At 42.2% G+C, this 72,089-nt stretch overlaps 1 protein-coding gene across 1 annotated transcript; it reads right to left on the bottom strand.

The window, feature by feature from the left end:
• Positions 1-10,723: 10,723 nt before the first annotated feature.
• On the bottom strand, positions 10,724-12,082 carry LOC309546106 (cbp/p300-interacting transactivator 3-like). Its single transcript, XM_082245630.1, has one exon. It carries the CDS (start codon positions 12,048-12,050, stop codon positions 11,508-11,510), a length of 543 nt encoding a protein of 180 aa, XP_082101756.1. The 5' UTR covers positions 12,051-12,082; the 3' UTR covers positions 10,724-11,507.
• Positions 12,083-72,089: the final 60,007 nt, after the last annotated feature.

Consider the following 72,089-nt stretch of genomic DNA (forward strand, 5'->3'; position numbering starts at 1 on the left):
ACTGATACCTCCACTTATCCATAGAGATGAATGGAGCTTGTCATTCATTCCGGAAACAGGTTACAATGAAAAGAGAGCACAGAACAAAGACCTGTGTCTTCAAAATGCAACTCATTGCACGTCTAAACGAGCCCTTGTTCAGGGAGCGTTGTTTGTCGGTTAGTTCTTTCGCCAAGCAGAGAAAACAGAAGTTCAAGGGCAATCTGAATTTTCCACCTTAGACCACAACTAAGCCTAAGCAACACTCTAAGTTGTTTTAAATTATTGGCTATGTTCAATGGATAGTGAAGGGTGTGGCAACAGTATAGAATGAAGAACTGAAGCGGTATTAAATCCAAAAGCAAACATATTATATTGTAGCTTACCAATTCTTAGATGTGATGGCTGCATTCGTTTTCCCTTTTTAGGCTTTCTTTTTTCTATTTTAATCTGCTAATCCAGCCAGTAAGTATGTTGTTTTTCACAGCACAAACTCTCCAGCAGAATGTATCAGTTTACATGGGTGGGACAAGCCACTTAAAATGTTACTAATCCCAGGACCCTGCATTCAATATATCTGGTCTCCCACAGTACACAGAACATGGAAATGCAATTATTATTGTAAATATAAACTGCTAAATACCTTTTTTCATCAGCAGTATATAGCAGTCTTGTGACTTCTGTAAGTGTTGGGTTAAAGCTTGGAGTTTTATTTCTACTCTGACTGTTCTATGAGTCTGCAGGACCCCTGACCCTCTGTCTGGTCAGTGCTGATTGGCTCTGTGCCGATCACATACACCCTCCCAATAAAAAAAAAACTCTCTAGCAATGCAAACTAAACTGAGCATGTGCAGAGTGACTCCAAAGGCTCTGTACTATCAGCAGATGGATTGGAGACAGTGAAAGAAGGGAGGGAGAGGGGGGGCCAGAGGTCACAGGATCAACCAGCCTTTTTACACAATGCCAAGGATAAACCCCTTAGGTTCCACAGTTAGTATAACAAACATGTTTTACTGCAAATTCAGACTGATTTTACTGTTAGTAACAATTTAACACTGACAGGGGTGATTAGAATGATCAGCTTATATTTATTCATGGAAAATCTTTAGCCAAAAAAGAAAAAAAAATGTTTGCTATAACTAATTATAAGGCGTGAGCTGGAGTTTGGCTTCAGTTTGTTAGTGTATCTAAATCTGCTAATATATTTAACACTACCATCTCCCTAGACTGACAATGCTGATGTCTGCTGTGCCTCCTGTTCTCATTCCTCCACGGTAGTGTCTCACTATTACAACAGATGTGTTACTGGTCAGATCACCAGGGGAAAACAGTGGGAAAAAAAAGCCAAAGAAAGAATTGGTAAGCTGCAATTTATTACTTTTTTTGGTTTTGGGTTTTTACCGCTTTAGGGTCGAGCATTCATCAGATTGATCAAGGCTTATGTATTCTCATACTGGCTGACTTTGGAGGTACAGTATATACACTGTTTTATCATCCCTGGTGTCAGACTAGCTTTAAATTATTCAATTAACTTAAAGTGCTTCTAAAGGCTGAAGGTTTTTTTATACCTTCATGCATTCTATCCATGATTGTAAAAAACCTTCAGTATGCAGCTCCCCTTGTAGCCTCCTAATACTTATGGGGGCACTCGGAGAAGAGGAGGGGCCAGCGGGGACCAAAGAAGAGGAGGATTGGGGCTGCTCTGTGCAAAAACCACTGCAATTATAACATGTTTGTTGTTTTTGAAAAATTAACAAAAATTATTTTAACCACTTAAGGACCAGAAGGTTTTACCCCCTTAATGATCAGGCCATTTTTTGCGATACGGCACTGCGTTAATTTAACTGACAAAATGCGTAGTCATGGGATGCTGTACCCAAGAAAATTTGATTTTTGAATTTTGATTTTCCCCACAAATAGAGCTTTTTTTGGTGGTATTTGATCACCTCTGCATTTGTTTTTTTTCCCTATAAACTAAAAAAGAGCGACAATTCTGAAAAAAAAAAACAAAAAAAACAACAATATTTTTATTTTCTGCTTTAAAACATTCCCAATAAAAAAAAAAAATAAAAAAAAAAAATTTCATTAATTTAGGCCACAAACTTTTGGTAAATAAAATTCCCAATAACTGTATATTGTTTCATTTGCACAAAATGTATTGTGTCTACAAACTAGGAGATAGATTTATGTCATTTTTATTTATTTTATTTTTTTTTACTGGCAGCGATCAGCGATTTTTAGCGGGGCTGCGACATTGCGGCGGACAGATTGGACACCTAACTGACACTTTTGAGGAGACCACTGACAGTACTACAGTAATCAGTGCTAAAAATATGCGCTGTTACTGTACTAATGACACTGGCAGGGGAGGGGTTAACACCAGGGGCAATCAAAAGGTTAAGTGTGCTCCTAGGGGGTGCTTTCTAACTGTATGAAGGATTGACTCAGTGGATGAACACAGAGACCTGTGTTCCTAAATAGGAGAAACACAGGATCCCTGTGTTCATCTCTGACAGAACAGAGGTCTGCCTTGTTTACATAGGCAGACCGCTGTTCTTTCGCCATGGGGAGCGATTGCGGATGGCCAGCAGACATCGTGTCTGCCGAATTTGCTGATTGGCTCACCCTCTGGCCAATCGACGTGTGTGCACAACTCTGGCGATGCCTGTTCGCCTCCACTATCTATTACATGAAGCGACGTACAGGTATATAATTTCGCATCATAGAGCCAAATTCCACAGGAAAACCTATGCCGGCTGGTCAGCAAGTGGTTAATATCATTTTAACCACGAGTCTAGGAGCCTTTTTTCTACTCAATCCCCTTAAGTCACAGACCAATTTTGTTTTGTTTTTTAGAGATATGCTTAGATAATATTTTCATTTTCTTTTTTATTAATTTTTTTATTAATTTTTGGATACCTCTTTTTTTTTTTTTTACTAGGTGATTTGAAAGAAATAGTGAAGTTTTCCTGTAGTTTTCCCCAACTCAACGTAAATGTAATATTTATACCCTCAGCTATTTACCTCAAACTATAAATGTTAAAAGCGTGATTTTCATACAAGCAGAAGTTCAAAGTTAATGTTTGTATTTCACTTTAGACTGCCCAAGCCTCCGTACTGACAGGAATGCAGAAACATTGTATTTGCAGTGATTTGCTATAAGGAGTGCTGTGTAGCAGTTCTGGAAGCCAAGGAGCTGATCATTTCATCTCGTGAGCTTAATGATGGACTCCAGACATCTGACTGAGCACCAGCTGTTCTACAGTAGCACTAAATGCCTTGGGATCCACCGGCGCTGCTGAGTCCTGATGATGTTTTTTTAAAATCAAAATAGCACAGTCCTAGGGCAGTTTTAAAATGGCACCTAGGAGGCAAGAGGTCAACCTGGAAACTCCAACCCATAAATATAGAATTTGAAAAAAACAAAAATGGGATTTTTGACTTACCGTAAAATCAATTTCTCTGATTTTCATTGACGGACACAGCTCCTGATATTCATAATCATTGGGTTATACTTCCCCTCTACAGGAGTACGACACTAGGCAGAAAATAATTCTGGCTACACCCATAGGCAGTCCCAGGGGGTATACTCCCTCTCTCTGCTATAGCCACTCAGTTTTGTTACAAGCAGTGTCAGGAGAATTATAACTCCACAGAGGGGTGGTGCTGTGTCTGTCAATGAACATCAGAGAAATGGATTTTACGTTAAGTCAAAAATCCCATTTTCTCTTTTGTTCATTGATGGACACAGCTCCAGATATTCATAACCATTGGGACATTCCAAAGCAGTGTTAAACATGTGGGGTGGGAACCACAAAAAAATTCCCAAGGCTAAACAATAGCCAACCAGGCAACAGGAGCTCAACCAAACTGGAACTCACCTGAAAAAACACACCCTCAAAGAGAATCGGGTCCTCTTAAACAGCAGCCTGTAAAACCTTGCGGCCAAAAGAAGCATCCACAGATGCCAACACATCCACTTTATAAAACTTTGTAAAAGGCAACCAGGTGGCCGCCGTGCAAACCTGCGTCACTGACGCCTGATGACGGAAAGCCCAAGAGGCACAAAGCACCCTGGTAGAGTGCGCCTTGACTAGGAAAGGAGGAACTTGACCCCTGATGGAATAGGCCTGAATCACCATCTGTCTGATCCATTTGGAAATGGTCGCAGACAAAGCAGACAACCCTTTTCGAGGTCCATCCGTGAGCACAAAGAAAGAGTCTGACTTCCTAAGACTTCGTAGCTGCCAGGTACACCCTAATTGCCTGGACCACATCCAAGGCATGCAAGGCAATTTCCTTCAGATGTTTAGGCCTGGGACACAGGGAAGGCAACACAATACCTTCATTAAAATTAAAATCAGAGACAACCATTGGAAGCAACAGGGGTGAAGAACACCATCTTATCTCTGTGAATCACCAGGTAAGGTGAACGACAGGATAACGCCGCCAGTTCTGACACCCTGCGCGCAGAGGTGATAGCCAATAAAAGGCCACCTTCTGGGACAGCGTAAGCAGGGAAATCTCCTGAATATTTTCAAAGGGGGTCTTCTGTAGAGCTAAAAAGCACCAAATTAGGATCCCAAGGTGGCAACGGATCCCGCACTAGAGGAACCAAATGTCAAACACCCTGAAGAAAAGTACGCACCAGGGAGTGTGTAACCAAAGGTCGTTAGAAGAAGACTGCCAAGCTGACATCTGGCCCTTCATGGCCAATTTCTGTTCAACCCCCCCCCCCCATTGAAGGAAGGTCAAGATCTGAGCCACAGAGAAGGAGCGAGGGAAAACCCCAAGAGACTCACACCACACAATGTACGTCTTCCACGTACGATGGTAGACCTTCCTAGAGGTAGATTTTCTAGCTTTCAACAGGGTAAGAATCACAGACCCAGATAAACCCCTATCCTTCAGCACCGTATGTTCAACAGCCAAGCTGTCAATGCCAGTGATTGTAAAGCAAGATGGAAGATCGGTCCTTGGGACAGAAGATCCTCCCTGAGAGGAAGCTGACAAGGAACGTCGGCAACCAGCAGCACCAGATTGGCGTACCAAGCCCGACAAGGCCAGTCCAGAGCCACTAAGATGACTGGAATCCCCTCTTCATCGATCCTGCGTAGAAATCTGGGCAGAAGCTTGAGAGGAGGGAAGGCGTAAATCAGACGATGACCCCATGGGGCCCCCAGTGCGCGAGGTTTTGCCCGGACCGCAAACCTCTGCAACTTTCTGTTGAGCCAAGACACCAACAGATCCACCTCGGGGGTGCCCCACCAGAGACACAGCTGATGAAACACCTCCGGATGAAGGGCCCACTCCCGTGGTCCAACACCTACAGACTAAGGCAATCCGTCTGCCAATTTTCCAACCCGGGAATGTGTACGGCGGAGAGGGCTGGAAAGAACTGCTCTGCCCACCTTAGAATGCCGGCTACCTCCAGAACTGCCAGAACACTTCTTGTGCCCCCTTGGTAATTAACATAAGCCACAGCCATGGCATTGTTCAAATGAATTTGCACTGGACAACCCTAAAGACGATCCATCCAATGATCCAGACAGTCTGATCGCTCGGAGTTCCAAGTCATTGATCAGGAGTCTGGACTCTTCCAGCGTCCAGATCGCCTGAGCAGAATGCTTGCCGAGGACGCCTCCCTAGCCGGACAGGCTGGCATCCGTGGTGACTACTGTCCAATACAAGGGGAGGAAGGAATTTCCCAGCCGAAACGCCAGAGAACCAAGCCACCATATCAGAGACTCCTCTGTGCCCCGACTCAGCCCGATTTGATAGTCCAGAGACTGCGGAGTCTTGTCCCATTTGGTCAGAATTTCCCTTTGCAGAGACCTCATATGGAACTGTGCAAACAGAACTGCCTCGAAGGTAGACACCATCAGTCTCAGCACCCGCATACAAGTCCGGAGGGATGACCATTTGTTGGACAGCAGGAGGCGAATTGCAGCCTGCAATTTCTGGAGTTTGTCTAGAGGAAGGAGCACTCTGGCTATGACCGAGTCCAGAGTCAGGCCCAGATAGTCCAGCTTTGTGGATGGAACCAGAGCAGATTTCTGAAAATTCAGAATCCAGCCGAACTCCCGCAGAGTTCGTATTGTGATCTCCAGGTTCTCCAGCAGAGCAGAGGGAGACTCTGCTCGCAGAATGAGATGGTCCAAGTAGCCCAGTACAGCTATCCCCAGTTGACGTAGCAAAGTTAGCACCGGGGCTAACACTTTTGTGAAGACCCGAGGAGCAGATGCGAGACCAAAGGGTAATGCCACAAGATCATAATGCTCCTCTCCCACAGCAAAGTGGGGGAAACGCTGGTGACTAGCACATATTGGAATGTGAAGGTAGGCATCCTTGATATCGATAGAGGCGAGGAAATCCTCCTGACGCACGGATGCCTCCACCATTTGAATGAACTCCATTCTGAACTTCTGTATCCGCACAAAAGCAGTTTAGCGCCTTGAGATCCAGGATTGGACGCTTTTTGCCTTCCTTCCTGGGAACTGTGAACAGGTTTGAGTAACTGAATGACTTTGTGGACCCACTTGTCTTGCACCCGGGAAGTCCGGAAACCAACAAAGACATCCCCCCACCCCCGATGCAGGTGAGGGCGCACCTTCATGCAGAAGGAGCCTTGTCCACGGGTCTTGAGAAGCCTGATCTTGGCTTGCCAGACCAGGTTCATTTGGATCCTCTAGAAAAGGCCCTAAAAGGCTTCAAGCTCTTGTCAGTCGACCCTGAGGGATGAAAAAAAACTTCTTATGGAGCTGAAAAGGAAGGCCCATGTCTACAACGAGGTTCCTTGCCCTTAGTACCCTGCGGAAGAAAAGTACTCTTCTCCCCTGTGAGACCTTTATTGATGTCAGGGTAGCTCCAAACAGGCGATCTCCTTGAAAAGGAAGATCAGTAAAGACCTTCTTTAAAGTCTGATCACCACTTGAGCCAAAAGACACGCAGAAGGACCACTGTCAAAACAGAGATGTGAGCCATCAGTGGAGCCGCATCCAAAGAGGCATCACAGATAAGCTGCAGCCCCTGGACCAGCTGGTTTGCCAGCATGGCAAAGGCAGGGGGGAGCTGTTCCTCCTGCAGGTCATGGTGTAGGAGCTTAGCCCACTTAGTCAGAGCTTGCGACACTAGGGCAATGGTGAATACCGGCCTCATTGCCAAACCAGCCAGAGTGTACATAGTTCGGGGCCACAGCCTCTGCCTTCCGGTTAGCTGGATCCTTAAAGGCCGGGGTCTCTTCAAGCAGAATAATGTTTAATCTGGAGACCGGAGGGTCCACCACCGGTGACACAGTCTACTTCTTAAGAAGGGTGCCTCATAGGAGGTAACGCCTAGTAAAGACGCTTTGGTCATCCCCACTCTTTAGAGACAGTTCTGTCAAAATAGGCAGGGAAAAGAAACACCGTGCCACTTTGGATGGCTTGTGAGTGCCAAAGGGCACCTGCGCCTCCATGGCAGCTTTAGCTGCATCCTCCATCTTCAGGGTCTCATGCACAGATACAATCAGTGCATCCACCAGTGCCTTTTCTTGCGCAGTTGCAAACGTGGAGGAATCATCCTCACTATCAGAGGATTCCAGGCGGCTGATTAAGTTTTAGGATCGGATAAGACAGATAAGACAGGGGAAGGGGCGCTTTTTGCTAGCCCATCTCCTGCAAGCCACCTCCACCCGGGACACAAGGGACCGCCGTCAGTGCATGGATGGATGGTTGGGACCCGGAGAGGGGATCAGGTGGGGAAATGTGCCCCATGAGTCACCAGGGGGGACATCACAAAAAGTGTAAAACAGTGCTAAGGGACAACCCCCACCACGCTGGCAGCACCACCTGGTCACCAGGCACAAAGCATCAAGGGATCCTCAGCAGAGAGGGAGAGAAGAGGGAGAGGACCCCACCAGACCCACCACCCACAGAAACAGGCACCTGTAGCCACCAAGAGAATCTGCACTACACATGTGGCCCCCACCAGGTAAAAACTCCCCCCCACACAGTTGACCTTCCAGTCGCAGGTGGCGCACCCCCCCCGGCCCCCATCGCCAGTTAGTGCCTTGCACCTATCCCAGGAAAGTAGCCAGGTCACCCAATAAGCCTCAGCGTGGAGGAGGGGGCAGGATGAGGGGCTTGGCAAGGGGGGGGGTGCCTGTGGGAAGGAAGGGATCCAAGGAGAGGCCCATGTCCACCCCAAAACCCTCCAGGGGGAGAGGGGGGGACAGCTACTAACCATACCAGGAACCAGGCGGGCTCAGCTCTAAACAGAACCCCTCTCCATCTAAATGGGGGGCTGTCGGCCAGGAAGAATGCTGTGATTCGGGCCGAGACCCGGTTGTATGCGACCTCAGGAGGTGTTTAACTGACAGGCCAGCCCCCGTCCAGTGGGGCTATGTTGTGGCCGATCTAGCACAGAGCTGAGGTCTGCGTGCGCTCGCTGGCCAGACTGGTGTGACCACCAGATCTAGATGATCCAGCCCCTCGCCCAGACCAGCAGTTGATTGTAGATCTCACAGGAAAAAATCCAGGACGAAAAAATTTTCTATCTAAAAAAGATCCCAGCAAGGAAATAGGTCCTTACTCCTGACTAGGCAGAGAAAAACCAAGCGGCTATAGCAGAGAGTATACAGGGAGTATACCCCCTTTGACTGCCCATGGGTGTAGCCAGAATTCTTTTCCTCCTACTGTCCTACTCCTGTAGGGAGCAGTATAACCCAATGGCTATGAATATCAGGAGCGGTGTTTGTCAATGAACAAAAGAGAAAAGGTAGTTTCCATGACAGAATAACAATAAATGGTAATACTGACAACTCATCAGATGAGTAAAATCGTGATACAAGGAGGTAACAGCAGATTCATAGTTTGTGTAGGCCTAGCAGGCTATCCATGAAAAAGCAGCCAGGGGAGAGCTGATAATGGCTCCCTTTCCGTAGACAAAAGGGGTCAGACCCTAGGCATCAGACAGTGTAAACGGGGGTCACGGAAAAAAAAAAAGTATATAAATAAGATAGAGGAGGGGGCAAGAGGGGGGAGAAGTGAAGGCATAGAAGGAAAAGGACAGAGGGGGGGGGGGGGGAGGAAATGGAATGTGTTTGTATGTCCAAATGGGGAGCAAGTGCTCTTCAGTCAGCAGAATAGACATCAAAAAGGGCTTTCCCCTCTTCAGTGTCGACAAACATGTTCCACGACTTTCAGGTTTTGAAGTACCTCTCACGTTTATGCTGCGCATTAAGCACTAGATCCTCCATCTGGTTTAGTTCTTCTATCCTGTGAAGCCAGTGGCCTATGGTCGGTGGCTGCAGACAATTCCAAGTAAGAGGAATGCATGATCGGGTGGTGGTGAGAAGATGGTGGATTATAGTTACATAGTAGTTGAGGTTAAATAAAGGCAATAGTCCATCCAGTTCAACCTGTGTAGGTGTGTGTGGCCGTAATCATCTCTCATACCCCTGAATGTTCTGATCATTGAGATGTGCGTCCAAGAATCTTTTGAAAGCAACCATACTTCCCGCAGAAACCACCTCTTGTGGTAGAGAATTCCACAATCTTGTAGCCCTAACAGTAAAGAACCCCCTGCGTTGCCTGAGGTTAAAACGCTTCTCCTCTAATCGCATTGTATGCCCTCGAGTCCTCATGCAATCTTTTCGACTGAATAACTTTTTTTCTATGCTGAGATCACCATTGAGATATTTATAAATTGCTATCATGTCCCCCCTCAGGCGTCTCTTCTCCAGGGAGAATAAATCAAGCGATTGCAGACGCTCTTCATAATTAAGGTCCTCCAATCCCCTAATTAGTTTAGTTGCCCTTCTCTGGACTCTCTCCAGCTCCAATCCATCCCTCCTGAGGACTGGCGACCAGAACTGGACAGAATACTCCAGATGCGGTCGGACCAGAGTTTTATGAAGTGGTATGATTATAGTTTTATCTCTGGAATACATCCCTTTCTTTATGCATGCTAATATTCTGCCGTCTTTGGCAGCTGCCGCTTGACATTGCATGCGATTGCTTAGTCTATCCTCTACCAAGACTCCCAGATCTTTCTCCATTTTTGATTCCCCCAAAGGTTCCCCCCCTAACGTGTATTGTGCTTTTATGTTTTTAGTCCCCAAGTGAAAAACCTTACACTTCTCCACATTAAACCTCATTTGCCATGTCGTTGCCCACTCCGTTATTTTGTCCAGGTCATTCTGTAGGATATCTGCTTCATGCCGTGTAGTTATTGCCCTGCCCAATTTTGTGTCATTTGCAAAAACTGATATAGATCTCTTATAAATTTTAGATGGAATAGTTGAGTCATGAAGGAGAAAAAAGGCTTGATCTTCTGGGACCACATGGTCAATGAATTTTTGGACAATCCTCCGATCCTCTTTCCAGTAATGGAGAAGCTTGGGGCAGAAGACAACCCATCAAGTTTATTCTTCCCTCATATTGGTCAGCCACCTGGCTGCCTGGGGTAAATCGCCCAATTAAACCATAAACTGTTGGAATGTGTGAGAATCAAATCTGATTTTGGGTACCTTTTTTTTAGATAAGTGTGCATTGTGCCACTAAAACCAAAATGTACATATTAATTTTATATTGATGTTTTGGGAATTTTTCTATTTACATCCTGCCAGTTTGTGATATGCAAGAAACTTACCATTGTAATATCTGAAATCTGGTCAAACTGTGTATTTTGACAATGTCTAGTCAAGTTGAGTTAGTGTGGCCTGTGTGCATGAATTTTCTTAAAAAAAGGGAAGAACCATGTTGACAAGTTGATTTTTTTTTTATTACTGAATCAGGCAGCAAATGACAAACAATTAGAATTCCCTAAGCATCGTTTCCAAAAAAAGGAGAGGACCAGCCCTTCTAGATTGCGAGGAGCATCATAAAAAAATCTTTAAATTATATTAAAGGATTTTATTCATCCCCTGCAAAAATAAAGTAATCTACAGTTTCTGCTCTCGATAGTAAGTTTAGTGCAAGAAGAAACAAAGCTTTAAACCACATTTGTAGCTTGATAAAAATGAATGTCCCCATTGACCACTCACCTTTTAAGTTCTAAGGGTGCCTTTGAAGTACAGTGACATTGCAATAAATGTGATAACATCATCACACCAAATAAGTCTCTGATCTGCAAAATACACCTGTGACTACATGCAAATACAAATCCATAGCATACAATCATTATTTCCAAGTTTTACAATAGGACATATGTTATTCAGAAAAGGCCTGACACTAGCTGTATTCTTTTACTGTTCTGGGAATGTTTACTGTGATAACTGGGACACTAATGTGTACAAGCACTCGTCTTTTTGAAACATTAACCAATGCTTGTTATCACCAAGTGCAGTGCAAATTCCCACTGAAAATAGTCAATATTGTCCCATGCCTGTTAGTGAGCCCACTGTTCTTAGTCAGAACACAGATTATAAGAGACTGTTTTTGTAATTCCAATGTGACAAAACAGGACAGGGGAAGGGATCAAATCCAGATTTTATATAAACCATATGCAGTGCAAATGAATCTGAACTTTCTTCAAGAAGTGTCCCATCAGCAGGTTACTGTGCTGACCTGCTGCTTGCCAACAAAGTCCAAAATAAAGTCCATCTCATTGTGTCCAAGGTAGAGCTCAGGCAGCTCTTCAATTCTGTCCAGACCCAATTCCAGAGCCAATGATGTCAACGTATCTTCATCAATGAGGTCTGCGTCTGTCACGTTTAGGATGGGCATGTGCTGGTGGTGACTAGGTGCCATTCTGTAGGTGAGCTGACTTTGTAAAAGTCCAGGGTTTCCCATATTTGGATATCCTTGGTATGGATTGTTGAGTTTCTGAAGTTGCATAGTGGCCATAAGTTGCTGTGTTGCCATATAGGGCTGGGCTTGTCCAGGGTACATTGCTGCTGACGTATGCTGGTGCATATTCATTCTTGTCCTCATATTTCCATCAGGATTGGTACTTCCATACTGCATCATTGGTGCTGCAATTGTGTTTCGTATAGCATGAGGGGGAACTGGAGTCTGCATTCCATTCATGTTCATCCTGTAGTTGGGATGTCCATTGTGCATGGCTGCCATCATCATCGGGTCTGCCATCCCTATGAATCTGAGAAAATAGCACAGTTGCATGAATTTAGGGTCACATATAAATATATATATATATATATATATATATATATATATATATATATATATATATATATATATATATATATATATATATATATATATATAAATACTTTGACACAGTTAAAGCAAAAGCCAAAACATTTTATTTACACATTTTGAACTCAACCCCTGGCATGTCTTTTTCCCTTTTCATATTTTAGTAGTGTGCACACTGCACAGGATAGAAAGTAATCAAAAATGTCCCCAAAAAGTTAAAAAAAAAAAAAGTGTGAAAACTTTTTGAAGCGGCCTCGTACATATAGGGGAGGAGTTTTACGTGCCTTTTGTATTTAGGAAGGCGAAGAATCAGCATTCTTCTTAAAAAGACTACAGTAGCTTCTTGAGCTGTCCTTCCTTATCCAAGCCTAAGCTTTGCTGTACATGGATTACAAAGAGGCTAATACTAACTTAAATCCAGGTACTTACATTGCTTGCATTAAACAAAAATACATTTAATAGTGTATTAATGATTATAGAGCTGCATCCATTTGCACCTTTTTATTGGCCTGGGATTCAGCTCTAATAACTGCACGTGCCTTTCAATCACAGATTGTAAGTATGTAAAGTGGGTTCTGCCAAGTACTATAAATAATTAAGTAAAGTATTAAGTAGCTAATCTAGACACTTAATGAAATAATATTTTAAAAATTAGGTACATATATAAGGCATTTGAAAAAAGATACTAAATGTAAATTTCTGTAATATTATATGGCTTAATCAAATCTGAAGTTGCAGCACCAGTCACAAAACCATAACAACACAATAAATGTTCATGCCTTGGTGAATCACATTCCCCGCATTTCTTCTCCTGGAGTCATGGTGACGTGGAGTGAGGGTGAATCTTCCAAATTCACTCAAAAGATTGTGATAAAACCATGTCTGAAGTTCCAACCCTTTCCCACTCTATTCAAAAGAAGCTTTATACACTCTATACAAAAAACGTTCAAAATAAGTTTACTATGTTATTATTAAGATCTTTAAAATATTTAACTAAAACCTGGTACATATGGGAGCAAATATTGTCTAGTAGTGGTCGGTTCAACAGAAACCGGCCAAGTTGGCCAACATTCGGCCCATGTTTATGGCAGCCTGTCTGACAGAAGCCAGCTAAACATCCAGCTTCTGTGGAATGGGCATGCCAGAACATCTGCTGATCAGCCATTAGTTGCGAGCGCTGACTGGTGTGTTCTGGTGATGGGCAGTCCACAGAGGCGTAAGAGCCTTCAGGGCCCCAGTCAGTGCAAAAAAACATTAACCGCTTGCCGACTGCTCACAGTATATTTACTGCGGCAGTCAGCCCCTCACAGGCAGAGTGACGTAGGTCTACGTCGCTAGCCTGTGAGGCTCTGGGGAGCGAGCGCGCGCCCGCGGAGGCGCGCTCCCGCGCCCGCGCGGTCACGGACCCCCCCCGCGTGTGTGACTGGCGGACCCGATGTCCGCCGGTCACTCGGCGATCGTCGGGGGAGAGGGAGAAAGGCAGGCAGCTAGTGTAAACAAGCTGCCTGTCATTCTCCTCGGTGTAAAGACACTGATCACACGGATCTACTATGTAGATCCGTTGATCAGTGTCCTTACAGCTCAAGCCACAGCCAATCACAGTAGAAAGCACGCCCCTAGGGACACACACAGCCCCTCCCTCCCAAATAAAGTTAACCCCTTCACTACCAGTGTATTTTTACAGTAACAGTGCATATGTATAGCACTGATTACTGTAGAAATGTCACTGGTAACCCCAAAAGTGTCAAAAATGTCAGTCAAGGGTCCGATCTGTCCGCCCCAATGTCGCAGTACCGCAAAAAAAAAAAAAAATCGCAGATCGCCGCCATTACGCGTTAAAAAAAAAAAAAAACACCAAAAATGACAAAAATCTTTCCCTTTGTTAGTAAATGCGATAACTTTTGCGCAAACCAATAAAAATACGCTTTTTGCGATTTTTTTTACCAAACATATGTAGCATAAAACAAATTGGCCGAAAATGTTAAAAAAATTTTGATTTTTACATTTTTTTTTGGGGAATTTCATATAAAAAAAATGTGAAAAATATTGTTATTTTTGCAAAATGTACGCTCTTTTTTTGTTTATAGCGCAAAAAGTAAAAATCGCACAGGTGATCAAATACCACCAAAAGAAAGCTCTGTTTGTGGAAAAAAAAGGACGTCAAATTCGTTTAGGTACAGCGTCGCACGACCGCGCAATTGTCCGTTAAAGTCACGCAGTGCCGAATCGCAAAATACCCCCTGGTCGTTTAGCAGGAAAATCCTCCGGGGCTTAAGTGGTTAAGGGCCCCCTTAATAGTTAGTACAGAGACCTCCTTGCAAGCTCCTCAGTTTTTTTTTCTGTTTAGCCCACTAATCTGAACAAACAAAAAAAAAACCTTAGTGTGTACCAGGCATAATTATGGTTGTTTAGTTTTTAGTCCTCATCACTTCACAATCTCACTTCAAGGCTGCTGTAAAACACCCTGGTAAAACTAGGCATACACAGGTATTCATTTTGGCACCTTTGTGTGGCAGTCTCGGTGAAGGTGAAGGTTCTCCAAAGCTGACCCCATTAAATGGACATCCCTATTGAAGATTTTGTTGGAGAACACAAAAATTATCTCTGATAATTTAGCAGAGATTAACAGCTGTACAATAAGATAGATGTCATATGATACATAAACCTGGTACACACTATTAGTATTTATCTGTTCAACCCAGAGGGTTGAATGAAAAGAAAAAAGAAAACGATTGGTTCCAGTGGGAGCGGCTACACTAACCTCCTCCTCCACTCCGATCAGCACTCTCTGCCATTGGCTTTGGGTTTCCAGCATGCACGTTCGACAAAAGCTGGTCAAATGGCCGGCTTCTGTCCGACATACCACATGAGGCAAATGATTATGTCGGCCAGCAAATGTCTCCCGAAATAATGGATTTACCAACATACTGTATTTTCTGGCGTATAAGACTACTTTTGAACCTCAAAAAAATCCCCCAAAAATGGGGGGTCGTCTTATACGCCGAGTATAATATCTCCAAGGTAACCTAAGTATAAGTATTACCGGTAGATGAAAATTAGGGGGGGTCGTCTTATACGCCCAGTCGTCTTATACGCCGGAAAATACTGTACATGGAATACTAAAATGTACATTTTGGGAATTTGAGGGTTTAACTTTACTTCCATGTCATCAGAGAGTCAAAACACCAGAGTGCATGCTGATATATACATTAGTGATTAGTTAATGAATGGTAAACGTTGTGGTGGTGTGTTTTCCATTTCATTTTTGCAGTTGCTACCTAAACAAATGATTCATTCTGACAGTTAATTTGTAATTTATTTTATGCGATGACCAGTTCCTTAAAACAATGTTTTCTTTTTAAATTGGATGGCATGGATAACGGTTAGAGCCTTGGTTGGGATCTTCTAAAAATTCTACCAATGTTTTTGTGGCAACAGATTACTAGGATTGTCATTAAGCCAGTTCAGACAAATATTTGCCTTAGAAACTCTAATCTACCTCTTGTTTTCCCCAGAAGAGCTATTACAATACTGGGACCGATCAATTGACTATAATAGGCAGAACCTTCCACAAGGAAGAAGGTTTATCTCAGTGCTTCCATACTGTACATAGAGAGAGGCAAGTATCTGAAAGGTTTACTAAATGTATGCAACATTTTTTTTTTGGCCTTTTAACAAGAAGTGGAATGTCACTTTAAGGCAAAGTGCAAACAAGCATAAAAAGAGATTGCATTCCTGGCTCACTCTGCTTTAAGTCCCTGGGTGCACAATACAAAAGATTTGTACTGAGGTGGATGTAATACGCACAAGCATTTCAGCCTCTTGCATACTGGGCATAAAAAATGTTGCTTATACAGGCGATTGGTGTTTTTTTTCTTTCAGCCTGTTAAAGCAACTCTATATTAGCTTATATGTCTGAGCACATTTGGGCATTTACAAGCATTTTAGAAAATGAGCATTTACAGGCTGAATTTTTTTCATTAGGCACCGCGCTACTTTAAACGGACACAGCGATCAATCGACGCTGTACCCAAATAAAATTTTATGTTCTTTTTTTCCCCACAAATAGAGCTTTCTTTTGGTGGTATTTGATTACCTGTGCGATTGTTATTTTTTGCGCTATAAACAAAAAAAAGAGCTCTGAAAAAAAAAAAAAAAAAAAAAAAAAAATAATATATATATATATATATATATATATATATATATATATATATATATATATATATATATATATATATATATATATATTTCACTTTCTGCTATTTAACATTCCCAAAAAAAAAATAAAAAAATTGTATTCTGCTATATATTTTTGGTAAAAAAAAAAAAAAAAAAAAAAAAATCCCAGTAAGTGTATTTTGATTGGTTTGCTCAAAAGTTATCGCGTCTACAAAACTAGGGAAAATATTTATGTAATTTATATATTTTTTTTTATATATATTTTTTTTTTTAACTAGCAATGGCGGTGATCAGTGATTTTTAGCGGGGCTGCGACATTCCGGCAGACAGATTGGACCCCTAACTGACATTTGACACTTTTGGGGGACCAGTGACATTACTGCAGTAATCAGTGCTAAAAATATGCATTGTTACTGGCAGGGAAGGGGTTAACCCAGGGGCGATCAAAGGGTTAAGTGTGAGCCTAGTGGGTGTTTTATAACTGTGGGGGGGGTGGGCTTGTAATATCAACACAGAAACCTGTGATCCCAAGTAGCAGGAACACAGGGGCTCTGTGTTGGTAGCAGAGAGAACAATGGTCTGCTGGGTTTACAACAGCAGACCGCCCTTATCTCTTCACAGGGAGCGATCACGCTTCACAGGGAGCAATCGCGGCCGCCGCCCCCACGCCTCAGCTTCCCCTCTGGCGAGTGGGCGCAGGCGCGCGCCCCCAGGATCGCTTCGGCGAACTGCCGTACAGGTAGGGCGATTCGCCGGACCATGCCGACCTGCCACTGTATAACTGCAGGGGCTGGTTGGCAAGTGGTTAAAATGGTTGTAAAGGCTAAAGGTTTTTTATCCTAATGCAATCTATGCATGAAGATAAAAATCCTTCTGTGTGCAGCAGCCCCCCTCAGCCCCTTTAGGTCCAGTGATGTTGCAGGAGTGTCATGGCTGCCTGGAACTCCCCTCCTCATTGGCTGAGACAGCAGCGTGGCGCCATTGACTTCCGCTGCGGTAAAGTCAGTCAGCCAGTGAGGAGAGAGGGGAGGGGGAGGCCGGCCATAGCTCCATGTCTGAATGGACACAGGGAGCTCTGACTCGGCTTGGGTGCCCCCATAGCAAGCTGCTTGCTGTGGGGGCACTCAACAGGAGTAAGGAGCCAGGAGCACTGAAGAGAGACCCGAGAAGAGGAGTTTCCAGGCTGCTCTGTGCAAAACCACTGCACAGAGGAGGTAAATATTCATATGTTTTTTTTTTTTTTTTTTTTTTTTTTTAAGATAAAAATACCAAAGGAAAAAGACTTTACAATCACTTTAGGCCTAGTAAACACTAGAAAACCGGGTGACTGATTGTTCAATTTTCCAGGAAAGCGCATAACGATGTAGTCGGAATGGTATTGACTTGTGTGAAAATTAACGGACGACAAAGGCAAACGTAGTCACATACTAGCATAATGGAAAATGAAGTGCAGGGTTGTTCTATGCGTCTGAGCATGCACATTTTTTTTCTATTCAATTGTTTCCGTACCATTACTGTATACATTAAATGAAAATTGGAAGTTTTGTTCGCTTACAATTAAAATTTTCCAGGCTGCACTTTCTGTTTTGTTTGTTCGAAAAGTCAGAATCGGCTGTTGAAAGCACTATACTAATGATCAGATAACCAGCCGATCGTTCGTTGTACAACATTTTTCTTACAATCTTCTTATCGTGTGTATGGTTCTTTAGAAAAGTGAATTTTGCTACAGTGCCTTTGGCTGCTTATTTTGTGGTTCGAAAACTAAGCAATAGGCCACGGCTCCATTCACACCTGGGCGTTTGAGCGTTTTTCAGCTCCAAAAACGCCAAAAAAAATGTTCCAAAACGCCCAACAAGTAAAACCCCATTCATTTAAATGGCCCCCTGTTCACATCTGAGCGTTTTAATGCCTGAAGCAAAACGCCTGTAGCTGAAAAAAGTACATGAGCTTCTTTTTGGGCTGATTACCAGCGTTTTTGATAGATGTCAATGCCTGCCTCCAAAAAACGTCAGAAAATCGCAGTAAAAATCGCGGTAAGAAAACGCTACGCTCAAGTGTGAATGCAGCCTTAAACATCAAAGGTTACGTTCACATGTAGGCGTTTTGGGAGCTTTTTTCTGCTTTAGGATCAGCTCTCAAAACGCTCAACAAGACAAATCCTATTCATTTCAATGTTTACATCTGAGCGTTTTGACGCCGTGAGCAAAATGCCCAACGCTCAAAAAAGTAGAGGAGCTTCTTTTTGGGCAGATTACAGGCGTTTTCCATTGGTCTCTAGTCAATCTAAAAACAAGTGCACAAAAAACGCCTGTAAAAACGCCTGCAAAAATGCCCATAAAAACGCCTGTAATAGCAACGCCAAGATGTGAACGTAGCCAAAAAGAAAGATTGTTGTTTGCTTACTCTAGACCACCCAATCCGTACTAAATAGATAATCAACGACTCACTGGAATAAGAAAATATTTTTATTGTTGAAAATAAATCAAAGAATAAAAAAATGATATATTCAAAATACCAGAACAACCCAAGGAAGTTCTGACATGATGTTGAGACATAGAAGGTTCCCATTTACTAGAGCTATGGACCCCCTCAACTTTTTCAAGGAGTAGCTGCAATACATCCAAGTCTAGTGCTCATGTACTGTATATATAACCAATATTTATAGAAACTTACTAACTAGTACACCCCGCACCTTAGCATTTTCCTATGCGCTGTTTCTTCCTGTCCAGTGATCCTACTGGCTCTGCCGGCAACCTCATGGTGACATGGAAGCAGTGCTGGGACAAGGCCATCCAGCACCCAGGGCAAAGATGCCAAACTGCAGCCCCCCCCCCTTCCCTTAGGGTTAGGGTCAGGGTGCCTACATCCATGCAATAAACCATTGCACCCAGGGCAGCCTTCTCCTCCTGCCCACCCCTTGTCCTGGCACTGCATGGAAAAATAGGTCCAGCCAGAGAAGCCTTTATAAATAAACCTCTAACGCAGGGGTCTTCAAACTACAGCCCTCCAGTTGTTCGGGAACTACAATTCCCATCATGCCTAGTCATGTCTGTGAATGGCAGAATTTTACAATGTCTCATGGGATGTGTAGTTCCGTAATAGCTGGAGGGCCGTAGTTTGAGGATCCCTGGTCTAACGTGGCACCTCTGTGAAATTCTTTTAGATTTTTGAATGTTTAAGGAGCCAACATTACTACTTCATGGGTGGAATCCAATTATGACCAAGGTTCTATCTACATATTTATATAGAAATGACATACTATGCAGCACTGTACAAAAGTAAGTTACACCAACACAAATTAGTATCTGAAAAAAAAGGAGCTTACAGGCTAAGGTCCCTGACAAAGTTATACACAATCAAATTCTATGACTAGTTTGTATAGAAGCTGATTAGTGTACAATCAGAAGGTGGAGCACCTGAGAATCCTTCATAAATGTGGGATGAGCATACAAACTCCATGCAGCTTAAGGATTTATGCTGAGGCCATAGTGCTGAAAGACAAGACTCTAAACACGTAGCTCTCTATAGATGTTCCTCCCAGCACTCAAGGGTGTTTTCCCAGCACTCCTTTTTTCAAGATCATCTTAAGTTTTCATTTTCCCTTGTGAAATATAGACAGCAATATGCAAATATAAACCTTAAAAAGAAAGCTGCAGTGATTTAATATGGAGGTTGCCATTGTGAACCTCCCTTTCAGAAAATATCGGCTGCCTGGTTGTCACAGGCTTCACTACTTTCAGAGTATGAAACGAGAATGCACATTTTTAAACTGAAGTTTAGGTATTGATTTTTTTGCATAGTTATATTGGATCGATGTAAGCAGGAATATCTCATACCTGACTGATCCCTGTGTAAACTGCAAATCACTGTAGTAGCTGCCACTACTACAGTGATAGCAGCAGTGTCCAGTGCTGAAATTCTGCAATTCTGAATAGTAACCACAAGGAGTTTCTTGCTCGTCTCTGCTGCCCTTTAGCGAGAGCCTTCTATTTTTTTTTTTTAACATAATGCGTTCTCTAATTGGATGAGGTGGAGGATGTCCAATCAGGGCCCAGAAGAATGCTATTCATACTGTAGTGGTGGTAACTACTAGAGTGACTTGCAGCATACACAGGGATCAGTCAGGTATGAGATTTGCACACTTATTGGTCCAAACAGGACCAACGTAACTATGCTATAAAATTCTTACCTAAACTTAAGTTTTAAAGTGATATTAAACCCAAAACCAAAAATATAAAATATTGCAGCTTACCAATCAATAGATATGCAGGCTGCATTTGTTATTTTTGGGGAGCTTTTTTCACCTGGTGGGGGGGCTCTCTAATACCTCCTGTATTAGAATGCCCCCATTCTGGATGAATGAGCACAGGGGGACACAAGAGAAAGCAGCATTATCAATCTGGTGGGGGAAAGGTAGTGTTAAATGTACTAGCAGATTTAAATACACTAACAAACTGAAGCCAAACTCCAGCTCACACTTTATAAACAGTTTTGTTCCTTTCAGGATAAAGGTTTTACATGAATAGATAAAAGCACCTCTGTCAGTGGTAAGTGGCGGTTCACATATATGCGATGACAGACAGCGCATGTGATTCAGAGCGCACTGCTCTGCAAATCACATGCGATGCCTGCGCGATGCGAATACAGATTGTATGGCTGAATTTGCATCGCATTTGGACACAGCTCGCACAGGACCCTTTTTGGGTCCGCAGCAGAATCACAAAAAGAAATGGTTCACACCGATGCGATCCGATTCATGTCCGAACTGATCTGGGGGGGCGTTGTCGTTAACTCTGTATTGACACCCCCAACGATTCACATATGGCAGTTCAAGTTGAATGCAATGCGTGAACCCGCAGTGTATTCGTAGGGTTCCCGCATCGCATAATCGCATATGTGTGAACCGGGACTAAATGGTTTGTCTCATTCCTGTAAACTGATACATCTGGAAGTGAGCTTGTGCTTTTGAACAACAAACAGACTTACTGGCTTGATCACCAGATAAAAATAGAAGAAAGCCTAATAAAAAAAAACAAATGCAGTTATCACATTTAAAATCTAAAAGCTTTATCTAAAAGCCATATCTCCATATGTGCTCAAGGTCAGGGAACCAGCAAGTATTGAAGCTAGTGGATCAGCATGAGACTTAAGCAGGATACAACTTTTGTTGTTAGATTTCCTTTAGTGTCGGTTCACACTATGGCGATCCGAATTCAGGGGCGACCTGTGAAGTCGCCGTGCACCGCGACTTCGGCGCGACTTTCACTTCACATAATGGAAGTCAATGCAAGTCGACTCCGACTTGTGTCAAAAGTAGTACAGGAACCTTTTTCTAGAGTCGCTCCTATTAGAACCGTTCCCATAGCACTGAATGGACCGCGACTTGTCCGCCTGACAAGTCGCGGTAGTGTGAACCGGCACTTAGAGTTACCTTAAACATGTAGTGGAAGGGCCTGCCTGACTGCATACAAATTGAAAGTGTTTAGATTTGGCCTCATATTATATGGTTTTGGTAAATCTAAAGGAAAAAACCTAAAGACAATTGTATAGTGTTTATGGCCCATTAGGCTGGCCACACTCTAGGAGGTTTTGGTATGAACATTACCATCATTTTCATATGAAAATTCCCATCAGTGTATCCTATGACATGACAAAATGTTTTTTTTTTTCAAAAAGTACCTACTTTTAACATTTAATTTTGATGTGAATAAACACAAAAACCACATTCACTTTTGAAACTAAAACAACTGTTCATTTGAGAAAAAACTTCCATTCTGTGACTGCAGTCAAAAAGAAAGCCGATTTGACTACACTAACGATTAGGAAGTTGACCAAAGATTCCCAAAACTACTTTATTTATTTATTTTTTTATGAAACTCTACTAATATAGTTCAAGATTTAAGAAACTAGTATTTTCAGAAAGGGTGGTCAGCACTGGCAGCTTTTGCAAAGGTTTGTATTAAAAAAATATTTATTTTCATTTAGAAGCAAATTATGAAGTTGTTAACATACTTTGTTTGCTAAAAGAAATACTTTTCAGAGACACCTTTTTTTGAAAAGGAACGTGTCTATTTTAGAACATTCCTCCTACATACCACTGTTTATATCTGCCTTTGTTCTCTCACCTCCCACATTCCCCCTAGAATAGCTATCTGGTTGACATAAAAGTCTCTACAGCTTCAGAGATTTACCAACAATATGTTGGATCAGTTAACTAGATCCAACTATAAAAAAGGTAAGGATTACAGTATATCTAAAGCCACATTTTTATTTGTTTTTTTTAAATCGAGTAAGATATATTTAAACCAGCTTTCACCTATTTTTTTTTTCTCTTCTTGCTGTCTGAGTACACATTTCTCATTACCTCCTGTCCTGAGACACAAGAGGAGATTAAAAAAAGATCTCTTCAATGTAGGAGGAAATCTATTTTTGGTCTTGTTGTCACTGGAGCAAGTGTACTCATTTGAAGACTTCCCCCCCCCCTAAGATTTAGATTTTCCATCACTTTCAGTCCCAGTCACAATGGTCACTAGGAAAAACAGAGAGGTTGAATTTCTCCAGCAGTCACAGACAGTAAATAAAACCTGTAATACAGCAAACCACACAACCAAACCTCATGTACACCCACCTATAGTGGAGAGTGGACAGCAAAAACTGAGTCATCATAAAATGACAAATTCAGAAAAAAAGCCAGCATGCCAACTTGATATCCAGAGTAACCATTTACTGAAGGCCATCTTGACATGCAGAGTAACCATCTACTTAATGCCATTATACCAACTTGACATCCAGAGTAACCTTTTAATGAAAGCCATCATGACATCCAGAATAACCACTTACGGAAAACCATCATGCCAACATGACATCCAGAATAACCACTTACGGAAAACCATCATGCCAACATGACATCCAGAATAACCGCTTAAGGAAAGCCATCATGCCAACATGACATCCAGAATAACCGCTTAAGGAAAGTCAACATGACATCCGGAGTAACTGTTTACTGAACGCCATTATACCAACTTGACATCCAGAGTCATTGTTTACTCAAAGGCATGAAAGCCAACATGGCAACTTGACATCTAAAGCAACCATCTACTGAAAGCCATCATACCACCTTTACATCTAGAGTAACCATTTACTGAAAGCCATCATACCAACTTTACATCTAGAGTAGCCATTTACTGAAAGCCATCATACCAACTTTACATCTAGAGTAGCCATTTACTTAAAGCCATCATACCAACTTTACATCTAGAGTAACCATTTACTGAAAGCCATCATACCAACTTTACATCTAGAGTAGCCATTTACTTAAAGCCATCATACCACCTTTACATCTAGAGTAACTTTTTACTGAAAGCCATCATACCAACTTTACATCTAGAGTAACCATTTACTGAATGCTATTATACCAACTTGGTATCCAGAGTCACTGTTTACCGAAAGGCATCATACCAACTTGACATATAAAGTAACTATTAATTGAAAGCAATCAAGCCAACTTGACATCCAGAGTAACTGTTTACTAAAAGCCATCATGCCAACTAGACATCTAGGAGTAACCATTTACTGAAAGCCATTATATAAAACTTGACATCTAGAGCAACCATTTATTGAAAGCCATCATGCAAATGTGACATCCAAAATACCCATTTACCAAAAGCCATCATGCCAACTTGACATCTAGTGTAACCATTTACTGAACGCTATTATACCAACTTGGTATCCAGAGTCACTGTTTACCGAAAGGCATCATACCAACTTGACATCTAGAGTAACCTTTTGCTGAAAGCCATCATGCCAACGTGACATCCAGAGTAACCGTTTACTGAAAGGCATCATACCAACTTGACATCTAGAGTAACCATTTTCTGAAAGCCATCATGCCAACGTGACATCCAGAGTTACCGTTTACTAAAAGCTAGCATGCCAACCTGACCTATAGGGTAACCATTAATTGAAAGCAATTAAGCCAACATGACATCCAAGCCTCATATCAAAATAAAAACACCAACGTTTTGAGGGTACGTGGACCTTCTTTATCAAGGTTACAAGCAGAGACATTTTGTCCTGATATAGGACTTAAGAAAACAGTTACTCTGGACATCAAGTTGGCCTGCTGGCTGGATTATTTCTATGGTTTAATAATAAAAGTATGACAAGGGTTCCAAACCCCTTTGTACTCTAAAATAAATAAATAAAAAAGGCGTTAGATATTATTAAGTAGTTCAACTGAACTGAACTCATGTCTGAACTGTAATCTGGGTGCAGACTGGAAACAAAGTGTGGTTAATGTATCTAAATATAATTATGTAGCAGGATGATTTTTCAGCTTCCTGTCCCTGGGAGAACTAGCAAAGTCATAATACTGTGACTCCCATCCCCCCCTGCAATTCTTGACTGTACCACCCTATCCACATGTCAGGATTATTGACTGACAGCAGCTTATTGAAGCACAATAAAAGCAGGGAAGCCAGGTTTTGTGAATCGTGACATTATCATTATCTCTGTTATACAGAGCATAACTTCCAATTTTTGATGGTGTTTGAGATACCGGAGCTATAAAAAGGTTGTATTTCATATGTTAATCAGGTAACTTAAACAGACTTATGTCACCCCCCAAACTAACAGCAAATTATTCAATGTAATTGTTCGATGTTCCAATAGATTTTATGTTACAACTTTTGTTTTTTTCTGTACATTAAATAAAAAAAGATTGTATTGTACAGGTTGAAAAAAAAAATAAAAAAATGCTTGACTTATTCAATAGGAAGCAGCATGTGTATGATCAACATTTTTTATTTTTTTTTTATCTGATCTTCTAAGTATCTTTTTAGACATTTGGAACACTCAAGCATTACAGTGATCACCTTGTAAAACAACCCATTCCGTTTAAAATAAAAATGAAAGGCAAAATATTTTTATATAGATAAAAATACATTGTTTTTTTTTTTTTAATAATTGATCACATTCCCTCTGTTCTTAGCTGCATAAGAGCTGGGGGAGAAACAGCAGCACACTGAGCTGAATGGCTGTGCAGCAGGGATGTGTCAGGACAAGTCTGGTCATTGGAGGAGAGCACACTGATTTCCCAGCATTGCTATAGAACTGACCATGGTGTGCTCTCCTGCACAGGAAAGCAATGGAACTAGCAGGAACACCAGGGATTTCACATATAGGAGAGAAAGAGGATATTTTCTCATACAAATACATGGTACAGTAGGCACGTATCAGGAAAATGAAGTGTTGGGTAACTACAACATTACTATGGAATTTGTGGTGAGCATAGAGCAGTGTACATGACCGCAACTAATGTGCACTGCTTGTTCCAAACAAATGGAAGTAGGGGGGGGGGGGCAGAGATGTCAGGGGCTCACAGAATTATTTAATATTATTATACAGCGCTAACAGTTTGCGCAGCGCTTTACAATGTTACTATGGGATTTGTAGTGCGCATAGAGCAGTGTAGATGACTGCAACTAATGTGCACTGCTGGTTCCAAACAAATGGAAGTGGGGGGAGGGGGGGGGAGATTTCAGAGCTCAGAGAATTATTATTATTATTATTATTATACAGGATTTATACAGTGCCAACAGTTTATGTAGCTCTTTACAACATTACTATGGGATTTGCAGTGTGCAAAGCAGTGTACTTGACTGCAACTAATGTGCACTGCTGGTTCCAAACAAATGGAAGTGGGGGGAGGGGGGGGGAGATTTCAGAACTCAGAGAATTATTATTATCATACAGGATTTATACAACAGTTTGCGCAGCACTTTACAATGTTACTCTGGGATTTGTAGTGTGCATTGAGCAGTGAACATGACCACAAATAATGGAAGGTGGGGGGGGGGGGGGGGAGGAGAGATTTCAGAGCTCAGAAAATTAAATTATTATACAGGATTTATAGATTTATACAGCGACAACAGTTTGCGCGTCACTTTATAATGTTCCTCTGGGATTTGTAGTGTGCACAGAGCAGTGTACATGATGCAACTAATGTGCACTGCTTGTTCCAAACAAATGGAAGTGGGGGGGGGGGGAAGAGATTTCAGGAGCTCAGAGAATTATTATTATTATTATTATTATTATTATTATTATTATTATAATACAGGATTTATACAGCGACAACAGTTTGCGCGTCACTTTATAATGTTCCTCTGAGATTTGTAGTGCGCATAGAGCAGTGTACATGATGCAACCAATGTGCACTTCTTGTTCCAAACAAATGGAAGTGGGGGGGGGGGGGAGATTTCAGGGGCTCAGAGAATTATTATTATAATACAGGATTTATACAGCGACAACAGATTGCGCAGCACTTTATAATGTTACTCTGGGATTTGTAGTGTGCACAGAGCAGTATACTTGACCACAACTAATGTGCACTGCTTGTTCCAAACAAATGGAAGTGGGGGGGGGGGGCGATTTCAGAACTCACAGAGAATTATTATTATTATACAGGATTTATATAGCACCAACAGTTTGCACAGAGCTTTACAACATGAGGGCAGACTATACAGTTACAATACAGTTCAATAGGAATCAATGTTACCAGCAGAAAAAAGCACAGCAACAAATAAATAAATAAAAAAAAAAAAACCACACAGCAAGAAAATATTTAATTTAAAAAAGATTACAGGGCCATTAATGTGTATAGAATTTTTGAAGAATAAATGTTTTGTTTTGCATCACTTTAAACATTATATATAATTGTGACCCCAAAATTAAACATAATGCAAAATAAGAAACCAATTTTGAATTTTGAATGAAAGGGGAAAAAAAAAAAAACTTAAAGAAAAGGAACGTGTCCAATCGGAAGCCTTCAGAACCTTTCTTACGCTGCGGTGACTTTACTAAAATGCATTTTGATTGGTCACCATTGATTACTGCACTTTGCGCTGATCATGGGAAAAAGCCCCGTGGCCCTTTTTCTAGCCAAACCCAATGGTTGATTAGCTTGTGTGCGCCGGCTGTGACATGTGGCTTTGAAGGAGTTAATGACATACTTACTGATCCTGTGTTGTGACACAGCTTTCGCCCTACATAATAAAGGGATTTGCTGCTCAGGGTTAAACAAAGCTGCACTTCCCAGCTTACTGCTGAGACTTGAACAATTAACTGCCTATAGGCTCCATTTACAAAAGCTAAAACACCAAGATAAGGATCCTTCTATTTTTTTTTTTTTTTTTTTTAAATGACAGTTGTTTTTTTATAAAAAAAAAACTGCTGAGTCCAATGAGATTTGAAAAAGACAGTCACATGGCTAGAAAAAAATAAAGATGGTTATCATTGTGTAAAGCTTTGTGTAGGGAGCCTTATGGGAGATGTACACCATACATGCACAGAAAAGATCTGGGACAAGTATCCATTGGTCAGGCTCCCACAAAGCTTGCATTTGGAATGTGTGTGTGCGCATTTCACACCTTACTGAGCTGCAATGCTGGCTCACATGGGATTTAAATGAAAACAAAGACGTTAAACAAAAGTTTAACCCCTACGTGGCTGCCCAACGCCAAATCTAAACCGATCGATCACACGCAGACGCTTAGTAAACTCTAGTGCTGCATAATAAAACAATAATATTTATAGCTTTGATTGTTACCAGCTCAGTCATTCATTTATAGCAAATTTAAAAAAAAAAAACAAAAAAAAACACCACAACAACAACATATATCCAAACACAACATACACATACACCAATACTCACCAGCAATTGGCTCAGTGGGCTTTGTCTTGTGTCTGGACTGTCAGGGCATACAGCAAAGCATCCAGAAATTCAGAAAACAATCCACCCTAGTCCTTTACAACAGCTAGTGTGCTGAATAGGAATCTATAGAAAGAGAATGTAGGGAGGCGGTGGCTTCCTAGTCCCTCCCGTCACTCCCAATTGGTTGGCAGGAAGCCACACAGATGTCCCTAAACGTGTGTATAGATGTGATCAACTGCTGCTTTTCAAAGGGTTTGCAACTCTGACACATAGGGCTCCATTTACTAGGCGATAACAATTCTTATTTTCCCAAACAGCCCTTGTTTTCAGCCACCGGGGCTAAAAGTGACCGTCACGTGGTTAAAAATAACTATTTTCATTTAAATTTTTTTTATTTATTTTTTTCATTGTTAAGAGACTTAAACCCTATATAACGTATTCAAAGATTAATGAGATATATATTTTAAGTGGAGGCATTGTAAGTAATCTTTAACTGCGTCCTTTTAACGGGGCGATTAAAGTGATATTAAACTCCACTAAAGGTTTTTTTTTTAATAAACCTCCAGGAGGTTTATTATTATTATTACATAGGATTTATATTGTGCTGACAGTTTACGCAGCGCTTTACAACTTGGGGGTAGACAGTACAAATACAATACACTTTAATACAGTAGGAATCTGCTTGTTAGAGCTTACAATCTAAAGCTGGATACACACTATACAACTTTTGTTGTTAGATTTCCATTAGATTTACCTTTACTATGTAGTACAAGGGCCTGCCTGATTGCATACAAATTGAAAATGTTTAGGTCTGACCTCATATTATATGGTTTTAGTAAGTCTAAAGGAAAAAATCTAAAGAAAATTGTATAGTGTGTATGGCTAATTAGGTTTATGCCATAATGTGCTAGTATGTACAGCTTATTAGCACTTTTTATTAATGGAGTCTCTTCCGGCTTAAAACAAAAAACACCTGTAAGAGTTTTTTTTTTTTTTTAATGAGTCTAATATTCTTTTAACCACTTTACCACTAGAGGATTTTGCTGTCTTACGTCTGGGCCACTTTTTGCGATTCGGCGATGTGCGACTTTAACTGACAATTGCGCGGTCGTGCGACGCCATACCCAAACGAAATTTACGTCCTTTTTTTCCCACAAACAGAGCTTTCTTTTGGTGGTATTTGATCACCTGTGCGATTTTTACTTTTTGCGCTATAAACAAAAAAAGAGCATAAATTTTGAAAAAACAACAATATTTTTCACATTTTTTTATATGAAATTCCCCCCCAAAAAAATGTAAAAATCAAAATTTTTTGCCAATTTGTTTTCTGCTACCTTTGTTTGGTAAAAAAATTCACAATAAGCGTATTTTGATTGGTTTGCGCAAAAGTTATTGCGTTTACTAACAAAGGGAAAGATTTCTGTCATTTTTGGTGTTTTTTTTTAACGAGTAATGGCGGTGATCTGCGATTTTTTTTGCAGGACTGCGACATTGCGGCGGACAGATCGGACCCTTGACTGACATTTTTGACACTTTTGGGGTTACCAGTGACATTACTGCAGTAATCAGTGCTATATATATGCACTGTTACTGTAAAAATGACACTGGCAGGGAAAGGGTTAATTTTATTGGAGAGGGAGGGGTTAATGTATGCCTGGTGCTTACTGACGTGTGTGGGGGGAGGTGACTGAGTGACACAAGGACAGATCCAGGGTTCAGCTATGCTGAACCCTGCAATCTGACCCTGCCTGTTACTTAGGAGATCCGCCCGCTTGTGTTTACACAAGCAGGCGGATCTCTACACTAGATCCCCGACGATCGGGGAAGAGCAGCGGCGATCGCCGCTGCTCCTCCCCTGGCCCGACTCCCGCTGTGATTGAATACAGCGGGAGCGAGAAGGGTGAGTGTCTGATGACGTAGATCTACATCGTCAGACGATAACGAGCCACTTTGCCGCAGTACTATTACCGTACGCAGGCGGCAAGTGGTTAAAGTGGAACTTCACTCTTTCAATCAACATGGACTATTTTTAATTCTTATGCTGCTAGCATTAGTAAATAGATAGGAAATATATAATATTTACTTGTTTTAAACTTTTTTTTTCTTTTACATTTCTTTAGTTACTTCCTGGTTTCCATGCCTAGGCAAATGATGTCATACATCCCAGGAGATTTCAGGGGAGGAGGGAGGGTTCTTAGCTCAGCCTAAGCCCATAGCTCCCAATTGTCCCTGATTTCGAGGGACTGTCCCTGATTTGGAACAAAGCCCCCCTTTCCTCCTCATGTGTCCCACCATTTTGCTCTGATCTATATACTTGTATAAAGCATTGTTTATCTTTCAAGTAGTGTTCCCAGTGCTAAACCTTTCATCCAATGTCTAAATTGCTTCATTTGTACATTTCAAAAGCCAGTATAAAGGAATAGTAGTGGGGAAAAAAAAGCTCTTGTGGGTTTAACTAACTCTTTTTTATTTAATTCTCCTTTAACGGGGCATGGCAGGGGGTGTGTCTTATATCTATATCTATATGTCTTATATCTACATACTTTTGCTAATAGGTGTCCCTCATTCCCATCTCAAAACGTTGGGAGGTATGTAAGCCTAAGCTAAGGGCAGATGGATTCCAGGAAGTAAATGATACACAAATCATCTGCCCTTACTAAAGATGGCCACGGCCGGAAATGCTAGGGGGTGTTTTTTCAAAATGATTTTTCAGCAAAATAAAGCATGGGGACATGGATGGATGGAGGAGATTGCTTTGAATAACACAAATTAATTAAATAGCATTTTTGGTTTGGGGCGTTCAGAAGCAGTGCAGTTCCACTTTAAGCTGGGGGGGCAGGAAGGTCTGTGTGATCACGTGACCACTGTGATGGGCTGTCACAGAGATGGGGAGATGTCTGCGGGGAGCACAGCAACCTCTGATGCCCATAAACTTCTACCTGTATGTGTAAAGTGTGAGGTTAAATGCCCACCTTTTCTGCCACTGCACAAATGCGTTACATGGGCAGCAACAGGTTAAAAGGAAACTTTTCTCCCCTCTGTTCCTCAGTATTTTTAATCCCTGCCTAACGTACAGCTAAAGGTAAAACTTCAAATTTCAAACTTTCATTTTGGATATAGTAAGGGAGGGTTATATCCTCTGTCACTTTTTTTGCCATCTGTGTCCAAAAGGGGAGAATTCCCTTCACTTCCGGTCCCATAGCTAAAACAAGAAGTGGGTTAACCCTTTCCCTGCCAGTGTCATTGTTACAGTAACAGTGCATATTTTTATTGTCAAAAATGTCAGTCCCACTAAAAATCGCTGATTGCCGCCATTGCTGGTAAAATAAATAAATAAATAATTAAAAATTATATAAATCTTTCCCCTAGTTTGTAGACACGACAACCTTTGCGCAAACCAATCAAAATACGCTTACTGGGATTTTTTTTAACCAAAAATATGTAGTAGAATACAAATTGGCCTAAAATGATGAAATCATTTTTTTTTTTTATATTAAAAATGTTATATAGCAAAAAGTAAAAAATATTGGTGTTTTTTTTTTTTTTTTTTTTCAGAATTGTTGCTCTTTTCTTGTTTATAGCAAAAAAAATAAAAATCACACAGGTGATCAAATACCACCAAAAGAAAGCTCTATTTGTGGGGAAAAAAAAGAACATCAATTAGGGTACAGCATTGCATGAACGCACAATTCACAGTGCTGAATTGCAAAAAATGGCCTGGTCATTAAGGCTGGCCATACACTATACAATTTTCTTGTTCAACTTTCCTTTAGATTTACCAAAACCATGTAATATAGGGTCAAACCTAAACACTTTCAATTTGTATGCAGTCAGGCAGGCCCTTGCACTACATAAGTTAAGGTAAATCTAAAGGAAATTGAATAAGAAAATTGTATAGTGTATGGCCAGCCTTAGGGGGAAAATCTTCCAGTCCAAGTGGTTAAGCCTGATTATTATGAACTACTTGTAATTTGCTCAGTGTATGTCCAGATTTACCTTGATGGCTGGCTTATCCTATATAAACACACTTACACACCTAGCAAATCCAGTGCTGTTTTGCAATAGTCCATTGCTTCGTTGACTCACTCCAGGTATGCAAATGTTACTAAACACACAGGAGCCTGCATTCCCTATATGGCCTCTTCTACACTGCAGCTTAAAAAAGCTCAGTACAGCTTTTTATTTTTTTCTGAGCTAAAATACAGCTCATTGATTGTAATGTGTCTATGCACACAGGCGCGTAAATGAGCGCCGTGCATTCTTCAGTAAGAACAAAATAGAAAAATCTGCATTTTTGGACAGTAATTAACGCCTAATGCCTGCAAATGCACGCAAATACGCACAAATGAACGCACATGAACATACTGTTGATCTGAAAATTGCATCATTTACATTAACGCAAGAATTCATTTGCGCAAAAAGATGGAAAATTGCGTGAACGCATATGCGCGAAAATGCGCGCATTTCAAGAAGACAAATTTACGGCTGAAAAAAGAGATTCTCAAACAGGAGTATCGTGTGTAAGAGGCCTATCTGGTCTCCCACAGTACACAGAACATGGAAATGCAATCATCTTAGTAAATATAAACTGCTAAATACCTTTTCTCATCAGCAGTATATAACAGTCTTGTGACTTCTATCAGTGTCTGGTTAAAGCTTGTAGGAAGAATTTTCATGCTCCCATGATTGTCCTATGAGGCTGTATGACCCCCAACCCTCTGTCTGGACAGTGCTGAGTCTCCCTCTCTAGCAATACACACCAAACTGAGCATGTGCAGACTGACTCCAAAGGCTTTGTACTATCAGTAGATAGAATGAGGACAGTAAAAGAAGGGGAGGATCAGAGAAGACAGGATCAAACAACCTTTTTACACAATGCGCAGGATTAGTTCCTTAGGTTCCACAGTGATTATAACAAGCACGCTCTACTGCATATAGAGACTGATTTTTACTGTTGTAGATTTAGTAACACTTTAAGTCTCCCAAGAGCTCTTTCGCTGTCTGTTGGCAGGCTCTTGGGAGTCAAGGCAGCAGCATTGTTTTGCTGGCAAAAAAAATAAAAAACAATGTACATGTTCAGAAAGGGAGAAAGAGGGGAAGGAATAGATGGATTTCTGTATTTTCAATTGGTAGGGTGGGCGATGCTGGTCAGAATTTCATTGCAAGAAAAGCAATGGGATGTCATCCCAAATAGAAATTTAAGAGCAAATTTGGTTTCTAGCAGATCATGCGACAAAAAGACAAAAGGTATGGAAATTCGCATGTACTGAGGACATGTACTGATTTTTTTATTACATTTTTTTTTTTTTTTTAAGTGTTATTTATTACCTCTCAAAGCTATCTTCAGATTTATGGCACACAAGCAGTTTTGAACTTCAAGTTTCTAGGTAAAAAATGAATTTCAGTCCATGAAAGGTCCGTATCCCAGCGATTCCAGTGATTAATTGCTCTGACATTAAGTAATGGGCCTTTTGCTGTGTTTAAAGCTAGCTACACAATCACCTGCTTTAGTAGCTGCTCGGGTAACCCAATGAAGCTGCTGATGACCATAGTAAACCAGCAATATACAGATATATCAACGAGGATTGTAGCCTGTTTGGATCACAACTCTGCAGCCATCTACCACTGACCGGAGAAAATAGGCAGAGTCTTGTAGCTACTATATTACTGGTGTCACATGGCCCCAATGCTATTTTTATTGGGTTTTTCTCCTTAACCACTTCTGAGCGGAAGATTTTCCACCCTAATGACCAGGCCATTTTTTGCGATACGGCATTGCGTTACTGTAACTGACTATTGCGTAGTTGTACGAAGCTGTACCCAAATAAAATTGACCTCCTTTTTTCCCACAAATAGAGCTTTCTTTTGGCGGTATTTGATCCCCTCTGCAATTTTTATTTTTTGCGCTATAAACAAAAAAGGGCGACAATTAAAAAAAAAAAAAAAACAATATTTTTCACTTTCTGCTATATAACATCCCCCCCAAAAAAATGTAAAAATCAAAATTTTTTAACATTTTAGGCCAATTTGTATTCTGCTATATATTTTTGGTAAATAAAATCCCAATAAGCGTATATTGATTGGTTTGCGCAAACGTTATCGCGTCTACAAACTAGGGGAAAGATTTATTGTCATTTTTATTATTATTTTTTCTTTTACTAGTAATGGCGGGGATCTGTGATTTTTAGCAGGACTGTGACATTGCGGCAGGACAGGTCAGACCCCTAACTGACATTTTTGACACTTTTGGGGGGGACCAGTGACATTACTACAGTAATCAGTGCTAAAAACATGCACTGATTCTGTAATAATGACACAGGCAGAGAAGGGGTTAACCCAGGGGCGATCAAAGGGTTAAGCCTAGGGGATGTTTTCTAACTGTGAGGGGGATGGGCTTGTGCAATCAACACAGAGACCTGTGATCCTAAATAGGAGGATCACAGGCGCTCTTTGTTCATTCCAGAGGGAACAACGGTCTGCCGTTGTTTACAACAACAGACTGTCGTTCTCTCTCGGGGGGAGAGATCGCGGTTGCCCAGAGGCAATCGTGGCCGCCGGCCCCGTGGATCAGCTTTCCCCACTACCCAATGGGGGCGCGAGCGTGCGCCCCCAGGAACGCTCCCACCAATCGACGTATAAGTACGTCGGTTCGCGCAGCCGAGCCAGCCTGCTGCAGTATATATATGCGGCAGGCGCCTCGCAAGTGGTTAAGGACTGAATGCACTTTACCAGGGCTGCTGATAGAAATCGCGGGGCCCCGTACAGACTACCTGACAGCCCCCCCAAGAAAATATTAAAGCTATATTTTGATAAAAATACAATAAAATCATTAGCAGACACAAATACAACATAAGTCACAGAAATCCTGCTAAATCTAAGTTGCTAAATAAATGTCTGTGTACGGGGGAGGTGTGGGGGCTCATGCACATGGGGGCTGTGGTCTGTGAATCAGTGGTTCATTTATGTGGCTTGAGCCACCTGGAGCTGTATGAACACAGCTGCAGGTCCTAATTTGACAGGCATAGGGAACACAGACCGCTCACCTGCATGCATTTGGGGACCGCTCAACTGCACACCTGTCCAATTAGGGCCTGCGGCTGTGTTCATACAGGCGCTGCATCCTCATAGAATGACAGCCCAACCCCTCCTTCACACAGCCAGAGTACCTGTGGGAATGAGCCCTTACTTATATTTTTCTGATCTAAAAAACATCTCTCCAGCGATGTGCATTCACTACTAAGAGGGATTCCATCTTCGTTTGGTCTTCTCTCTGGTTTCTTGGGCTCCAGTCTTTTGGCCAAACTGCGATGATGTAACTCACATGCATGTGAGCGGGTGTCATGGTCGCAGCACAGCTCTCAATGGATGGTATGCCATCCATTGAGAGCGCAGTGCACATGTGCTGGTGCTATCACCTGCTGCTACGTTTAGGAGATTTTCACTGTACCTACATGTAAGTCCTATTATGGGCTTACCTGTAGATATGAGATAAAAAATGAAGTTTACTACTGCCAGATCAGTTAATAAATGGGTAAATAAAAGGAGTTGATACATGGATTTGCAGCGGGAACTGACAGTATAGGGGAGAAGAAGCAAAGTTGCATAGGTCAGGAAGCAGTCTGGGGGAGAGGGAAGCCCAGCTACATAAAGCACACTAAACTGCACTGGGAGAAGATAACAGGCAGCTATGGAACCGGTGTAACAGTAAATTCTTCACCCCATGGGAATGCAGCTGATCAGCTGTGACTGTGTCAGGAAGACAGAGCAATGGGGGAGAGAGGTGAAAAAAAGATCACGCTGGGACAAGGAGTATAGGAAGAACTGCAGGGAGAGAAACAAAGCTACAGAGATAAACTCAGGAGCAGAGCCAGTCCTGTGAGAGGGGGCCACAGGGAGGGGGATAAGTGAGGGACAACTGTCTTTCTCAGCAGATAAAAGCTGGCAGCAGGGATAGGGGGAGAGATCAGCTTTCAGCTGCTGGAGGAAGATTTCTGTAAATGTCGTTCATCACGAATCCCCCTCCCTGTGTGCTCGAGCCCTCTACAAGAGGACCGGTGATTCCCCCCTATCAGCGGCCTTGCACTTTACAAATTGTAAAAAACAGCATTGTAAGCTTAGTCAGGAACAGAGATGTATAGTAACGAAGTAGAACTACTTAAGTACTGTACTTAAGTACCGAAATGCGGTATCTGTACTTTCCTAGAGTAGAATTTTTTTCTCCTACTTCTACTTTTACTTCACTACATTTTTTCGATGATTTCGATACTTCTACTCCGATATTTTTTTTTTGTGCTGCATAGTTACTCGTTACTTTTAAAAAAATTACCACTGCCAGAACAGTAGATGGCAGGTTGCATAAAGCTCAAAAAAATGTGTATAATGTCATTTGTAAATCAGCGCATATGAAAATAAAGGCTGTGTATAATAAAAGCTGCTATACCAAATCTTTCCAATAAAAAGAAAATATGAAACAAACAAATAAATGGTGCTACAGCGCTTAAAGTGCATCAAGAAACTACTAACAAACACAGGTTAATTATTTGAATAAATCATTTGAAATAATAAACAACAATATGATGTTCAAACTTTTGACTTCTTTCTTTAATAACTACATAACACAGTACTTCTACTTCTACTTTCAGTACTTGAGTAGAAATTTTTTTTCAAAACTACTGGTACTTTTTACTTTTAGTACTTAAGTAGCAAATTTTTTGAAAAAACTACTTGCAATACTTAAGTAAAAAAAATGTTGAATACTTCTACTTAAGTAACTTTTTCTGCGAGCACTTCCACTTCTACTCAAGTCACTTTTTGATCGAGCACTTTTACTTTTACTCAAGTAGAAATTTCGAGTACTTTATACAAGTCTGGTCAGGAATGACAGCAGTATTATTATTATTCTTATGTTAGGTTCCCTTTAAGTGATGGTTCATGTCTGAAGGTCATTGTTAGCCAACAAATCTTGAACACATTTATGTAGCCTCTTGCTTGACAAATGTTCCCTTTTTTTGACTCCTCACCAGCCTTGTTCTGACGTTGTATAGATAACATCGCTGGTGAACTGTCTGGGTAAATTCTTTCTCAATTCTAAAAACAGATGTAACACCTTCATAGCTGTTAGACAAATCTAGTGTTGGCTTCTGCTGTAGTCACAGAAACAGTAATTGTTTAGTATAGTCTGTTTGGGGTTTCACCGACTTGGAGTTTGATTACCTCCCCCTGCCTCCCCCTGAAGAGGCTTCAAGAGTTTAGGGCAGGAGGATTCTGATTCCCGGCCTAAATATTTAGAAGGGCCTAACCAATCCCCGGGGGCGGGGGGGGGGGGGGTGCTTGCAGCCAGCGCCAGGACAAGGTCATCTAGAGCCCAGGGCAAATCTGTCAAACTGCCCAGCAAAAATTACCCCCCCCCCCAAAAAAAAATTGGAGACTAATCTGAATGCTTACCCCTAACCAGAAATTCCCTCTCCTCCCAGGACAAATCCACCCCCCCTGCAAAAATCCTCCTTCCCAAGCACAAATCTTTGCCCCCCCCCTCATCCCCCCTCCCAGCTCAAATCCTCTCTCTCCGCTAATCCCCCCTGTACAAATCGACCCCCCAAAAAACTTGTCCTCCCAAGTTAATAGTTATTCAGAAATACACTTTAAAAAGTCACCCCTGATTTAGGCTGTGTGGATGAGATGCTACTGTGTGCCTGGCTACCTGCACTGATTAGGGAAAGAACCTGTGGACAGTTACAGCGGCCCTTTTGGGGGTAGCACTACACATATAAGGCTCAATTCACAAAGCTTCAACACAAGGATTAGTATCCTCGTTTTTTATTTATGTGACTGCCATTTTCAGCTCTCATTGGACCAATCCTAAAATAACTTTCCGTTTTTGAAAATAGGAATTCTTATCCTAGTGGGTAAACTTTGTGAATTGAGGCTATAAAATGCTGCCTGTATATGTGTGCATGTGAAGCATATGTCACTGTGTATGGAAGAACAGGCACAAGATTACAACGGGGAAAAGGAGTATAATAAATAAGTTGCAAACTGCCTCTTCAGCCATTTTGCCAAAAAGTTGGATTTGGGAGCCTGCTGTGACTTCCCTATGACTGGTAGCCAGCTCCATATTGCGCATGCAAGGGGAGGGAAAGCAGGGAGGCCACCCCTGCAGACTTCTGGGACACGTGATATGTATCCCAGGATCCTGCAGGCGGGGGGTGGAGCAAGAAGACATCATATTTGCCAAGGGGCAAGGGGGAGGAATAAGGAGGTGGGGGCAAGTATCTGTTAGAAAAGGTACGTGCTACCCAGAAGAAAATAAAAATTACGAAACGTGCAAAGGTAAGGTGATGGGGGGCATTATCTAAAAGTGTTACTAAACCCACAAAAGCATACCTCCCAACGGGAATGAGGGACACCTATTAGCAAAGGTATGTGGGCATAGGACATCCCCCCCCCCCCTGGTTACGACCCCTTAAAGGAGAATTATACAAAAAATAATGATTAGTTTAACCCACAAGTGCTTTATTTTACCACTACTATTCCTGTATACCGGATTTTTAAATTTACAAATGCAGCAATTTAGAAATTAGATGAAATGTTTACCACTGGGAAACACTTTTTGAAAGATAAAAAGTGCATTTTATATACGACTATATAGATCAGACCAAAATGAGGAACAAGTGAGGAGAAATGAGGGACAGAGAAACTTTGTTCCAAATCAGGGACAGTCCCTCGAAATCAGGGACAGTTGGAAGCTATGCAAATATAAAAACAGTCTGTATATGCAGTAAAGCATGCTTGTTAATCTCACTGTGGAATCTAATAGGTTAATACTCCACATTGTGTAAAAAGGCTGTTTGATCCTGTCTTCTCTTATCCTCCCCTGCTTTCACAGTCCCCAGTCCATCTCCTGATTGACAGAGCCTCTGGAGTAACTTTGCACATGCTCAGTTTGGTGTGTATTGCTAGAGAGTTTTTTTTTTCTTGGGAGAGTGCATGTGATCAGCACAGAGCCAATCAGCACTGTCCAGACAGAGGGTCAGGGGTCCTGCAGCCTCATAGGACAGTCAGAGTAGAATAAAAACTCCTCCTACAACTTTTAACCAGATACAGATAGAAGTAACAAGACTGCTATATACTGCTAACGAGAAAATGTACTAGGCAGTTTATAGTTTATATTTACCAAAATAATTGCATTTTCATGTTCTGTGCATAGGCACGCGCACGGGGTGTGCCGGGTTTGCCCAGGCACACCCTAATCACCCTCATGCCACCACACTGGTCACTCTGCACTTATGGGGCACGCTGGTCACTCTGCATTGAATGGGGCACTCTGGTCACTCTGCATTGAAGGGGGCACTCTGGTGGTCACTCTGCATTGAAGGGGGCACTCTGGTCACTCTGCATTGAAGGGGGCATGCTGGTCACTCTGCATTGAAGGGGGCACACTGGTCACTCTGCATTGATGGGGCACGCTGGTCACTCTGCATTGAAGGGGGCACACTGGTCACTCTGAATTGAAGGGGACACTCTGGTCACTCTGCATTGAAGGGGGCACACTGGTCACTCTGCATTGAAGGGGGCACACTGGTCACTCTGCATTTATTGGGGTACGCTGGTCACTCTGCATTGAAGGGGGCACGCTGGTCACTCTGCATTGAAGGGGGCACACTGGTCACTCTGAATGGAAGGGGGCATTCTGGTCACTCTGCATTGAAGGGGGCACTCTGGTCACTCTGCATTGAAGGGGGCACACTGGTCACTCTGCATTGAAGGGGGCACACTGGTCACTCTGCATTGAAGGGGGCACTCTGGTCACTCTGCATTGAAGGGGGGTTTTAATACCGCTTAAAATGTTTGTATAAAATGTATTTATAAAAGTGTGTGTATATATTCACATATACACACGCACATGTGTTTGAGCTTTGGTTTGAGGTGCACACCCTAATGCCATAGGCTGCGCACGCCTATGGTTCTGTGTACCGCGGGAGACCAGATATAGTGAATGCAGGGTCCTGGGTTTAGTAACACTTTCATTTTTTTTTTTTTTTTACTATAGTCATAAATGCAGGGTTCCGGGGTTAGCAACACTTTCATTTATTTATATATATATATATATATATATATATATATATATATATATATATATATATATATATATATATATATATGTAGTCATAAATGCAGGGTCCTGGGTATAGCAACACTCTAATTTTTTTTTTTTTTACTATAGTCATAAATGCAGGGTCCCGGGTTTAGTAACACTTTCATTTATATATATATATATACATATATATACATATATATATATATATATATATATATATATATATATATATATATATATATAGAGTCATAAATGCAGGGTCCTGGGTTTAGTACCACTTTCATTTTTTTCTTTTTTTTTTCTTTATGTGATCTGATTTTTAATGGCAACATGTGACTGAAGGTCTGCTTTAGTTATACATTTAGAGCTATGATACCATTGTCTACCCTCACTAAGCCAAGAACTATGTATAATGAGTGCATTTAGAGTTGACATGCTTGACTCAAAATACTCTTTTACATTTAGTGCCATGTTTACAAATCATAAATCCTTTACATTCCAAAAACAGGAATGTACTGTATGTGCTGATCCCTAATTACAGCTCTTATCTGATTCATCTACACTCGTATGTTTATATGGGTTTATTTTTGGCGCTAGGGATTGTAGACTGCATGGCGAAGACAAAGCAATCGTTTTCATAGCTACAGAAAGCAAACAGCAAAGCTAGGACAACTGGTAAAAATACAACATGCTGTTTAATTGTTATTTTATTTATAAAGCAGCCCTTCCCCATTACTTTACATATACATAATAGAGAGCATTGTTAGTCTTATAAATAAGCCAACACAAAGGGCTACAATGATTTGCAAAGTGCTGTCACCCATAGCAATGGATCAGGTTTCATTTCAATGTATTCCGATCAGTGAAATCTCAATTTTGTTTGGATATGCAGCTGGGAAGTTACCTTTGTATATGAATAATTTAGCCCTTGCATGTGTCCGCAGAAATCTTTTTGACCTCAGCTCACAACCAACAAAACTGCACATAAAAAACAACAATATGTCTTTGGCTCTGTGCATGATTTAGGCTGGCCATACATGTTCAATTCTCTTGTACAATTTTCTTTTAGATTTACCAAAAAACATATAATATGAAGTTAAAACTAAACAACTTTCAATTGTATCTAATTAGGCAGGCCCTTGCACTACATAGTTTACACTAAATCTAAAGGAAAATTGTACAAGAACATTGAACATGTATGGCCAGCCTTAAATATCCAATAAGCTAATGCAAAACTCCAAATTCTTCACTTGTTTGCTAAAGCATCAAGATATAAAATCTAAGATCTGAACAGCAGTGGAGAGTATATGAAAATTGGTACCACTGGAATTTTCCATGCTTAACCACTTGACCTCCGGAAGATTTCACCTTCATGACCAGGCTATTTTTTGCGATACGGCACTGTATTTCTCGAACTGACAATTGCGTGGTCATGCGACGTGCGACCAAATAAAGGTATGTCCAAATTTTCCCACAAATAGAGCTTTCTTTTGGTGGTATTTAAAGAGGAGTTCCACCCCCCCCCCCCCTGAAATACTGTAGCTGCTGACTTTTTAAATATTAGAACTTACCTGTCCAGGGCTCCGGCAATGTCGGCACCTGAAGCTGATTTTCGTGTCGGCTCTCGGGTGCTGCAGCCACCATTCAGGGTAAGGGAACCCGGTAGTGAAGCCTCTAGGCTTCACAGCTGGTTCCCTACTGTGCATGGGCGAAGAGTGCTGCACTTTGTAATTGGCCCAGCGGGGGAGGAAGAAGGAGGGGGGCCGAACTTCCGAGGGACATCGCTGCGATGCTGTCTCCTGGAAGTGGGGAAGGGTACAAAAAGTGTCAAAAACAGGCACCCATTCCCGCCTCTCCCCTGAAAGGTGCCAAATGTGGCACTGGAGGGGGGGGGGGGGGGAGCATACAAGCGGAAGTTCCACTTTTGGGTGGAACTCCGCTTTAATCACCTCTGTGTGTTTTGCGCTATAAACAAAAAACACTGACAATTTTGGAGAAAAGAAAAACAATTATTTTTAATTGCAACTTCGTGTTGCATCTTCAGGATAGGAAGTAAAGGGAAGTCTCCCCAGCAGGACACAAACAGTAAAAATACATTGAAAGAGGTGTTAAGGCTTCTCTAATCTCACTACTCTACTCTTATCTTCTTTACTCTCTATTGTACTCTATGAGATCAGTCATACTGAATGTTGGGTACATTTTTACAGTTCTCCAATGCTTTCTAATTGTGAGTATCATTAAGCAGTCTCTGAATTATACATGTGTGGTATAACTTTTTTTTATTTCACATGATAAAGCAGCCCTTCTCAACTTTTTTTTAACACAGAAGAACCCTTGAAATAATTTTCCAGTCTAAGGGAACCCCTGCTAAAAAATGGCTATATCTACAACTCCTGATACATTAGCGTGATGGTCAGTTGGAAGAATGCTCCTTAGGCCGACAGTACACGGTTCAATTTGAACCATTAATGGGCAGGCTGAATGTACCAAGTTGATTGATCAATCAGCTTGGGTACAAACAGCCTAGCGGATTCCCTTGCAATTATCTCTAGCAGCTGCCATAGCCGCTAGTGATAATCACTGTCTTCTCCCAGCAGAGACGGCTTCCCCAACCCACTCCCAACCCCCTGCCAGGAGCAGACAATTGCTCGGCAGGAGTGATTCCTCTGTCAACACTGTTTGTACTGATGGCAGAATCCTGCAAAATTCGCACCGTCTATGGCCTGCCCTACAATTGTGGTCAATGGGAAGAATTATCCCTTACAGATAGCTCAATGGTGTCAGTGGGAACTTATCTGAGAAGCAGGAATTTCTCAAGGAACCCCTAGCAACCACTGGAGGAACCCTTGGGTTCTATGGAACTCTGGTTGAGAAACCCTGCTCTAAAGTTTATGGTAACAGATGGGTGATCTACACACGAGCATTCAACAATATCTGTGTTTCTTAGTTAACCACTTCAATACAGGGCACTTTCCCCCCCTTCCTGCCCAGGCCAATTTTCAGCTTTTAGCGCTGTTGCATTTTGAATGACAATTGCGCGGTCTTTCAACACTGTTCCTAAACCAAATTTATGTCATTTTCCCCCCACAAATAGAGCTTTCTTTTGGTGGTATTTGATCACCGCAAGGTTTTTCTTTTTTGCAAAACAAATAAAAAAAAGACCGGAAAGTTTGAAAAAAAAAAGTTTTTTTGTTTATGTTATACAATTTTGTAAATAAATACGTTTTTTCCTGCACTGATGAGCCCTGATCAGACTGCACTGACAGGCACTGATGAGGAGGCACTGATAGGCGGCACTGATATGTGGCACTGATAGGTAGCACTGATATGCAGCATTGGTGGGCACTGATAGGCGGCACTGCTGGGCACTGATAGGCGGCATTGATGGGCACTGATAGGTGGCACTGATAGGTGGCACTGATGGGCACTAATGGGCACTGATAGGCGGCACTGATCGGCACTGATGGGCGGAACTGATGGGCACTAATGGGCACTGATAGGCGGCACTGGTGGGAAATAATGGGCACTGGTGGGCAGCACTGATAGATAGGGATGATGGACACTGGTGGGCAGCACTGATGGGGAGGGCACTGGCGGGCAGCACTGATGGGAAGGGCAATGGGGGGTTCCTGAGCCCTGATTGCCATCCCTGGTGGCCATAGTGGGCATCCCTGGGGTCATGGGTGGGCATCCCTGGTGTCATGGGTGGGCATCCCTGGTGGTTATAGTGGCACCCCCCCCCCGAGGGTCTTCACTGGTAATCAATGATCTGATTACCAGTGCCGACCCCCCCCCCCCCCCCTGTCAGAGGAGCTGCCGATCGGCGCTCCTTTACTCGTGCCTGTCAGGCACGTACTGAGGAAAGCCGATCAACGGCTCTTCCTGTTTACTATGTGACCAGCCGTGATTGGACACGGCTGGTCACATGGTACAGAGCCTACGTGAGTAGGCTCTTTACCGAGATCGGAGATGCAGGGAGTCAGTGTGACACCTCGCATCACCGATCGCCGCTCTGCGTCATATGACGTTCAGTCAGGATAATGCAACCACATTCCCGCCGTCATTCTGCTATAGGGCGGACGGGATGTGGTAAAAGCAGGTAAACTTGACACTTTTATTCAAATGGTAAACGTCCTAAAATAACCTAAATCAGCCTTTTTCAACCAGTGTTCCCAGGCACCCTGGGGTACCTTGAGGTTTCTTCAGGGGTGCCTTGGCAAAATGCCTAAAAATTGCCCAAAAATTGTATACAAGCCGTTGTGTGGATGAAGCCTGCCTTTTAGTTACACTAAGTCACAGGCCTTCATTGCGCACCATTACAATCTTCTAGTTGCTGTTGTCCTAACGACCAATGGGGTCATCAGTTGATAAGGAGGATGTCAGTCACCTGCATAGCATCCTTGTTTGACCCTCTCCTGCCCCTCTCCATCAGCGTTGGCGGTCATATTAGCTGGGTGATGGAGAAAAACTGAGGGAGAAGAGAAACATTGGAATACTAGTCAGAACCAGTTTGCAAATGTGTATTTGCTTTGGAAAAATGAATCACCTCTAACATTGGGTGTCCTACTTGGACTTGTGGATGTTGCTGCATTATGTAAAACTATTAGAACAGTTTTTACATTTTAGAATGGAGTGCCTCGAGACTGTCCATAATTTTTAAAGGGTTTCTTGAGATTAAACAGTAACTCACCCTAGCTCCACCGCACTGTGGGAAGATAAAGAGCTAAGTGTCGGTGCTCAGGCTAAACGTCCAAACCAAATGTAATATGAATAAAGCCGGCACACGAAAAGTCTTCTTCCAAGTAAAATACTTTATTCCAACATAGATAGCAGTGACAACATGACAAATGCTGATGCGTTTCGGCTTTACGCCTTCCTCATAGGTTTCTTGAGATTGTCCATAATTTTTTAAGGGTGCTTTGACTGAAAAAAAGGTTGAGAAACACTGTCCTAAATGACCATGATCCTCAGCCTATGTAGAGGACCATTATTAAAAAAAAACCAGCTGAACAGCATAAACTGAAATGCGCATACCATACTAATGTGTTACAGAGTATCGCTTTAGGCTGACACTATTAGCAGATCTCTATTTACCATAGGCAAACTATGCAAATGACTATGCCACTGTGGCTGTGTTTCTAAGATATACAGTAGATACTTTTTTGGGTAAGGAAAAAAATAAGCTGCTGAACCGATTTATAACTATTTCATATTCCATTATGTCTCAAAAGAGAAATTTTGTCTAGCCGTTTCCATAATGTTTTTGTGGACTACAGTAATATGGAACTTCCATATAAAGAATATAAAGTATTTCATAGTCTGCATTCCATACAGAAATCTCCAGAACAGTACTAATCTAAATAACCCTATTAAACTGGATAAGAGTAATAACGCAACGTATACTAAACGGTGTCAGGCTTGTTCACTAAGGCAAAGAGCAATATACGCTATACTGTAATTCACAGGGACAAGTCATAATTAACATCAGTGAACTGGTTTCATCAAAGTGAAATGTAATTGATTGCTGGGATAGCAGTTTCACAGATACGGGCTAATGCATGCTTTAAGCTTACAGTGCTGAAACTCATTAGTGCATGCATAACAGCACCCATTCGCCATTAAGAATCCTGGAACAGCAACTGTTGTAGACGTCATCAGATGTATTCTGCCCAGAGCTATGCCACTGTGCCCTATAACATCAGCTGCACTACTCATTTATGTTTTGTGTACACTCCAGCCTGCATTACAGGATTACTAAATCCAAGAACAGAAATATATATATATATATCTATATATATATATATATATATATATATATATATATATAATATATATATATATGTGTGTGTGTGTGTGTGTGTGTGTGTGTGTATATATATATATATATATATATACTGTATTTTCTGGCGTATAAAACTTTTGAACCTCAAAAAAATCCCCCAAAAATGGGGGGTCGTCTTATACGCCGAGTATAATATCTCTAAGGTAACCTAAGTATTAGTATTACCAGTAGATCATGCAATAGGGGGGTCGTCTTATACACCCAGTCGTCTTATACGCCGGAAAATACGGTAGCAACTTATCAGTCCTCAGATGTGGTGACTACATTCTTTTCTTTTTTATTTTTTTTTTTCAATTATTACTTTATTAAATTTTCTCCATAAAACACAAAACAGAGAACCAATATATACATCATAAACATTTTATCCGGAATACAGGTTTTATCTACCCTAAGGAGTCAATTCCATTTTCCATTTTCCAGGGTATACATATCCTACGTTATTATATCAAACAGTCTTTCCCAGATATTACATATTTCTATTATTTATACAACTTTCTTCCTATTTATTTCTTGAGAATGCTCTTTTCCTCCTTTATTCCTATAATGGTGTTGCTCTATTCATTTTCAATTCGGCCTCTTCTTCCAAAATAACACACTGACACAACCCACAAACACAACCCCAAAAGAGAAGAAAAAACCCAAAAGGGAAAGGGGCATCTACTCCCCCTTCCTATCCAAGATGGAGGACATAATCACCTCACCTCCCTTTCTTCCTACATTCACCCCAGCTTGTTTGTCAAGAGTTCTTTACCCTCTTCTGAGGTAATAAACTGGTTCCATACATCCCATATTTTTTTAATTTTTCCTGTTTATAATGTGAAGACCACATTAGATCTTCCATTTTATTAACCGGTTGCCGATCGCCGCACGACTATACACGGCGGCGGTCAGCCCCGGCCAGGCAAAGTGAGGTATATATACGTCACTAGCCTGTCACTTCCTTGTGAGCCAATAGCGAGCGAGCGTGCGGCCGCCCTGGCTCGTTCCCTGGGAAGTCAGTGCGTGTGACTGGCGGACCCGATGTTCGCCGGTCACTCTCGATCGTCCTCCGTGAAGGGAGAAAGGCAGGCGGCTGAGGTAAACAAGCCGCCTGTCATTCTCCCCTGTGTAGGAATAGTGATCATACGGTTCTACTATGTAGGACCGTTGATCATTGTTCCTACACTAGTAGCCATGTCCAATCACAGTAAAAAGCAAGCCCCTAGGGATACATTTAACCCCTCCTTCCCCAATAAAGTTAACCCCTTCCCTGCCAGTGTCATTTTACAGTAACAGTGCATATGTATAGCACTGATTACTGCAGTAATGTCACTGGTAACCCCAAAAGTGTCAAAAATATCAGTTAAGGGTCCGATCTGTCCGCCGCAATGTCGCAGTACCGCAAAAAAAATCTTGTTATTTTTGCAAAATTTACACTCTTTTTTTGTTTATAGCGCAAAAAGTAAAAATCGCAAAGGTGATCAAATACCACCAAAAGAAAGCTCTGTTTGTGGGAAAAAAGGACGTCAAATTCGTTTAGGTACAGCGTCGCACGACCGCGCAATTGTCCGTTAAAGTCACGCAGTGCCAAATCGCAAAAAAAGCCCTGGTCAGGAAGGGGGTAAAATCTTCCGGGGCTTAAGTGGTTAATGTATTCCACTTTCCTTACCCATTCTGATACTGACGGGGTTGTAGTTTTTTTCCAGTGCAATGGTATACATGTCTTAGCCGCATCTAGCAGGTGAGGGATAATAGATTTCTCATATTCTCTTGTCGGGATACCGGATACATGCAGGAGGAAAAAGGCCTGATCCTCCTCAATATTATGATTTGTAAACTTCTGAATTAGAGAGCTTATTCCCGACAGAAATGTTTTATTAAATACAGAAAATACTTAATGATCTTGACAACTGAACTGGAAGCATAAAACAATCCTAGCTACGTCCTGTAAGCTACTAAACTAATCACGTAAAAAAAAAAAATGAACAAAGACATACTGTATACGTTTGAAGTCCAGCCTTGGTGACAACAACTATGTCACCTTCCACAAACACAGTGGAGGAGTGAGCTCAGCCACCCAGGGAGAGGAAGTGTGTTATTCCCAGGATAACCATTTTTTTCTTTGTGTATAGATGCTTTAACTGTATTGGATCATGAGGTCTATTGGAAATGTACCATTGCAAGTCAGTACTGTATAACTAAAGAAGGCATCAAGCTGTGAAAACATTGCTCAGTATTTCAGTGTATGTCTTACTGATCTTAAAATTCATAATCCCGTTTGTGCCTCATGTTTGAAGTTCTTTGCCGTTTCTGCACAATTCTATTTTATTTTATTTAGTTATTTGTCTCACTGATCAAATCATGAAGCAAATTTTGCAAAGTAATAAAAAGCACAGAACTGAAGGAAATGTACAGGTCGCTCTCTATGAAAAACATTCAAAGTTCCTTGGAACTTCACAACCAAAACCTTAGGCAAACGGAATAATAAAATATTAAATAAATAAATAAATAGAAATTATATATATATATATATATATATATATATATATATATATATATATATATATATATATATATATATATACATATATATAGATATATATATAGATATTTCAAACAGTAGTACAATGCTGTATATTTTTAATATTAACGTGTATGCTTGTATTTTGGCTTAGATGACTTGTGAAGCACCCCATTACCCTGGGAGGCAGATTAGGACCCTTACACAGCATAGTGGGCTAGCATTTCAAACTCCAGGGCAGAATCCTTCGATTTGTAGGGTAGAAGAAATAATGCGCAGTCATTTTAAGATATTTCAAATGTTTTTTTATAGGACCAATAAATGCGGGATTGAAGGGCTAGGAAAAAGGACACCCAAGAAGACCATAATTGCGGACACTGTATCGCTATTCAGTCAGTACATTAGAACTTTAGCTCAATTGACGCTCTGTATTCTTTAAACTGTACAGCAGCTTTTATGCAACACCTGCACACCTTGGATGAGCCACCAGAACTTCCTTCAATGTCTACAGCTCCTAACCATCTCTTTCAGATACTCTTCAGCAAACTAAGTTTCAGCCCTGTGCCCCAATCCAGGTAAACTTCTTCTTCCTGCATGTCCTCCCATAGATATACTGATTAGCAGGACAGCAGGGAGCTTCATGCCCCAGGCTTGGGCTCCTATCTATAATGGCACACCCTTTCCCGGCAGCAGGCCCATGAGGAAGAGAGACACAGTCACACACACACACCTCCTCACCAGGCAGAGCCCAGAAGTTAAGAGAGTTTTCCAAAGTCACCTCAAATATTTACTGTATATCCTACCCCAGTATACATCACTGGCAATAAACATTAGTAGTTGGCCAGGGAGATATAAATATTCATAACTCAGGTTACTGTATCCTCTTACACTATTGCCAGGGACTCTCTCTAAGGCTCCATTCACACCTGAGTGTATCATTTTCAGGCGTTTTTTATTTGGGCGTTTTTCAGGCATTTTTTCAGGCGTTTTTTTGCAGGTGTTTGGAGGCAGGCTTTGACATTTAACAAAAATGCTTGTAATCTGCCAAAAAAGAAGCTCATGTACTTTTTTGAGCTTCAGGCATTTTGCTTCAGGCAACAAAACGCTCATATGTGAACAGGGGCCATTGAAATTAATGGGAATTTGCTTGTTGAGCGTTTTGAGCCTTCAGAGATGGCGTTTTACGAACTGAAAAATGCTCAGGTGTGAGCAGTGCCTAACAGCAGGCAAAAGCAAACAACAACAGTGAGCTTAAAGTGTAAGTTTACCTTTAGGGCTCTTTCACAAGGGCGTTCCGTACGTCCGTTTTTCATCCCATCCGTTTGCGGATGAAAAACGGACATAATGTATCTCTATGTAAATACGGATGTCATCGGATGATCATCCTCTGACATCCGTTTTTTGTCAGTTCAGTTCAGTTAAGTTTTTTTGAACGGAGGAGAACCCTATTTTTTCTTCCTTTCAAAAAACGGAACGGAAGCAAAAACGGATGTCAGTGGTGTCATCTGCAGACATCCGTATTTACATAGACATGCATTATGTCAGTTTTTCATCCGCAAACGGATGGGATGAAAAACGGACATACGGATCGGATGACACAAGTGTCATCCGTGTCCGTTACAAAAAAAAAAAAAAAAGGACCTGATCGGGCAAAAAAAAAAAGGAACGCCCGTGTGAAAGAGCCCTTACAGAAAATCTGTAAGGTGAATTTACACTGGACCCCCTTCCCCTGGTCCTGCCATACTGGAGTCTCGCAATCCCCTGCTGTCAGACACTGGGATGTCTCTTCACCGGCCCAGGGATTTGTAATCCCCGCAGTTTAAGCTCCTATCCGTAACTCTTATGGGCCATACACACTATAAGATTTTCTGAAGACTTTTTCTTTTAGACTTACTAAAACCATATAATATGAGGTCAAACCTAAACACTTTCAATTTGTATGCAATCTGGCAGGCCCTTGCACTACATAGAAAAGGTAAATCTGAAGGAAAAAGTCTTCAGAAAATCTTATTGTGTGTATGGCCCTTTAGAGTGTACGGACAAGAGGCATTCTAATTGGTCACCACCATCAAATGCATTACGCTGACCAATCAAAATCCTCTAGCTTGTCTTATCAGCGCTGCAAAGAGAAGAGAGAAAGCCAGGAGAATTTCGAATCCCTGGATCGGTGAAGCAGTGTGCTTGGCTGGCAGCCGGGGAATGCTGGGACTCCAGTACAGGGGGATCGGGGGCTGGGGAGAGGAAAAAACAGAAAGTTGCCGTGCTAAACATTTAAAATAAATATAATAATAAAAGAAGTCCATAAAGTGAAACAGTTCATGCTGTTCTCCATAATGACATAAATAGTAATTGAAAAGCTGAAATTCTCCTAGTGTGTATCCAACTTGAGTGAATAGGTGAATAAAAGTGTCGGTTACCTCCACCACAAATTATATAAAATTCCTCCTTACCACAAACCTAGACTCCAAATTATAAGAGTCCAAAAAGGCGTTGTTCACAAGCCCAGAAGGTCTGATCCTCTCAGTTTGTTATTCTGATGGGGGGGATTTTATGGCTGATGGTGAAGATCACTCTGTCTCAATGCCCATAGAAAAGAGATAACGAATGCCCACATAGTGTAAAACTGTAAATACATTTATTCACATATATGATACTAAAAACTCAGTGTTCCAGATAAAATCCACTATGCTGCAATCAAAAGTTTCCAGGAACCGATCCGCATGTAAAACAACCTCGGCCTGCGTGGTGACGTCATAGACATGGACTCTGGGCAGGGGAGGGGGTCCAGTGTAAGTTCACCTTACAGATTTTCTGTAAAGCGGAATTTATACTTTGAGGAAAACCTGAAGAAAGCATAAATATCTTTCAGAGCTCAGGCTGACTACAGCCCAGCAGCACTAAATTTCGAAAGCGCTTAGGGCAGGGTCTCTACACTTGGAAGTGAATATTTATACCCTTGGCTATTCCCTTCACCAGACATGTATGCTAGGTTCAATTTACAAAGCTAAAAGGCCGAGATATATAAAGTATATATTTATACATATATACTTTATAATGTTAAAGTTTATATGAGATTTTAGTTTTAGGGTTAGGATCTGCTTTGGCTGTGAAAGAGCCTTGATAAACGAATGCAGTATATTCCCATATGTTGCACAATTGTAAATTCTAGATTGTATCTCACATCCAGCCCATTGCAGGCATAGTGAATGTGTTATCCAAGAATCACACTGTGACGAAAGGGCACAAGCTGCTTTTTTCAGCAGTCTATTGTCCTTTCAGAGGTGTGAAGAGAGAAGCGGCATTAGCCTGCTCCTGCTGGGCACCCTGTGAGACAGACATCCTAGGGGCAGCTGAAAAAGCGAATGGAAAACGCCTATCCTATTTATGAATGAATGGCAGGGGGAGAGATTCCCAGTCCTACAAACTTCTTTTTACATTCAGAGCAGCTTCATGGATTCCTCTGAAGGTATTCATTTCATGTATGTGTAACAAATGATGACTTGCTAGACATCCCCTGCGATGGCAACATCGCCCTGTACTGAATGAATAAACTCATTACACTATGATGTTGTGTCATTCTTTGTTCTAAGAAACAGTTCCAAAGAAACACGCTGAATTGCATAAAAAAGAAAAGGTATCATCAAAATAGAATATTTCTGACACTTTAGAGCCTAGGGTGACAAACTGTAATGGAAAAACATCAGAGCCTAAGGCAGCACTGTAAGTGAAAATCACTAGCTATGTCACAGGAGATTCAATTTAGCAGTTGTAAAAAAAGGTGGGCTTGGGATGGTTATTCAGGTAACTTCTTTTCAGGGCAGTGATGTATTAAAATAAGAAGTAAAATAAGAAGAATTAAAAAAGAGTAGAGATAAACTGTTAGGGTACCTTTGGATCACATTACACAGGACGCATGCTTAGGAACTAGGATCTCTGCACCTACCCATATATGCCTATACAGTAGCAGGCGCAGACTGGCAACTTTCGGCCCAGGGGGAAAGTACAAATCAGAGGCCCATGGTGCAACGACTTGGCCCCCTCCCTCTTTCTGTCCTCCTCCTTACCCCCATTCCAGGCTGAAGCCCTTCTCCAGGTACTCTCTACTCACCAGCCGAATCAGGGTTTCTGAACTGGCCAGCAGGGGGCGGTTGGCAGGAGCTGGGACAGCTTGGTTGGGGCTGGCTGGGGAGGAGAGTCTCCAATGGGGCGTGGAACTGGCCACTGCTCAGACACAGTTTACACAATCCATGCTGGGGAGGGAGGCCTGCGCTCTGTCCTTGTCTTCAACCCGCACTCAGTAGGTCAGCTACAGGGACTTTTTACTTCTCTTCACCAGGAATCCTTTAGGCATGTCTGTCGCAGAAGTGGTGCAGCCTATTTACGGGGTATCAGAGTGACCCGGGGGGCAATTGCCCCCCTGTCCCCTGGCCCAGTCCTCCCCTGGCCTGTAAGGTACTTTACTGCAGTGGTCCTCAACTCCGGTCCTCGGGGCCCACTAACAGGCCAGGTTTGCAAGAACTAAATTACATCACAGGTGATCTCATTTGCTGCTCAGTTATTGCAGTATTCTAGTCTGCATCTCCCCAAGGTAATACTTAAAATCTGGCCTGTTAGTGTGCCCTGAGGACCGGAGTTGAGGACCACTGCTCTACTGAATGCACATGCAATAAAAAAAAAAAAAACTTGCATAGGTGTGCGCAGACTATTGCATTAGGGTGTGCACCCCAAAGCTCCAACACACATGCACGTGTGCACATTAAGGGAAAAAAGTATTTGATCCCCTGCTGATTTTGTACATTTGCCCACTGACAAAGAAATGATCAGTCTAAAATTTTAATGGCAGGTTTATTTTAACAGTGAGAGACAGAATAAAAACAAACATATCCAGAAAAAATGCATTTCAAAGTCATAAATTGATTTGCATTTTAATGAGTGAAATAAGTATTTGACTCTTCCACAAAACATGACTTAGTAATTGGTGTCAAAACCCTTGTTGACAATCACAGAGATAAGAAGTTTCTTGTAGTTGGTTACCAGGTTTGCACACATCTTAGGAGGGATTTTGCCCCACTCCTCTTTGCAGATCCTCTCCAAGTCATCTTCAGCTCCCTCTACATATTTTCTATGGGATTAAGGTCTGGAGACTGGCTAGGCCACTCCAGGACCTTAATGTGCTTCTTCCTGAGCCACTCCTTTGTAAACCTACTAGTAAAGTATACACTGATTATTCAAAATCAGCAGAGCAGAGGATCAAATACTTTTTTCTCCCACTGTGTATATATATATATATATTTTTTTTTTCAGAGAATAGGTGCAGGTCCTCACCCTTTGTCTCTGCCCCCTACCCACCTCTGAGCACCGTCCCTTTGTTCCACCCACAGTTGTGCACAGCACTCCAAAGCTCCAACACACATGTGCGTGTGTATATACAGTATATATACAGTATACATGCAGGAACTCCCCTTCTACATGCAGGAACTCCCCCTTCTCCAGCAAAGTTCCTGTCCTCCAAACTTGCCCTTCTTAGGGGGAGAGAATTAAAGAGGTGGCGAATAATTGATTTTGCAAAGGCGCATTTTACCATCCACAGCTCACCTCTGCACACCCCTATCCACAACTCCTCTTTGTACCCCCTGTCAACTTCCCAACTCCCCCCAGATCTCTTACTTTTGCACAACCCCCCCCAGCTCTCTCTTTGTGCAGCATGTCACCTCCACAGATTCCCCCTACACAAATCCCCCCACCCTTCCCAGTTCTCACATTTATACAACACCCCCAAGATTCACACAGCTACCTCTCTGCAAAACTGCCCCCACCCTCCACTTTCCACATTCTGCTCTCACCTCCTCATAAATGCTTTCCAGCAGTGCGGCAACTGTTACACCTGCGCTGCTCTAAAAGGAGGACGCATCTATTGAATACAGAAGGCTGCTGTGCCCGGACAGCTCCAGCTACCAGACCCATGTAACACAAAACTGAGAAGCTCCAGAACACTACACTCGGCTCTGTGCTACACGGGTCCGATAGGCGGCCTTAAAAAAAGATGCAGGTGGTTGCGGTGTTGGGACACTGGCACCAGATAGCAGGGCAGCTGCACACGGGATGATTAGGGTGTGCCTGGGCACACCTGGCATACCCCCTGCACAAGCCAATTAGAACTTACATAATATGGTGTTGTAAGAAAGGGTCAGTGTATGTACAGGTAATTATCCTTGAAATTTGTAAGTCAAGCAAAAGCGCATGAAAAGTCTTATGATGATCAGCACATGAATGTATGTGCATTCACCCTAGGATCCATGTATATGCAGTACAAAACTCTTTATATAAGGCTGTGTTTACAAGTTATGTTTGTTTCCTTTAATGATAGCCATGCTCACTTGATGCAGTTTTATTCCTATATGCAGCTTTATAAATGCTATCCAGGGCCGTCTTTAACACAGGGCAAAGGGGGCAGCTGCCCTGGGTCCAGTCATTGTTATGAAGCCCAAAGCAGCTGGCCCTTGAGCCCACACCACCTGCAAATAGTTAATAAGTGGTTTTGGAAGGGCCCAAGAAAATATTTGCCCAGGGTCCAATCAATATTAAAGACGGCCCTGATGCTAACAGTAGTCAGAAAGACAAACAGCATACAATAATCTAATTTTTATTTAAGTGCAGCACAGCTTAGCTTACTTTTTCTCCACTCTTGAGATAATGCTTAGATCTTAGGGAATCCATGCAAAAATTTATATCATTAAGTTATTAATATATTAAATGTAAGCATAAATAATGGGACATACATGGTGTATTTTACATCCTGAGCTGCTAGTTTGTTTAACATTCCCTGCATTCCTTATAAGGAAAATATATTTTCAGAATTATCGTGGATCGAATAACAATGGGCAGATAAGAAATGCAGACACTAAAAATTGTAGTGTCCAGTTACATTGGTGGTCAGTGGAGAAATGCTTAATTATATTGAAGGTCAGTGGAAAAGTGCTTCCTTACATTGGTGGTCAATGCAGTGCCCCCCATATATTGGTGGCCCCTTTACTTTGGTGGTAAGTGGGAGGACTTCCTTACATTGCTGGTCAGTGCAGTGCCTCCTCAGATTCGTGGTCAGTGAGGGACTTTCCTACCTTTGTTGTTAGTGTAATGCAAACTTACAATGGCGGGCACTCTTACATTGAAGGTCAGTGGAAAAATGCTCCCTTACATTGATGATTAGTGGAGAAGGGCTTCCTTATACTGGTGATCAGAAGGAAAGGTGCCCCCTTATATTGGTGGTCACTGGGAGAAAGCTTGAGCATTTTCCCTTTTCTTAATACAGCTAAAAAATCATTATCTGAGACAGGAGACGCTCCACTGGACCAGCAATGCTGCTAGGTTACATTGGTGCCGAAATTATGCAGGCACCTTCAAGTGAAAGATAAATCTGCTATTGCTTAAGGAACCCCCAGCAACACCTAGAAAAATCCTAGGGTTCCACAGAAGCCTGGATGAGAATGGCTGCTATACTCCAGCAAGTATAAATGGCCAGAAAACAAACTCTCCTTATCTTATGACAGCAGCTGTTAGTCTGAAGGCTAATCACAATTTTTTTTTTTTGGTTAAACAACCCAACCCCATTAGTATTCCCTTGTGTCTATGGATTAAATTGAAGTCACCTGGCAATGCATCTGCTGTGTATATTAGTGCTACAAGTAAAGCCTCGTACACACGCGTCGAAAATTGGCAGGGAATTTTCGCCTGACGACCGATCTGACGATTTTCGGCTTGTTAGTATGATGATTCCGACAACCAACTCCGACTTTTTGGCCAAAAAAAGTCTGGTTTGCAGGCTATAAAATTTTTGTCCGCCGTCAAAACATGGCCGATTTTCATGCAGTCAGTACAGATTTCGACAGGGAAAAATCTTATGAGCAAGTCTGGGCATGCTCAGAGAAGAAAGAACACAAAGAAAGCAATCCAACACATGACATCACTTCTGAAGTAGAATTTTGTTGGTCGAGAAAATTCGTGTGCAGTCTAGGCACATTCCAACCAACAAAACACAACTCTGGACAAAAGACAGACGATCGGTCGGCCGATAATCGTTGCGTGTGTACTAGGCTTAAGTGACACCTCACAGCATTAGGGGTAAAGCTCCTTCTTGCATGCATAATGCTGGGAAGCTTCAAATTAACCTATAGAAAAGTGTCAGAACAATTGTATCTGAATTGCATGATATACAGGATTCCTGTAAGACTTAAGGAATTTCTTAGATGCCTCTATACACAAGCCTAAGGCTCAGTTCACGCTAGGGTTACCACCTCATCCCTTTAAACCATGACACATATTAATTACACAGGTTCTGTGGCCGATTAAGTTGGTAATTAAACATAGTGCCTTATGTGCATTATATTAGCCTCAGAACCTGTGTACTTATTATGTGTCCTGGATTAAAGGGATGAGGTGGCAACCCTAGTTCACACTAATGAGCCCGGAAGACTTAAGCCCCATACACACGCAACGATTATCGGCCGACCGATCGTCCGTCTTTTGTCCAGAGTTGTGTTTTGTTGGTTGGAATGTGCCTAGACTGCACACTAATTTTCTCGCCCAACAAAATTCTACTTCAGAAGTGATGTCATGTGTTGGTTTGCTTTCTTTGTGTTCTTTCTTCTCTGAGCATGCCCAGACTTGCTCATCAGATATTTCCCTGTCGAAATCTGTACTGACTGCACGAAAATCGGCCGTTGTGTTGACGGCCAACAAAAATTTTATAGTCTGCACACCAGATTTTTTTCGGCCTAAAAGTCGGAGTCGGTTGTCGAGAGCACCATACTAACAAGCCAAAAATCGGCAGATCGGTCGTCGGAAGAAAATTCCCTGCCAATATTCGACGCGTGTGTACGGGGCTTTACAGTGCTACTTTGCCAGGTGACTTGAGTGTTACTTTGATGCAACTTTGAAGCGAGGGAGATGCTGGGTAATCTTGCTGTAATGTCGGATCCAAATCACATCAATGTAGAAGAGGATCTGACTTGGAGACAATTTCCATTAAGTTTATGGGCACAAGTTGGATAGAGGTCACCTTGAAGTAGTACAGGAAACTTTTTCCAATGTTGGAGCAACTTCAGTAGTGCTAATTAAAACAGCTCCTATTGACTAACATGGCATTTCACATATCACACGACTTGGGGTCTCACAAGTCAGATCCCAAGTCGCGGCAGTGTGAACCGAGCCTAAAGAAAAGGGGTGCATTGTCCATAAACAGAGAAATAGGGAAGAAAATGCTCCCAAACCCTAGCTGAAAGCCCAGACTGTTTCGTAATAGTTAATTTGAACCCTTTAATTTCAATCAGTTGTGAAATGCCCTATTCCACCCAGGATGGTTTCAGGACTGTACAGTATGAAATATCTTTTTTAGTATTTATGAACTGTAGGTTTTGTCTCAGTTCTTCAACTAACTGCTCCTTACTGTTTTTCCTATTTCACCATTCAACTGCTACATACCGGTAGAACTTCCCTATAGCTCCTAACTATCTAACTGCATTTTCTGCGGCATGATAATGCATCATAACCACTTCCTTTCACTGTTATTCTGAAACCCAGTTTCCACTGATCATATCCTAAAAAGGAAACATCTGTTTAACTTGCTAACGACAAATGATAAAACATGAATGTTTTGTTCAAAAATTAAACTAAAAAACCTACTATATTGTCAGTGTTGAAAATAATGGTCATAGAAATAAGAAGCTGATGCACCCTTTTGTTACATTTCTAGCATTCATTTACAACCTTCCAACTTTCCATCAAAGGGGATTCCTAGTGTACATGGAAATCCCCTAGTTATTTTAGACCCCAACCATGTTATTAGTAACCCACATCCGAGTATTGTTGTCATTACTGAGCATAATGTATATACAACCCTTTTCATGCATGGTAAAACATACAAGGGTTCTTCAAAAAGTTTCTGCACTTTTTTAAACTCTATTTAAGAATGTGGAAACTTTATGAAAACCCCTCCTATAATTGTCACACCAAAGTACCTGGTTTCATTGACTCCAGGTTAACCCTGTACCTGCAGATTCTCAGGTGCTGATAGCTTAAAATATAACTAAAGGCAAAACATTTTTACTTTCTTTTGGATAGAATTGAGATGGATTAGAAGATTTTATTGCTGTCCGTGTCCCTGTTAAGGAGATTCACCCTCTCTATTTGTCCTGTTTACCATTATCATTAAAAGTGAAAGTATAAGAAAATCTCAAATTGTGGGTTGTCCCCAGAAAAGTAATAGAAGGGAAATCTTCTAGTGAACTGGGGGTCCCCAAGGTCCCCTTAATTGGCAGGGATTTCCTCGCACTTCCTGTTTGGCTATGGGACAGGAAGTGAAGGGAAATCTCCGCAATGGGATGTTGAAAAAAAAACTTACAGGGGTTATAACCCTCCCTTACTCTATCCACAATGGAAAAAAAAAGTGCCCATTGTTCTACTTTAAAACAAATCTTGCACTTAATTGTAAGCCTGTTTAATAGTGGGCTACCCTCAAAGCAAAGTCACAGCATTTCCCATTTTAAAAAATCTGAAGAAAATTGAATTAATTTTTTAAAATAATAAATTTCAATAATTGTTTTTTAACACAAAGTTTCCATCTGCAGCACGCAGGCAATGGTGCTTGCAGAATTCTTTACAAGAGATCCTGGGAACAGTGAGGATCCCAACTCTCATAAGAAGATGCTAGAGCATTAGTTTGGAGCATTTTCTTATCAGATTTGGGATACTCATCAATTCCAGGATCTCACTGGAAATATGGTAACTTTACCTTCTCCAGTGCAGAAGTTGGGGAAAGTATATTTTTTTTACTTTTTTCTTTTTTTTTCTTTTATTCGGACGCCCCATCTGAATACAATGATCAGTGCTGCAGCCATTTGTCACTAGACCAGTCAGTTTCTGTTAAACAGGCAGGGGTACCCACAAAGTAAAATTTGGCCGACTACTGCTAAACTGGCTGCTTTTCAGTCTGTATATACCCTACCCAGCCAGCTAGATACATACTATACAACTTTTGTTGTTAGATTTCCTTTAGATTTAAGCCCCGTACACATGTACCGATTGTCGGCCGTAAATATTCGGCCGACGACCGATCGGCCGATTGTAGGCTTGTTAGTATGATGCTTCCGACAGCCGACAGCGCATTTTCGGCCGAACAGAATCTGTCGTGCAAGCATTAAAATTTTTGTTGGCCAACACCAGAACGGCCGATTGTTCGCCAGTCATTACAGAGCAGATTTGCAAGACTGGGCATGCTCAGAAAAGAAAAAAGACAAGGAAAGTTAACCATCACATGACATCACTTCTGCAGTCGGCTGTTGTTGGCCTACAAAATTCGTGTGCAGTCTTTTGCAGTTTTCAACAAACACGACAGCACTGGACAAAAGACGGCCGATCGTTCGACCGACGATCGGTACGTGTGTACGGGGCATTACCTTCAACTATGTAGTGCAAGGGCCTGCCTGATTGCATACAAATTGAAAGTGTTTAGATTTGACCTCATATTATATGGTTTTGGTAAATCCTAAAGAAAAAAATCTAAAGACAATTGTATAGTGTGTATCCAGATTAACACTAACCTCTCCAGACAATGTTGCTGCCCAAGGGTGATTCCGTTGCTCCTCCATAGATAGAGGAGCCACCTTTGGGCAGCAGCATTGTCTGGAGAATTGTCTTGGATTACCAGGTGAGAATAAAGGAAAAAAAAAGGAAAACAAATCCAGCCACCACATTTAAGGACTATTAAGGCCAGTACACACTTGACAGAAATCGGACGAAATATCCTCCGATTTTTCTCTCTCATGCTCAGCGTTCATTGCCGTTTTTAGTTGACAGTGCATAAATACTCACGAAATTTCTCGTCCGATTTTTTTTTGGCACATTTGTTCCTAGACTTCCGGGTTGTCAGCAACTTCAGATCATGCGCGGTCTTTCGTATCCGATTTTTCACGGACGTACTGCATACACATTAAATGAAAATTGGTCGTCTGGGGACGGACGATAAACATTTTGGTGTTTGTCCCTCCGTTTTTTTTTCGTTGAAAATGTCGGCATCGGCTGCTGAAAGTTGTGTACACACTAGCCGAAAATCGTACGATTTTACCTCGGACGGGAATTTTCGGCATATTTTCTACTAGTGTGTACCCCACTTTACTGTCTGGATTACCAGGTGAGAATAAAGAAAAAAAAAGGCAAAAAAGGAAAACGAATCCAGCCACCACGTTTAAGGTATAAAATATAAAATTTTTGATTTTGGGTTTAAATGCACTTTAAAGATATATCAGATATTGAAGAAGAAGATACCCCCAATTAACAGTGTAGCGCAATTCTCAATTTGATCATAACATATGTAAACTATATCTTACCACCTAATCAAATATCGAAATGTGCACAAACACAGAAGTAAATATACCAAAAAAAAAAAAAAAACGAAAATAAAAAAAATCAGTCAGTGAAATCTATAAGTGTCCATATGTAATCAGCCTTCTTGGGGCTTGTTCTTTTAACAATCCAAAAAACAATATGTTTTCCTGCACCACGTGAAACTCCAACAAATTCTAGTGCCACCCAACACCAAGTGCAGTCTAGCCTCTCACCGTAATGTTATGACCCCTGCATTACCAGTAGGTCACAACTTACTGTGCTTCCCTTTAGGCTCCGTTCACATGTCAGCGTATGGATCGCGGGCAGAATCGCCGCGATTCCGGCCGCGATCCGGAGATTATTGCAAATCGCGGGACGCCTGTGCGTTGCCCGTGATTTGCAATAGCCCCCCAAACGCGGAGCGATGTTGCCGCGATTTCCGCCTGCCGAATCGTGGTAACATCGCAAATCGCGGGACGCAATACGCTCCAAAGAAGCTCTTGTACTTTTTTGGGCGTAATGCGTCCCGCGATTTTTTTTTGCGCGATGTTACTGCGATTTGGCAGGCGGAAATCGCGGCAACATCGCTCAGCGTTTGGGGGGCTATTGCAAATCATGGGCAACGCACAGGCGTCCCGCGATTTGCAATAATCTCCGGATCGCGGGCGGAATCGCGCCGCGATCCATACGCTGACATGTGAACGGAGCCTTAAGGAAAATAGGCCTGAAGATCTCATGTCTCAACTTCAGTGTATCCTACAGCTTAGTACCAGCATTCAAACTCGCAGTCATATATAAAAGTGAATATATAGAAATGAATGTGAATAATAATAAACAAGCTCAGCAAAAAAACATGAACAAAAAGTCCTCTATTGTGAATATATCCGTGGATATAAAAGAATGAAAAATTGTGCTCAGTAGAAGTGATGAAAAATTATATATAGTCCCAATGAAAATCCAAGTGAAAAATCCATATGAATCACACGTGAAGAAAATTGGATGGTAAACTGCTTGCCAGACCCTTAAGGTCTTCAGAGCATATAGGTAAACCACAAAATAGCTGATATCATGGGAGAAGGATCACATAGATTCCACAGGCACAGATCTCTCATAATAATGGCACCAGATCCAAACATGATCCATAAGGAAAGCCTCATGTAGACATAGCCCATGTCTGGGTAAAGGAGGAAAAAGGATGGAAGGAGCACATGGCGTAATACAGTTTAAATAAAATGCTAATTTATTAAAAGTTGCACTTACAAAAGTAGAAGGAAATTGGCATAACACAAAAACAAAGCTGCGGCGTCCCGCAGGTATAGATAGGAAGCTTGGAACGACTGTGGGGGTGTGGTTACGTCACGTCTGGAACCACCCAACTAGTTTCGTCATAGGTTGACTTCTTCCGGGGCGTGGTGACCCCGTTGGGTGGTTCCAGACGTGACGTAGCCACGCCCCCACTGTCGGTCCGAGCTTCCTATCTACACCTGCGGGATGCCGCAGCTTCGTTTTTGTGCTATGCCAGTTTCCTTCTACTTTTGTAAGTGCAACTTTTAATAAATTAGCATTTTATTTAAACTGTATTACGCTATGTGCTCCTTCCATCCTTTTTCCTCCATTACCCAGACATGGGCTATGTCTACATGAGGCTTTCCTTATGGATCATGATTGGATTTGGTGCCATTATTATGAGAGATCTGTGCCTGTGGAATATATGTGATCCTTCTCCCATGATATCAGCTATTTTGTGGTTTACCTATATGCTCTGAAGACCTTAACCACTTAAGCCCCGGAGGATTTGGCTGCTAAAAGACCAGGGTTTTTTTTGTGATTTTTTTACTGCGTGACTTTAATGGACAATTGCGCGGTCGTGCGACGCTGTACCTAAACGGATTTGACGTCCTTTTTTTCCCACAAACAGAGCTTTCTTTTGGTGGTATTTGATCACCTGTGCGATTTTTTGATCATGCGCTATAAACAAAAAAATAGCGTCAATTTTGCAAAAATAACAATATTTTTCACATTTTTTTATATGAAATTCCCCAAAAAAAAAATGTAAAAATCAAAATTTTTAACATTTTCGGCCAATTTGTTTTATGCTACATATGTTTGGTAAAAAAAAAATCACAAAAAGCGTATTTTGATTGGTTTGCGTAAAAGTTATCGCGTTTACTAACAAAGGGAAAGATTTTTGTCATTTTTGGTGGGTTTTTTTTAACGCGTAATGGCGGCGATCTGCGATTTTTTTTCGGTACTGCGACATTGTGGCGGACAGATCGGACCCTTGACTGACATTTTTGACACTTTTGGGGTTACCAGTGAAATTACTGCAGTAATCAGTGCTATACATATGCACTGTTACTGCAAAAATTACACTGGCAGGGAAGGGGTTAACTGTATTGGAGAGGGAGGGGTTAAGTGTGTCCTAGGGGCGTGATTCTAACTGTATAGGGACATGGCTATTGGTGTAAAAACAAAGATCAACGGTCCTACATAGTAGAACCATCTGATCTTCATTTTTACACCAGGGAGAATGACGGGCGGCTTGTTTACATAAGCCGCTCCGCCTTTCTCCCTTCACCGGAGACATCTGGTCCGCCGGTCACACGCACTCACTTGTCAGTGAACGAGCCGCGGCAGGCGCGCAATTGGCTCTCAAGTCAGTGACAGGCGAGTGACGTACCCATATGTCACTCTGCCTGGCCGGGGCTGACCGCCGCAACCGGTTAAGGGTCTGGTAAGCAGTTTACCATACAATTTTCCTCACGGGTGATTCATATGGATTTTTCACTTGTATTTTCATTGGGACTATATATAATTTTTCATCACTTCTACTGAGCACAATTTTTCATTCTTTTATATCCACGGATATATTCACAATAGAGGACTTTTTGTTCATGTTTTTTTTGCTGAGCTTGTTTATTATTATTCACATTCAGAGTGTTTTATTATCATTCAGATCATTTTAATTTTTCACTATTATATTGATCATTATATGTATTAGCGCTACACATGTTTGTTATATACAATAGAGGTTATGTCTTGTGACAAGGGACAGAGCAGGAAAGTCACAAGGGAGGCTGGAAAAAAATGCAAGGTACCATGGACAAGAATTCAGATGTCACCCCTGTATGTATTTGGTACCATATATATTTGGTGCAAATTTAATATGAACCAGAAATAAGTTGGTGTAGGTGATGCAGTCCAAACCAAACTGAATCCCGACCTGGAAGATCAATTTATTTGTATATACTAACACGAAAGGTAAGCAAAAGATTGACTCTGTCTTATATGTTACTAGTAGTGTTGAGCGAACACGGACTGTATTATTCGTGTTCGTACCGAATAATTGGATTTTTTGTACCCGAACACGGACACGGACACTTTACTGTATGTTCGGGTAAAAATCCGTGTTCGGTCGTTTTATTTCCGGGTTTTGCATGCTTTGGCGCTCTTTTCATGGCGGGCTTTCAACAGCCAATCAACAATCGTTTAACTGGTGTGCCTTAAGCCATCCCAGCCATGCCTGCAAATGTCTCAGTAGCTGTGATTGGCCGTCTGAAGCATGTGACCAAGTCTTTATAAGTTCGAGGCAGCCGCAGCGGCGTCATTATGCTGCTTAGATTCAGGGACAGAGCACACATCAACGTGCTGGCTGCTGATTAGGGAAAGATAGGCAGGAAAAAACCATTTGTGTCCGGATAGAATTGAGGGACAGGTCGGAGTGTTTAGGCAGGGCGAGTTGTAGGCATTTTAGGGATAGAGTCTGCTGAATTATAGGGTCAGTGTCTTCTACAAACTACAATCGATATTGCTGTGTGGGGGGTGGGGTCTGCACTCAATCCTGATCTACGATCTCTTCTCAATCCTGTTAGGGACAGAGTCTGCTGAATTTTAGGGAAACTGTGTTCTACAAACTACAATCGATATTGCTGTGTGGTGTGGGATTGGAGATAGGCAGGTGTCAGTGATCCACATCCATTTTTCTGTGTGTGAGCTGCAGTGAACACAATCTTTTTGGGCTGCAGTGAACACAATCTTTTTGGGCTGCAGTGAACACAATCTTTTTGGGCTGCAGTGAACACAATCTTTTTGGGCTGCAGTGAACACAATCTTTTTGGGCTGCAGTGAACACAATCTTTTTGGGGTGCAGTGAACAAAATCTTTTTGGGGTGCAGTGAACACAATCCTTTTTGGTGTGCAGTGAACACAATCTTTGTGGGGTGCAGTGAACAAAATCCTTTGTGGGGTGCAGTGAACACAATCTTTTTGGGGTGCAGTGAACAAAATCCTTTTTGGGGTGCAGTGAACAACATCCTTTTTGGGGTGCAGTGAACACAATCTTTTTGGGGTGCAGTGAACAAAATCCTTTGTGGGGTGCAGTGAACACAATCTTTTTGGGGTGCAGTGAACACAATCTTTTTGGGGTGGAGTGAACAACATCCTTTTTGGGGTGCAGTGAACAAAATCCTTTTTGGGGTGCAGTGAACAAAATCATTTTTGGGGTGCAGTGAACACAATCTTTTTGGGGTGCAGTGAACACAATCTTTGTGGGGTGCAGTGAACACAATCTTTTTGGGGTGGAGTGAACAACATCCTTTTTGGGGTGCAGTGAACAACATCCTTTTTGGGGTGCAGTGAACACAATCTTTTTGGGGTGCAGTGAACACAATCTTTGTGGGGTACAGTGAACAGAATCTTTGTGGGGTGCAGTGAACACAATCTTTGGGGGGTACAGTGAACACAATCTTTGTGAGGTGCAGTGAACACAATCTTTGTGGGGTGCAGTGAACACAATCATTGTGGGGTGCAGTGAACTCAATCTTTGTGGGGTACAGTGAACACAATCTCATACTGAAGGTTTGAGGGTGCTGCCTGTTCCATACTCCCCCTACTCCTCATCTAGCCTTTTAGGGGTACAAACAATAGTAATTGGGGCCTAGTGTGGTTGTGTACGTGTGATATACATACACTTTTTTGGGATCATATTTTCTATTCCGCTATTTAATCAAAAACCTTTGGGGATCAGTTAAATTGGGGGATAGTCTGTGTTGGTACGTGTGAGAGAGATCCACCTTTCCAAGTTGTTGGGGTTCATCTCATACTTCTGAAGGTTTGAGGGTGCTGCCTGTTCCATACTCCCCCTACTCCTAGCCTTTTAGGGGTACAAACAATAGTAATTGGGGCCTAGTGTGGTTGTGTACGTGTGATATACATACACTTTTTTGGGATCATATTTTCTATTCCGCTATTTAATCAAAAACCTCTGGGGATCAGTTAAATTGGGGGATAGTCTGTGTTGGTACGTGTGAGAGAGATCCACCTTTCCAAGTTGTTGGGGTTCATCTCATACTTCTGAAGGTTTGAGGGTGCTGCCTGTTCCATACTCCCCCTACTCCTAGCCTTTTAGGGGTACAAACAATAGTAATTGGGGCCTAGTGTGGTTGTGTACGTGTGATATACATACACTTTTTTGGGATCATATTTTCTATTCCGCTATTTAATCAAAAACCTTTGGGGATCAGTTAAATTGGGGGATAGTCTGTGTTGGTACGTGTGAGAGAGATCCACCTTTCCAAGTTGTTGAGGTTCATCTCATACTTCTGAAGGTTTGAGGGTGCTGCCTGTTCCATACTCCCCCTACTCCTAGCCTTTTAGGGGTACAAACAATAGTAATTGGGGCCTAGTGTGGTTGTGTACGTGTGATATACATACACTTTTTTGGGATCATATTTTCTATTCCGCTATTTAATCAAAAACCTCTGGGGATCAGTTAAATTGGGGGATAGTCTGTGTTGGTACGTGTGAGAGAGATCCACCTTTCCAAGTTGTTGGGGTTCATCTCATACTTCTGAAGGTTTGAGGGTGCTGCCTGTTCCATACTCCCCCTACTCCTAGCCTTTTAGGGGTACAAACAATAGTAATTGGGGCCTAGTGTGGTTGTGTACGTGTGATATACATACACTTTTTTGGGATCATATTTTCTATTCCGCTATTTAATCAAAAACCTTTGGGGATCAGTTAAATTGGGGGATAGTCTGTGTTGGTACGTGTGAGAGAGATCCACCTTTCCAAGTTGTTGGGGTTCATCTCATACTTCTGAAGGTTTGAGGGTGCTGCCTGTTCCATACTCCCCCTACTCCTAGCCTTTTAGGGGTACAAACAATAGTAATTGGGGCCTAGTGTGGTTGTGTACGTGTGATATACATACACTTTTTTGGGATCATATTTTCTATTCCGCTATTTAATCAAAAACCTTTGGGGATCAGTTAAATTGGGGGATAGTCTGTGTTGGTACGTGTGAGAGAGATCCACCTTTCCAAGTTGTTGAGGTTCATCTCATACTTCTGAAGGTTTGAGGGTGCTGCCTGTTCCATACTCCCCCTACTCCTAGCCTTTTAGGGGTACAAACAATAGTAATTGGGGCCTAGTGTGGTTGTGTACGTGTGATATACATACACTTTTTTGGGATCATATTTTCTATTCCGCTATTTAATCAAAAACCTTTGGGGATCAGTTAAATTGGGGGATAGTCTGTGTTGGTACGTGTGAGAGAGATCCACCTTTCCAAGTTGTTGGGGTTCATCTCATACTTCTGAAGGTTTGAGGGTGCTGCCTGTTCCATACTCCCCCTACTCCTAGCCTTTTAGGGGTACAAACAATAGTAATTGGGGCCTAGTGTGGTTGTGTACGTGTGATATACATACACTTTTTTGGGATCATATTTTCTATTCCGCTATTTAATCAAAAACCTTTGGGGATCAGTTAAATTGGGGGATAGTCTGTGTTGGTACGTGTGAGAGAGATCCACCTTTCCAAGTTGTTGGGGTTCATCTCATACTTCTGAAGGTTTGAGGGTGCTGCCTGTTCCATACCCCCCCTACTCCTCATCTAGCCTTTTAGGGGTACAAACAATAGTAATTGGGGCCTAGTGTGGTTGTGTACGTGCGAGATACATACACTTTTTTTGATCATATTTCCTATTCCGCTATTCAATAAAAACCTTTGAGGATCAATTGAATTGCGGGATAGTCTGTGTCGGTACGTGTGAGAGAGATCCACCTTTCCAAGTTGTTGGGGTTCATCTCATACTTCTGAAGGTTTGAGGGTGCTGCCTGTTCCATACCCCCCCTACTCCTCATCTAGCCTTTTAGGGGTACAAACAATAGTAATTGGGGCCTAGTGTGGTTGTGTACGTGCGAGATACATACACTTTTTTTGATCATATTTCCTATTCCGCTATTCAATAAAAACCTTTGAGGATCAATTGAATTGCGGGATAGTCTGTGTCGGTACGTGTGAGAGAGATCCACCTTTCCAAGTTGTTGGGGTTCATCTCATACTTCTGAAGGTTTGAGGGTGCTGCCTGTTCCATACTCCCCCTACTCCTCATCTAGCCTTTTAGGGGTACAAACAATAGTAATTGGGGCCTAGTGTGGTTGTGTACGTGTGATATACATACACTTTTTTTGGATCATATTTTCTATTCCGCTATTTAATTTAACTGGGCCTCCATGCGAGACCTGTGTGCCTTGTTGCGCTGTTTTGAGTACTCCACCAACATGGCCAGTGGCAATGACGCCGTTCTCAGCTTAACTATCCCACTTCTATGCCTCCTTGAAAAAACAATTCGGGCGATGATGGAAGAGGATGTGGCACAGGATGAGGAGGAGGAGGAGGATGAAGAGGTAACATTTCCAAGGCTTTCAGGGCAGTCATTCGCAAGGGGCTCCGAGGGTGGGTTCCTGCACACGCAAACGCCAGGGACGCAATTGTCCAGCAGGGGCACAGTTCTGGAGGATGAGGAGGATGAGGAGGAGGAGGAGCTGGAGGAGGAGATGGAACCATGTTCACAGCAGGGTGGCACCCAGGCCAGCTCATGGCCATCACTGGTGCGTGGCTGGGGGGATACAGAGGACACGGACCATACACCTCCCACAGAGGACAGCCTTTCGTTGCCTCTGGGCAGCCTGGCACACATGAGCGATTACATGCTGCAGTGTCTCCACAACGACCGCCGAGTTGCCCACATTCTAACTTGTGCTGATTACTGGGTGGCCACGCTGCTGGATCCCCGTTACAAGGACAACGTACCGTCCTTAATTCACTCACTGGAGCGCGATCGCAAGATGCGCGAGTACAAGCGCACGCTGGTAGACGCCATGCTGCTGGCATTCCCATCTGACAGCGGGGCCACAGTGGAAGCACAAGGCAGAGGAGGAGGAGGAGGAGGTCGCCAACGCAACCAGGGCACCGCCAGCACCTCAGAAGGCAGGGTTAGCATGGCCGAAATGTGGAAAAGCTTTGTCAGCACGCCACAACAAACAGCAGCACCAGCAGCTCAGATGGAACGTCTTAGCAGGAGGCAGCATTTTACCAACATGGTGGAGCAGTATGTGTGCACACGCCTACATGTAGTGAATGACGGGTCTGCCCCCTTCAACTTCTGGGTCTCCAAATTGGGCACATGGCCTGAGCTTGCCCTTTACGCCTTGGAGGTGCTGGCGTGCCCTGCAGCCAGTGTATTATCTGAACGGGTATTTAGCACGGCTGGGGGCGTTATAACAGACAAGCGCAGCCGCCTGTCCAGAGACAATGTGGACAAGCTCACGTTCATTAAAATGAACCAGGCATGGATCCCACGGGACTTTTCCGTACCTTATGCAGAATAGCAATGGATACCGACCTTACCCACCCATTGTTCCATTTTTGCTCTTTCTCACTCTTTTGGGGTGTACCCTCATTTAAAATTTGTGAAAAGAAGCAGTGTTGGCTACCTCGTCCTCCTCCTCAGGGCCAGATTAATGTAGGGGCTATTGGAGCTGCAGCTCCAGGCCCCTACCTTTTATATAGGCCCCGGGTTGGCCATATTCACTGTTACCGCTCTTCTGTCACTTGTAAACACAGAAGTCTGGCTTCTATGCTCGCTTCCCCAGGCAGCACCCTCAGAACCTCCCCACACAGCGTGAAGGCCGGACAAGGAGGGACAGTTGGCGATGCATGGATGTGTTTATGGGCTTCAGAGACAGCATCCCATGTTGAATTAGGCATGCATGGCTGCACCCTTCCTCCTCTGGGTGCATGGCAAGGCACGGCCCTAAGGCCCTTCAAAATCCTCAGCACCAAGCCCATGATGCTGTTAATCCGGCCCTGGTCCTCCTCCACCGCCGCTTCCACCTACACCGCCCATAGGTGTGCGCAGCCTATTGCATTAAGGTGTGCACCCCAAAGTTGAAATACACATGCATGTGTTTGCCAGCAGGGAGAGTAATGTATCGGGGCCATGTACCTGTAGGCAAGGAGAAATAGAGCAGAGCAGGTCCCAGGGAGATCTTTCCCATCTCCTCACTGGCAATGCTATGTGCCCTAGGTGATTAGGGTGTGCCCAGGCACACCCAGCACACCCTGTGCGCACGCCTATGTCACCGCCACATCCACCACCACCTTAACCTCCCTCCTACTCCATATGGGCCTCGTCCTTCAGAGATGAAGAAGAACATTGTTTTATTTTTCTGTTTTTTTTTGTTGTTTTAAGTTATTTCCCTATCCACATTTGTTTGCAGAGCACTTGCCATGCTCTTAATTACGTTTTGCTGCCATTTGCAGCACTCTAGCCCTTTCCTTTGGTGTTTTAGAGCCATTTTAGTGCCTTAAAGTTCGGGTCCCCATTGACTTCAATGGGGTTCGGTGTCCGGGAAAAGTTCGGTAAAAGTCCGGGACACGGACCCGGACTTTTTTTTAAAGTTCGGCCGAACCCGTCGAACACGGACATCTAGGTGTTCGCTCAACCCTAGTTACTAGTGGTTAACTTGGTAGTAAAATATCTATCCAGTTTTAAGGTTATTGTAGACCAACCCATATCTCTTTAACCTCAATTATAATAAAAATGCTATGTGAACCTTTCATTTGGCATGTGTATTTCTGTAATGTTTATTATCAGTAATGCTAAATTATAGAAACATTCATGATTTGTCACAAAAGCAATATAAACTATCAGGTATTTTTCAGGGACAAGACATGTCTGAAAAGTATGAATCATTACTATTAGTGGCTAAACTTTTGGTGGAATTAAGCAATCATCATTCCAGATAATAATGTTAAATGGGTGATGGTAATAATTATTTGAATTAGTATCACGATCTAGCGTTGCTTTGTTTATGTATGAACTATGTATGGCTTGGAATACGTTTTGTGTTTTACACATACAATGATTCATGGTGTGCAGTGATGCGTGTCTATGAGAACTCCACTGTGTAATCCACATTACCTCTGAGTGCCTTGATCTCACACACACCTTCTTCTCTTTCCTACCGCTTTTGCATCTGTCCCCGTATTAAACCATCCTTGCTTGTCTTCTGTCCACTGCTCCACTTCTTACTAGGCAGAAATACATCACATGAGTTTTTAACCACTTGCTTACTGGGCACATATACCCCCTTCCTGCCCAGGCCAATTTTTAGCTTTCAGCGCTGTCACTTGAGTGACAATTGCGCGGTTGTGCGACACTGTACCCATATGACATTTGAAACATTTTTTTCACAAAAATAGAGCCTTATTTTGGTGGTATTTAATCACCGCTGGGTTTTTTTTATTTTTTGCTAAACTAACAAAATAGACCAAAAATTTGGGAAAAAACAAAAAACAGTTTTCATAGTTTGTTATAAAATTTTGCAAACAGGTCATTTTTCTCCTTCATTGATGAACACTGATGAGGCTGCACTGATAGGCTGCACTGATGAGCACTGACAGGCGGCACTGATAGGCGGCACTGATGAGGCGGCACTGGTGGGCACTGATCAGGAGGCACTGATGAGGCTGCACTGATAGGTAGCACTGATGGGCATTGATAGGTTGCACTGATGAGGTGACACAGGTGGGCACTGTTTAGAAGGCACTGATGAATCTGCACTGAGAGGTGGCACTGATGGGCACTGGTAGGTGGCAGTGATAGGCAGAACTGACGATGAGGTATTGATGGGCACTGATTGGCAGCACTGATGGACAATGATAGGTGGCAATGTTGGGCACTGATAGGTGGCACTGGTAGGTAAACAAAGATAAAATTCCCAGTTCAATTTGCCAACCAGTCTGCTTACCAACCAAATTGGCCTGTCTAACAGTTTGCGTCAATACAGGGGTTTAGTTAGCACACATTTGCAAACGCATGTGAAAGCTGCAGGGCCACGTCAAGGCTCCCTGTTACCTGCAGTCCTAACTCTAATGAATTTTAAAGAGTCTCCACAGTGGGAGCACATGCAAGCTAATGG

The sequence above is a fragment of the Pelophylax lessonae genome (genome assembly GCF_965119305.1).
Source record: "Pelophylax lessonae genome assembly, chromosome: 2".
NCBI classification, from domain to species: Eukaryota; Metazoa; Chordata; class Amphibia; order Anura; family Ranidae; genus Pelophylax; species Pelophylax lessonae.

Bases quoted from the DNA above. Each gene is read 5' to 3' on its own strand.
- LOC309546106 (XM_082245630.1), bottom strand. From the start codon at position 12,050: ATGGCAGACCCGATGATGATGGCAGCCATGCACAATGGACATCCCAAC.